Source organism: Mercenaria mercenaria, chromosome 4 (assembly GCF_021730395.1).
Source record: "Mercenaria mercenaria strain notata chromosome 4, MADL_Memer_1, whole genome shotgun sequence".
NCBI classification, from domain to species: domain Eukaryota; kingdom Metazoa; phylum Mollusca; class Bivalvia; order Venerida; family Veneridae; genus Mercenaria; species Mercenaria mercenaria.
The window spans coordinates 48,856,676-48,928,764 of record NC_069364.1 but is presented as its reverse complement, the minus strand read 5'-3'; the positions used below and the strand labels follow the sequence as shown (position 1 = coordinate 48,928,764).

At 36.2% G+C, this 72,089-nt stretch overlaps 2 protein-coding genes across 3 annotated transcripts; both read right to left on the bottom strand.

The window, feature by feature from the left end:
- Positions 1–17,284: 17,284 nt before the first annotated feature.
- On the bottom strand, positions 17,285–60,701 carry LOC123551621 (transmembrane protein 181-like). Of its 2 annotated transcripts, none has more exons than XM_053541100.1 (14): positions 60,120–60,701; positions 50,760–50,863; positions 50,115–50,188; positions 39,057–39,147; positions 38,821–38,960; positions 33,625–33,747; positions 32,432–32,512; positions 31,259–31,358; positions 30,046–30,173; positions 29,204–29,353; positions 28,070–28,172; positions 27,082–27,306; positions 25,921–25,987; positions 17,285–24,961 (listed from the first exon to the last, which is right to left on the bottom strand). In XM_053541100.1, exons 1-14 carry the CDS (start codon positions 60,254–60,256, stop codon positions 24,892–24,894), a joined length of 1,593 nt encoding a protein of 530 aa, XP_053397075.1. In that variant the 5' UTR covers positions 60,257–60,701; the 3' UTR covers positions 17,285–24,891. The 2 variants fall into 2 exon arrangements, with proteins under 2 accessions (XP_053397075.1, XP_053397076.1); XM_053541101.1 differs by lacking the exon at positions 60,120–60,701 and adding an exon at positions 57,987–58,097.
- Positions 60,702–63,980: 3,279 nt separating this feature from the next.
- Positions 63,981–69,405, bottom strand: LOC123553379 (carboxylesterase 5A-like). The gene is made up of 2 exons (XM_045343106.2): positions 67,772–69,405; positions 63,981–64,421 (listed from the first exon to the last, which is right to left on the bottom strand). The coding sequence occupies exons 1-2, from the start codon at positions 69,346–69,348 to the stop codon at positions 64,064–64,066; spliced, it is 1,935 nt and encodes a 644-aa protein (XP_045199041.2). The 5' UTR covers positions 69,349–69,405; the 3' UTR covers positions 63,981–64,063.
- Between the last annotated feature and the right edge of the window lie 2,684 nt (positions 69,406–72,089).

Genomic DNA, 72,089 nt, shown 5'->3' with positions numbered 1-72,089 from the left:
ATGACCATGTCCAAGGGAAATATTTGTTGTTTTTGTTGCTGCTGCTACTGATGTTGTTTTGTGTGTGTTCTTAAAAACAAAAGCAATGAACTAACAACTTCGTCGTCCAGAGGCAAAAAGAACCCCCGCCAAAATCATGCACCATTAAAATTATACTAAAATAAACTCAGTTCTGCGCCTCAAGATAACAATCAGCTATATTGTAATATAAAATCATAACTCGGATATGCACCTCAAAACAGCCATCTGCTATATCTCAAATACAAAAGCATATCTCAATTATTCACCTCAGAATAGCAATCAGCAAAAATGTTGAACGATTGGCATGTATAAGTTTGTTAAGTTTTCATATTCTCCGTCAGAGTCACAAGAATCATTGATTACTTCATCTACATCCTTCGCCAATCTTTTGACAGCTATAGTTTTAATGGCAGTTACATAATATTGTACAGGCGAGGTAATCCACAGAAAGACAGCGGCATGTTGCACATGGTTGTTCTGAACCAGAAAGGATTCATTTTAGGACAAAGCTGGTGCCGGTGTTGGGGCTTGTCTATCAGGATTGTCGTCGGTGCAAGCCTCTTGGATCTTTGCTTTATCTAAAACTGATAGCATCAAAATTTGAAGGGCCTGGGTCCAAACCACTCCATCATAAACATGTCTGTATGTGTGCTAGTAACATTTTCATTAAACGATTCAAATGTAGGTGGCATCTTTTGTTGTTTAAACATCATTTGAGTAGTTTTTCATTTCTGGTATCTGGCAACCTTTCAGCCCCTTTCATTTCATAACAGGCATAAAAAATTGATAATTTCTCCAAAGACCTTGTTTTATATACCATCTACATCTCCAAGTTTGTTTAGAATGCATCCTCGTTTCATCCGTTTGATAGCCGTTGCATTTCCAGTGCCACATAGTTTGGCAACAGAATTGCATCTAGACAGGGTATGAGCTGCTAAGAGCTGAAATGTAATAACTGTAAGTTTTTTGCCACCTCGCGGGGAAATACGGGCTGGAGAACATGTGAGCATATTGACGTCATAATTTGGCGTCGTTTTATAACGCAGTGCTCGGATTTTCATTCCAGTCGGGAAACCCTGTCTTACACAGGCAGTCATATAAGATCATTATAGTCTTACATGTTGCTACAATATCCGTTATTGTCTGCTGAACACAATTTACTTCATCAGCAAAGAGCATGACAAATCCTTTAATGTATGAAAGTGCACCAACAAAACCTAAGAGTGCATCAACAAAAGAAATCTGAATGTGTCATCACAGGTTCACTGTCACAAATTCTGCTCACACACCAACTGCTGTGAAATTATGACATCAACTTCCTCCTTGCTAGCCATTAAATATACTGTGACAACTTCCATTTATATCTTTAAGATGTTTGTGTTTGCAGGTTACCTCATGACTTTTTCTTTGAGGTGCTTGGAATTTATGTCTGTTAATTATAAACTGAATACCATGACACAATCACAGGAGGCTTGTACTGACGACAATTCCGGAAGACAACACACCCCACTCCCTTATATGTTGTGACTGTGCATCAGAATAACCATTTGCAACATCCAGGTGTTATTGTTTTGTAGCTCTCCTCGCCTGCACAATATTTTGTAACTGCCATAAAACCTGTACACTCAATATAGATGGACGAAGTCTACCGGCGGAATATTCAGTGTTGCAGATGATGATTCTAGTTATTCTGAAAGCGAATTCGAAAACTGAATGCCTATCGCCCAATAGCGTTTTGGAAAGTCAAACTGGATATAACATGTTTGAAAAATAGTGTTCTAATATTAAGACAGCACAAGAATAAGTTAATTTAATAATTTGGGGTGGCACTTGATATACCCAAGCTCGTCCATATATGACATTTATTTCATTCTTGCAAGATGTATTGACGTATTTTTGTATTCATTTAATCTGATCCGGTATTGAAGCGTGACCGTTGCCGCCTATGTAAGTGAAGCTTGTTCTACAACTCACCTTATACAAAATGAACAGAGCGCATTTATAAAACATGTTGGCATCGATAACTAGCTCATTAGCAACGTATTCATCAAAATTTCCTAACATTTGCTGAAAGGCGTTTTTTTAAAATCTTATATTAAAACGCTATAAATCGAAAATTTCAACCCCCAACCCTTTGTATCGTTATGGGAGAGTCACCAAAATTATATTGGACAAACTGTGGCTTTAGGGTTTCTTGTTTAACACAACCAAGCTACCGTTTAATATAACGTCAACATCACCTACATTGGCGTGCAAAAATCAATTAACCCTTCTACCATTGGACAAAATGGCCATTTTTGTTTATCTTTAACAATATAAAGACAAACAGGTATTTGTTATTCCTATTCAGCGACGGGAACAGATATCCGAATAAAAGTTATCCGAATATGAGCTTCATGAACAGTAGTCACGCTTCGTTTAGCACCATTATATCTTAATGAATTATACCTCTTAAAATTACAATTACTAGTATCTTCATGAATCAAATTTTACAAATGCCCAGATGAGGCGTTTTAAAGTCCTTGAGTATATCCTGTTAATTAGTAGCAAACCATGTCCTTATATATGTTTTTAGTTCAAATTGTAATACTTTTTAAGAACACCCATTTTATCCACCTCTTTGTTTTAAAATTACTGAAAAAAAATAAAGTGTTGTAAAAATACAGGGATTTTCCGTTTTGGCAGCCATTTTGGCGGCCATTTTGGAACTTTTTCGAATGATTTTCTTCTTTATTATATACATTAATATCTATTTAGTTACCTCTAGCAACAAAATGAATACATACATTAAAAATCCTGTCCAAATCTTCTATAATTTAGAGATAAGTCAATTTTGCATTTTGGCGGCCATCTTGGCGGCCATCTTGAATATTTCAAAATGGTCAATGGTGACAAAGTTGCATCATGCAGTTTCTATGAAGGTACATGTTGTAGAACCTTTTTATGCAAAAACATTTTGTGTATACTATAATTTTAGGTTGGGTAGCTAATTGGCATTTGGCATACTGACTAGTAGGTTACGTGACCGCCTACTGCTGATAACGGAAACATTTGCTGCATCAATTTAATTTTGGACAAGAATTTGTGATTTTTAGGATACCAACCGTTGAGATACATAAAGCAGTCGAGTACATGTATTTGTAAAAGTTTGACTTGTCACTGATGGCCGGGTCCATTTTTGCGGAGAGGCGGTGTATATTAAACAAAGAAAGTCGGAGAACAAGGAACACGAAATGGCCCTCTCAGTAGCAATTTTTGGCCACAGTTTTGTAGCACGGCTCGAGAAAATGATTGATAAAGGAATTATACCGCATAATCTAGGTCTTGATGATAAATATTCTGTATTGTCCAAGGGAATTGGGGGCCTTACTTTAGGACGCCGCTTTCAGCTGCACTCGCAAGATCGTTTCCTTGCTGGGAGGGATCTGGTCATTATCGAACGATATATTTATTCCTCATTTCTCTGTAAATCAGTTTGCAATTAACTTGACAAGTTTTGCAGCATATTATGGTTTTAAAGTGGCGGTCTGTCAAATTATTTGGAGTGACGCTGAACCTTTTATTTCACAGGTTATAATGACCGTTTGATTGATGCAAATATTGAGATTGAGGCAGCGGTTAAACGACGGGTTTGCGAATAGTCTTGTGGAAACATTAGTGTTGTTCATGGAAGCCGTCTCGGGATATTTTTGAGTCTGTTGGTATCCATTTATCTGTGTCTGTTGGGTACCCGAAATATTTGAAGAGCCTCCGAGACTGTACTATTAGGGTGTCGGCGTGGAAATTGTAATATTAAGGTGCTACTTAGATGTGCATAACTGAGTTGTGCCCTTATACTGTGATATAGCGGACTGCTGGTTTGATGTGTATAACAATATAATATTTTATATATATGTAATAATTATGCTATTGCGATATAGCCTATCGCTAATTTAGGGCATTTGAGCGATGCTTTTATATACATTTTTGCTGATATACCGACGCTAAATCTGGACGGACGGATGACCTTTGTTACCTTAACTTTTGATGGAGTGACCCCAAAACAAATACGGATCATTTACTATGTAATTCCTATTACCCTATGAATTTTAAAGGTTCTCGGGCAAATTGTCCTTAAGTAACTGATTGGAAATGGATTTCCATGTTCTGATCCCTGTGTCCTTGACCTTTGATGGGGTGACCCCAAAATCAATAGGGGTCATCTACTCTGTATGTCCAATCATTCTATGAAGTTTCGACATTCTGAGTCAAGTAGTTCTCCAGTTATTGATCGGCAATAATTTTCCATTTAAGGCCCCTGTGACCTTGACCTTTAACAGAGTGACCCCAACATCAATAGGGGCAATCTTCTCTGCCTGTTCAATCATTCATATATATCAAAGCCCAAGGTCATGTGCACTCTTTTCTAAAGAATGGACCATACCCTTAGAAAAAATTGCGTAGGGCAGTCGGACGGTTCATAGACCATAACCTTTCAGCCTGATAATTATAGAACCATTTAACCCATAGTCTTCAAACTTCATATGATGATTGGTCTCATTGAGTAGAAAACCCCTATTGTTTTTGCGGTCACTGGGTCGAAGTCACAGGGGCCTAGTAAAGGAAATTGGTTTCCGCCCAATAACTAGAATGCTTTGGGCTAAAGTCTTAAAATTTTATATGGAGGTTGGACACAAGTAGTTCAAAACCCAAACGCCAAGAATTGTTCAATTCCCTTGCCTCTAAAGTTAAGACTGGCGTTCCCATGGGAACAGCAGTAGAAAATCGCAATCATGTTTTGCATAGAATCTTATGTAATGACCCCTACCCCCACTTGTCCAGTTATGTAGACTATGCCAAAACCAGCCAAGCCTTTCCTTTTTAAAAGGAAACTTTATCATGTTTTCACATCGTTATTTCTATCTCATTTCATACTTTTAAATTTATTCCTAGGAATCTTCTACTTTGATGTCAATGTAGATTTTGTTTTGAAACACACTGTAAATAAAACTGGCAAGAAAATACATCCAGTAAAAATAGATAAATAAACTCTTCCGGGTAATATTTCGACTTGTTTCATCAGCATCAGATTGAAGTTGCACTGGACTGTGTTGACTTAGACAATTCATATAGCCTGCTTCGTATCCTCTTACCTGTAGTTGCCTTATTGAACTGAGTAACAAAACTTAATTACACTAACTGGGTAAAGAGAGTAATAATGTATTTGTCAATGAACAAAATGGCTTTTACCATTAATCATGCACCAAGATTGTGTACTTTATCGATACAAGAACAATACCTATTTTGCCTGTATCGATTACCTGAAAACGTGCGATGTGTGTAAATGACACAGGCACAGGGAAGTGGTAGTGTGCGCTATATATCAGTCTTTGTCAGCATGTAGTAATCTTTGTTTTAGTATCATGGCAGTGGTCCGGTGATAATATTGTCTTACTACGAAACCAGAGATCGTGAGTTCGAGCCCTCGTCCTGCAACAAAAACATTAACATTGACATTAGAGACCAGTATATGGGTACTTTACACTCGGCACGCTAATCACAGGAAAGCTTCTGGAATGGAGCGTCTTCTGTATCTTGCAGTATTCTCTCACTAAAAATTACTAACAGTCATTTGGAAGAGTCACCCATATAGAAGCTTAAAGACATACACACGCGCGCGAGCGCACTACAGCTCTGCTGTTAAACAAATGACATGAAACAGTGTTTGTCAATAAGTCTAAGATACAACCACCTCTAAGACAAACCCTTTAAAAGCAGGTCATATGTCAAAATCTTGACAAAATACCATCAAGAGTATAGAAACAGTTTCCTTCTACGGTTTGATAGTCATTATTAATGAATACCTAACCATCATGTGCTGCGACTAAAAACAGAACTGTGGCACGTCAGGACAGAATATGTTGACAATTTCGTACTAATGACGGACATAATAAAAAATCTGTGCATTGAACGATGATTTTATTATGAAGGGCAAAATTGTATTGTGAAGTTTTCGCATATGAACCATATTTGTATATTTGTTTTGTCATTAACATGGCACCAAAGGTGTTTGACATGTTAAAGTTTACTATGAACCAGACCAGAAAACTTTAGGTAATATCGGGTGCTAATGTGTGTGGCCATATGCATTTTGAGCTTATTAATTCTTTAAGTTACCTGAAATAAAGCATATCTGTAATTAACTCATGTTTATATTGAAAACAAAGATTCTGGTAAACACCAACCCCCCCCCCCCCCCCCCCCCCTCCAAACCACCCCCAACACACACACACCGAACACTCACAAGGACAGACAGAAGCTTCCATGCCAAGGAAACCGCTTTCTTTTGATCTTCAAAGGTCGGTTGTAACATTCTTTTATTGAAGTCTATGGATATTTGGAATTTATTTTTGATACGGATGGGTTAAGATTATGGTGCTGGACTTTTCTATCGTACATGTTTAAACCAGGGAGCAACAAAACAGGATAAAAATCAACTACGTGAACTCGAAAACTAATAGATTCTATGAACTTGTCTTCTTCTACTGGGGTTTTGTCCTTGATGATCCATTACATAAATTAGAATAAAATATGACGGCTTTCTTATTTTTTCTTAAAGAGTACAAGGTTACTAATTTCAAATTGGATTTTTTTTCGTGGGGTGGGGGAGATGGAGGGAGGGGGTAGGAGGTGGTAACGTCTCACCGACACAATAATTGGTCACATGACGATTCCAAAGCTTTTCATGGTGGAGGAAGATACGTGAAATAATACTATCACAACAGTGATGTGTAAGTTATTTTAAGTAATTCGAAGTCCACAGCCTTAGCCATGGAGACTCCTTCAAGTATAATGTATAATATTATTTTCAGTAGAATATTTTGACACGCTTAGAGGGCAAGGAAGGCCTGATAAGTTAATTTTATATGAAAGCCATCCTCAAGCCTTTCAGAACGGTGAAAGAAGTTTTAAAATCGGACCACTGTAGAAAAAGAAATGGCAATTTGAAATTTAAGAAAATGGCAGATAATGATTTAAGAAACCCTAGCAGACGGTGCCTTTTTCTTTAAATCTAGGACATAAAGAAGTATGAATGAGTGTTTACCTGATTTTCTTTTCTTTCTGTTTCCCCTTTTTGCACAAAGATAAACATGTTCATCTAATGTTGAAACTGAGCAAACTTGGTCTTTTCTTATCAATAGAATGTTCCCAGCTGTATGATGCAGAAACAAGAGGGCCATGAAGGCCCTGTATCGCTCACCTGACCTATTGACCTAAAGATCATCAAGATCAACATTCTGACCGAGTTTCATTAAGATATGGTCATAAATGTAGCCTCTAAAGTGTTAACTAGCTTTTCCTTTGAATTGACCCGGTGACCTAGTTTTTGACCCCACATGACCCAGATTCAAACCTGACCTAAAGGTCATCAAGATTAACATTCTGATTAAGTTTCATGAAGATAGTCATAAATGTGGCCTCTAGAATGTTAACAAGCTTTTCCTTTGATTTGACCTAGTGACCTAGTTTTTGACCCCCATCTGACCCAGATTTAAACTTGACCTATAGATCATCAAGATTAACATTCTGACCAAGTTTCATTAAGATATGGTCATAAATGTGGCCACTAGTGTTAACAACCTTTTCCTTTGATTTGACCTGGTGACCTAGTTTTTGACCCCAGATGACCCAATATCAAACTCGTCCAAGATTTTATGGAGGGTAACATTCTGACCAAGTTTCATTAAGACTGGGCCAAAATTGTGATCTTTTGAGTGTTAACAAGCTTTTCCTTTGATTTAACCTGGTGACCTAGTCTTTGATCCCACCTGACCCATATTTAAACTTGACCCATGGATCATCAAGATTAACATTCTGACTAAGTTTCATTTAGATATGGTCATAAATGTGGCCTCTAGAGTGTTAACTTGCTTTTCCTTTGATTTGACCTAGTGACCTAGTTTTTGACCCTATATAACCCAGATTCAAACTTGACCTAAAGATCATCAATATTAACATTCTGACTAAGTTTCATGAAGATATAATCATAAATTTGACCTCTACAGTGTTAACAAGCTTTTCCTTTGATTTTACCTGGTGACCTAGTTTTTAACCCCAGATGATCCAATATCAAACTTGTCCAAGATTTTATTAAGAGTAACATTCTGACCAAGTTTCATTAAGATTGGGCCAAAATTGTGACCTCTTGAGTGTTAACAAGCTTTTCCTTTGATTTGACCTGGTGACCTAGTTTCTGATCCCAGATGATCCAATAACGAACTGGTCCAAGATTTTATTGAGGGTAACATTCTGACCAAGTTTCATTAAGATTGGACCAAAATTGTGACCTCTAGAGTGTTAACAAGCTTTTCCTTTGATTTGACCTGGTGACCTAGTTTATGACCCCAGATAACTCGTCCAAGATTTTATTAAGGGTAACATTCTGACCAAGTTTCATGAAGATTAGATCAAAATTGTGACCTCTAGAGTGTTAACAGTCAAATTGTTGACGACGGACGAACGGACGGACGGACGACAACGGACGACGGACACAGGGCGATCACAAAAGCTTACCTTGAGCACTTTGTGCTGAGGTGAGCTAAAAAGAAAGGTTTCGATTTCAGTACTTGTAGGTGAATGTGAAAATAAAGGAACCGTATCACATAATGTTGATATCTGTTTTCAAATTGATTTATATAATATCAATATATAATAATTCATAATTATGTGCAGTATAATCTTTTTTGAAGTCTACGACATTGTACTCTCAATAAAAATGCTGTAGAACTTAGAATATGGGAGGTTACCATTAGCTTTAAGTTTTGCTCAAAAACTGATGATGGGCAAAACATTAACTTCCTTTTAGTGACCCTGTAATCGTGTTCGAAGTCAAATGCTTTATGATCAGTTTTGTATTCTATTTCAAGATTTAAAAGATCCTTCTAAACATAACATGAGCTGTTAAAAATACATATGCCCCCGAAACTTCATGAGAGCCTGAAATTGGATGTGTAATGATCAGTCATCGATCGAAATCTGTTTTTAGGCTTGATGTCACTGTGACCTTGACATTTGACCCTTTGATGTACTGATCCCCAAAATAGTAAGAGAGGTCAGCAGATCATAGTCATTCATCTAATATAGTTTCGAGGCTGCAACTCGAAAAGTACTTCAAATAGTGATCGGCAACCATTTTCAGTGTTTCAAGGTCACTCTAACCTTAACTTGACAAACTGACCCCAAAAGCAATGGTGGTTATGGATCTGTTGACCACGAACAATCAATTTAAGGACAATGGAACCAAGGACTCTCAAGTTATTGATTAGTTATCTGACAAGTTTGTTCAAATCATGCCTCTTGGATTAATTTGTCCCCACCCACGGGTCGATCACTTGCTTTATATAGACATAATTATGTTAGAAAACTTTAAAAATATTTCAGTAAGCAGCAAGACCCAAAGTTTGCATATTTCATATGGAGCATCACCTAGTGGTCCCCTACCTGTGTGAGTTTGTTTAAATCATGCTTCTGAGGTAAAAAATGGCTCTTTTGTTTTACAAAGACTTGTATAGGACAAATTTTCAAATTCTTCTTGTCTAAAATCCCAAGGCCTAGAGCTTAGATATTTGGTATATATAGCGTTGTGCAGAGGTCCTCTACCAAGAAATCATGTACCCATTTGAGTCAGGAGAGCGATATAAGGCCATTATGGACCTCTTGTTTGATAAACCATAACAATTTATTAACAAGAGACGTGGAAATTCTTGCGAAAATCAGGATTTTCTAACATTTTCTATTTTTAGTCACACTGACTTTGACCTTACAGTGACCTTGACCCTATTGGCCAAGAAAAACAACCCCCTAACCATTCTTTCCTATTAAGCTACCTTCATACAAAGTTCCATTGCAATATTTCATTCCTAACTAGAGATATTGGGTGGAAATCGATTTTCTGTTTTTAGTAACAGTGGCCCTAAATACAGTCCAAAGCTAGTTCTTCATAACAAGCTTGCTGTACAGCAAGTTTGGTGACAGTCATAACTAATTTATAAACCTGAAATAGCCTTTTTGATGATTCCAGCACTAAAATATCATTTAAAATCTATTTTAAGTAACTGAGATCTTGACCTTGACCCTATAGCATCTAAATGGAATAAAATGGTTGCTTTCTGTTAGCAAATAAGAACAAATATAAGCCCATAATGGGATTAGAACCACTACTAATCCGTCGCATTACAAACGGTACAGTAGCCCAATGCCTTAGACCACTGCACCGTCATGGACTTTGCAAAGTATGCACATTGGATAAGTTATGACCTTGAACTTGATTCCACTGACCCAATATGCAATCAAAACCTTGGTCTTACTGTAAGCTACCTATAGGCCAAGTTTGTCTCATTTCAATATCTAAACCTAAACTTAGTAAGCCTCTATATTACAAACTAAAGAGAGTTCTTGAGCGGAAATCATTTTTCTATTCTTAGTATCAATGACCCAAAATACAAACCAAAGCTAGTTCTCATAATAAGCTAGCTGGACATCAAGTTTGGTGTCAGAATGTCCATTTAAATGTAACTAAAGTTATAAACCAGCAACCACCTTTTTGATGATTCGAGCAAAAAAAAATCTTATTAAAATCTATTTCATTGACATTCTCCCTATGGCATCTAAATGGTTCTTTTTTATTATCAAAATAGGAGTTAAGCCCGCACCAAGATTAGAACCACTACTTGGTGTCAAACTCCAAAGTTACTACATTACAAAAGGTACCAAAGTGGATTTTTCAATGAATGCGCAAGTTATATTGACCTTGAACTGGACACCTCTGACACCACATTCTATCCAAACCTTGGTTTTTCTGTAAGCTACTTATATGCTTTACTTTCAACACATCAATCCAAACAAAAGTTACTGAGCTGAAACTAATTTTTCTATTTTATTAACAGTGACCTTGACCTTGATTCCACTGACCCCAAATACAATCCCAAGCTTGGTGTTTCTATAAGCTACCTATAGGACAAGCTTCATTTCAGTAAATCAACCCAAACTAAAGTTATTGAACGGACATCAAATTTTAATGATGATGCCAGCCAAAAAATCTATTTTTAGTAACTGTGACCTTGACCGTATGGCATCTAAATGGTTCTTTTTATTACCAAACAGGAAACAAAAGAAAATAACTGTTCAGGCTGTACAAGGATTAGAACCACTACTTGTGCGCCGCTCTCCAAAATTGATACTTTAACATTACAAAAGGTACAATTGTCCAACACCTTAGACCACTGCGCCACCGTGAAATTTCAAATCAGTTAAACTGACTTTGAACTTGACCCCACTGATTCCATATGCAATCCCAAGCCTTAATTTTTACATAAGCTACTTATATGCCAAGTTTAATTCCAATCATTCAATCAAAACTTAGTTATTGATCAGAAACTGTTTTTCTATTTTTAGTAACAGTGACCTTGAAATTGACTCAACTGATCCCAAATTCAACCACAAATGTTTGAAGCTAAATCAATAATATATATGATATATATATATATATGAAGGTTAGATTAGTTGAAGTAGAACAATGGGAACATTTCTTGGAAATTATTTCAAATTCAGGGGAGGGACCAAGTAATATTAATATAACTTCCTGCCCAACCCTTTTGTATATTAACATCGATGTATTTATATTTATGTATGTTTGTTGTATGTGTGTGAATATATATATAAATTCTGAGCTGCAGCTTCTTAAAGCTTCTGTTACATACACAGAAAGAAAAGTGACCATGCCCTCTGGCCAGCCATGTTTCTTTGAAAAATCAAAAAGATCTCTCCCCACCTAGGCATCCATGTATTTCACAAATCAACATTTGGAACAGGGTCATCCAAGGAACATTGCTGTAAAATTATTTTGAATTCAGAGCAGAGTTTACCAAAAACAAGAGGACCATGATGGTCCTGAATTGCTCACCTGCCCCACATGACCAAGTTTTGAACCGAGTATGACGTTGTTTTTTCTATTATTTGACATAGTGACCTATTTTTTGAGCTCATGTGACCTAGTTTTGAACTTGATCTAGATATCATCAAGATAAATATTCTGTCCAATTTTCATGAAGATCCATTAAAAAATATTGCCTCTAGAGAGGTCACAAGGTTTTTCTATTATTTGACCTAATTACCTAGTTTTTGAAGGCACATGACCCAGTTTTAAACTTGACCTAGATATCGTCAAATAGAAAAACCTTCTGACCTCCCTAGAGGCCATATTTTTCAATGGATCTTCTTGAAAATTGGTCAGAATTGTTATCTTCATGATATATAGGTCAAGTTCAAAACTGGGTCACATGAGCTCAAAACTAGGTCACTATGTCAAATAACAGAAAAAACGACATCATACTCAGTTCAAAACTGGGTCATGTGGGGACAGGTGAGCGATTCAGGACCATCATGGTCCTCTTGTTATACCTACTGACCTAGTTTTTGACCGCAGTTGACCCAGTTTCGAATTTGATCTAGATATCATCAAGGTGAACATTCAGACCACTTTTCATGAAGATCCATTGAAAAATATGGCCTCTAGAGAGGTCAAAAGGTTTTTCTATTTTTAGACCTACTGACCTAGTTTTTGACCGCAGTTGACTCAGTTTCAAACTTGACCTAGATATCATCAAGATGAACATTCAGACCAACTTTCATACAGATCCAATGAAAAATATGGCCTCTAGAGAGGTTACAAGTTTTTTTTTATAATTTGACCTACTAATCTAGTTTTCTATGGCACGTGACCCAGTTTCGAATTTGACCTAGATATCATCAAGGTGAACATTCTCACCAATTTTCATAAAGATCCATTGAAAAATATGGCCTCTAGAGAGGTCACAAGGTTTTTCTATTTTTATAACTACTGACCTAGTTTTTGACCGCAGTTGGCCCAGTTTCGAACTTGACCTAGATATCATCAAGGTGAACATTCAGACCTCTTTTCATGAAGATCCATTGAAAAATATGGCCTCTAGAGAGGTCAAAAGGTTTTTTTATTTTTAGACCTACTGACCTAGTTTTTGACCGCAGTTCACCCAGTTTCAAACTTGATCTAGATATCATCAAGATGAACATTTAGACCAACTTTCATACAGATCCCATGAAAAGTATGGCCTCTAGAGAGGTCACAAGGTTTTTTTTATAATCTGACCTACTGACCTAGTTTTTGAAGGCACATGACCCAGTTTCGAAACTGACTTAGATATCATCAAGGTGAACATTCTGACAAATTTTCGTGAAGATCCACTGAAAAGTATGGCCACTAGAGAGGCCACAATGTTTTTCTATTATTTGACCTACTGACCTAGTTTTTGACCTAAGTTTACCCAGTTTCGAACTTGACCTAGATATCATCAAGATGAACATTCAGATCAACTTTCATACAGATACCATGAAAAATATGGCCTCTAGAGAGGTCACAAGGTTTTTTTTATAATTTGACCGCAGTTGACCCAGTTTCAAACTTGACCTATATATCATCAAGATGAACATTCAGACCAACTTTCATACAGATCCCATGAAAAATATGGTCTCTAGAGAGGTCACAAGGTTTTTTTATAATTTGACCTACTGACCTAGTTTTTGATGGCACCTGACCCAGTTTCGAACTTTACCTAGATATCATCAAGGTGAACATTCTGACCAATTTTCATGAAGAGTATTGAAAAGTATGGCCTCTAGAGAGGCCACAAGGTTTTTCTGTTTTTAGACCTACTGACCTAGTTTTTGACCGCAGTTGACCCAGTTTCGAAATTGACCTAGATATCATCAAGATGAACATTCTGACCAACTTTCATAAAAATCCCATGACAAATGTGACCTCTAGAGTGGTCACAAGCAAAAGTTTAAGGACGGAGGAACGGACGAATGACGGAAGACGTGCGATCACAAAAGCTCACATTGTCACTTTGTGACAGGTGAGCTAAAAAAATATATCCCTGCCCTTTGGCACCCACGCTTTTTAACAAACAAATATGGCTTGAAGGAATTTGATAGAGGGTCATCCGATGAACATTTTTGTGAAATTATTTTGAAAACAGGGAAGCAGTTTCAGAGAATATTAATTTTGTGAAGTTTGCCACAAAGACAAAACTATCCCTGCCCTGTGGCAGCCATATTTTTTAGCAAATGAACATGGCTTGAAGGAATTTGGTAGAGGGTCACCCAATGAACATTGCTGTGAAATTATTTTGAAATCAGGCATATATGGTTTCAGAGTAAAATTTTAAATGTCCGTAAAGCCATATAGAGAAAACTAGCCCACTGGCTTAGTGGTTTAGTAAAAGATATTCTTTGAAGAAAATGTGGACAAGAAACAGACAAATGAGCTTATATATGGAAAATTATTCAGCTGTTACTTTACACAAAAAGTGGCCAAAACTGACTTTCAAAATTTAAGAACTACAGCAATGTATATTCAAGGACAAACGTCCAACACTAGAGCATTTTGTTAGCGCTATCAACCTAAGGGCAGTATTACAAAATATAATACACTTTATCACTGTGTTCTCGGGTCTTGTCCCTTTGAGGCTAAGAGCAATATTACATTGCATCAACTCTAAAACACAATGACATGGTATGGCACAAATATGACATGAAGGCATGTAAAGAGGAGGCAAAGGTATGATATTTATACAGCAATTTCTCATCATGTTCATGTGTGTTCACTTCATTCTGCCATGCAAACGTCCTTACCATCTAAATGCAAAATTACACTGTTTTTGCCTCCTAGCATTGTAATAAGGCTGATCAAACCACTAATCATCAAGACATTACTACATTTTACTTTTATTTGCTAAAATATGCTTTTATCATAACATAGTTGTACTACACAACGTTGGACTCACAATTACTGCAACAAGATTTTGGGTTTGGAAAACCTAACCTTGATCAATATTGAGAAAAGGCAGCATGTTATAAAATGATTTTTTCTAAAAATTAAATTCTGCATTTTAAGTAATTGTTCCAAATGTTTTTCATGTTATTTTTTGTAACATCTTTTTTTACCTTCTTTTTTAACTCTTTAGGTTAGATTGAAAGTTAAAAAAAATTCACGGACATGAATTTTCTTTTGAAAATTTACATTTTTTTGTAGAATATGACTTAAGATACCTTAAAGATAAAAAGTCCCTACAACTATTTTGCAAAAATAAAGAAATAAACACAAATTTTGTAACAGAAAATGTGAAGCAAACAGTAACAGAGTGACTACTAAAACATTTGTCATTTAAAATAACACAAATAAATCAGGGCTAATAGATTTGTGTTGCTACAATTAAACTATGAACCACTCATATTATTAGCTGATATTAAAGTGCAAGACGCTAAGCTTGCTTGCACAAAAATATATAGTCATTGCTGTGCCAATGACTAACTGTGAACCAGAGACCATCTGGCCACCTGTGAACAGAGACAATCTGGCCACCTGTGAACAGAGACTATGCAGCCACCTGTGAACAGAGATCATCTGGCCACCTGTGAACAGAGACAATCTGGGCACCTGTGAACAGTTACCTGTAAATAGAGATTATCAGACCACTGGTAAACTGAAACCTTTTAGCCACTGGTGAACAAAGATTATTTGGACACCTGAGAACAGAGAATGATTGAGTACAGGTGTACAGGGACCATTTGGCCACCTGTAAACACTGACCACCTGACCACATGGGAACACAGACCACCCGGCTACTATTGAACACAGACTGTCTGGCCACCTGTGAAAAAAGACTACTTGGTTCTTGAAACATACAGATTCATTGCTTATTTCAACATTTGTTTTGTCCTTTTAGTTTTAACCTGTGAACAAAATAAATAATAACTACTCTTCAGCTCTCCAAAGTCTGATCTTTACAGACATGTCTGACTTATCTTACTGGCTTGAAAACTTGTTCCAAGGAGCCGAAAAACAACTTGTGTTGTAAATAAAAATAATCCAATATTCAAAGAGTAATACCAATTTGTTTTTGTCTTTTCTAAACTACATTTATGTGTTCACAACTAAACACAATAATCAGTGCGCAATAGGTCATAGCAAAAATTTTAAAGATATATTATGCTCAAATTCATATTTGAAAAAAAATTGACAGTAATGACTGTACAGTAATATAAACATGTTTATATGTATCAACAATATCACTGTTAAGTTTAAAATACAACAAACTAATGAATGTAGAAGTAAACACAGTTTTAACATATAATGCCACTAAGGAACTGGAAGCTTTTTAGCATATTGTTGTCAAATTCTGACATTTAAGGTAGTGGACCAATAATGATAGTGGGCAATTTCTGTATGATTATGTAACATATTTAAGAAATAATTTATAGCAAAAGAGTGTTTTAACACTTATTTATGCCTGATGAGATTATAGGTTGGGCGTAATAATTTCAGGAGGGCATAGTGTATAAATAGTGTTAAAATATGGTTTTGGTATAAATTATTTCGATTCTAATATGCCCTCAATCTAAAACAGTAGATAAAATACAGTAGCACTCTTTCTTGGTCGCAACAAAAACATCGACATCACCGCACGTTAATGTGTTGTCATTCTAGCGTAAAAGTGTTTTAACAGAGAAAAGCATATTAGAATATATGCACTACAGCATTCTGCAGACATTAAAGTAGCTGAAAGTGCAAACGGCTTTCCATAACAAGAGCTGTCCATAAGACAGTATGTTCCACTATTCGGCGATATGATAGTAAAATGAATTTATACCCCAATAAGAGACCTCTTTTTTAAAAGGACGATAAACCAAGATATAAAACAACCCTACTACTCAGAGGGGTATAAGGTCAAGTATGGTAGGGGTTTAATTGAACATGAAAATAATTCCAAGTATAATAACTTGGTGACCTTGACCTTGGGTATAATGGGCCCAGCCCCTGCACATACTTTGATTGCATGATGGACAATGTTTATGTGAAGTTACAGTAAGATATAAGCAACAGTAACTAAGATATGACAGAAAAACAAAGGTTGCCGAAAAACTTTAACCTTAAAAATAACCTAAGTATAATACCTTAATGACCTTGATCTTGGGTATAATGGGCCCAGCCCCTGCACATACTTTGTTTGCATGCTGAACAATGTTACTGTAAAGTTACAGCAAGATATAAGAAAAAATAACAAAGGAAAACAAACGTTGCCGGAAAAACTTACCAAGAAAGCTCAGGCCTATGCCGTGGCGAGTAGAATAGCACCCCTATTCTCTGAATACTCACTGTGGAGCTAAAAACAGGAGAATGACGAAATTGCATACTGAGTATGTATTGATTGTGGCTCCACTACCTTTATTGTGAATGAAGCGTTACATACACAATTAATGTCTACATTTAGCTAAACCAAATATTTTCAATGAGGATTTTCTAGATTAATATCAATATCTAATGACATAATATTTTAGCAAAAAATGAGCATAACACATCTTTAAAAGCATCTTGGCACACAATTATATACATGTACAATAATAACAAAAACACCAAGCTGTCAAAATGGATTAGGCAAGAACATATAAAACTTTACTATTTCAACAAAAATAAGAACCAACAACATTTACTATTGCACTAGATGGGACTTAAATAATTTGAGCCATGCCATGAGAAAACCAACATAGTGGGTTTGCGACCAGCATGGATCCAGACGAGCCTGCGCATCCATGCAGTCTGGTCAGGATCCATGCTGTTCACTTTTAAAGCCTATTGGAATTGGAGACACTGTTAGCGAACAGTATGGATCCTGACCAGACAGCACGGATGCCCAGGCTGGTCTGGATCCATGCTGGTCGCAAACCCACTATGTTGATTTTCTCATGGCACTGCTCATTTATAGATTCTGTAAATATATAACAACTTATGTACAGTCAAAACAAATAAAAATGAAGACATCAGAACATAAAACACACTGGTGGGGAACAAAATTCTATCACAACACTAGAATGTATGTACAATTAACAACATTATAAACTGCATGTTTAATCAATTATTAAAAGAAATACCAACACGTTCTATCACATTTTGACAAACTAGAGGACCAAAATGGCCCCCAAAATGCTCACAATTTTTACAGAAGAGAACAGAAGATAACTTTTAACACAGGGAACACAATCTTATTTTATAAAAGCCCAAATTTGTTTTGAAAAATTGCCCTATGTACAAATTTGAGAGACTTTTTTTACTAAATACAACACCGAATTTGGTGGAATTGTTATGTTTTTATATTTCTTACCAAGGATATTGGTGGTATCCCTGTATCTGCTGAAGTGCACTATTCAAGTAAACTTACACAGAAAGATACATGAAAAGTTATACCGTCTCTTAAGAAGAACTGAATACATCAATTAACTTGAAATATTGCATTTCTAAACAAATCTATGTGAAACATCTTCCAGTATAAAAAAATGCTGATGTTTAAGGTGGAAAAAACAGTGAAAATGGAATCCCAAAAATGTCCATAAAATGGTCACAACATATATTAGCTTAAATATGTCCTTTTGATGTGGCAAAATACTAGGAACTAATATACAATGTCCCACAAATCCAACAGTTCTTTTGCAATAAATTAATTCCAATTCCTATAATGGATTAGCATGAATACAATATCTAACATAAACTAAATATGAGGTAATGATTCCTAAAAAAAGCAGTAATAAATAGCATAAAATAATAACAAATGTTTTGGCATTTTCTCCCTGCATATTGTGGCATTCATGCTGACTAAAGTGTGAAATCAAAGTGAACACATTTTCAAGTACATGTATTGAAGATTGCTAAATATATAGAAGTCACATCATGCAAAAGATTGCTTTAAGAACTGATGACCCTGCAGATTGCTAAAGACATAGGTACATACATGCCATAACTTTTCCGGACCTTTCCGGGATTCTGAGTTAAAATTTCCGGGATTTTTACCCTTTGTCCGGGACATATACCGTGACATTAGTATTCGTCTGTTTCATGCATAAATATCATAAAATTATATGCAGTTTCCGGAGATAAACATTGTTCCCTCGCTTAGGAATAATTTGTTGCAAATGTCGTCTAGCTTTCTAAGGGAGGTAAATAGGGTAATTTACGTCTATAATTCGGCACGTGAATTGGCTGCGTTCCCGAGGTGAACTGAATTGGGAGACTTGCTATATACGAAGAATTAACCTGGTCATCGTGATTTAGAATCCAGCTTATTTGGTATCTTTTTAAAGCTTAAAAGTTTACCTAATCATTAATAAAATGGAATCCTCAAAGGAATGAAATAAATCTTGTAGATAAAATCGATATAAAATATTTCGGGTTGGGTCAATTTTCAAGGATCGGCCGGCAAAGGCATTCAATAGTCAAAAGTTTAATTTAGAATATGTGTGACAATCAATCTACATTTTGAAAGATTACTCTTTAAAATAATTATCGTTTAATTGACCGTTATCAGCCATTTCTTCCAATCAAGGCTACATGTAGCTTCACCGTCTACGTGCTAACAACGAGATTTTTGGCTATTGTTCCTAATACTAAATTATCATAAAACTGTTATTGATTGCATAATTTTGTCGATTCATAATCAGGGTCATCAAAATAGCTGACTGTAAATTAATCTGGGTCATCAAAAGATCGCAGTGCGCAATATGAGTGTTGTTCGGAGCTAGCTTAACATGTGTCCCGCTCGAGGGCATGAAACTGATTATCGGATAATTAGGAATAAACAATGTGACACCGGTGACTGTTTATTGTGTTTTATTAATGTAAAATTCATATAGGCCAAAAAAAACTAGTTTGATGGGGGGTTATTTTTGTTTTTCTGTATTTTTAATTTTCCGGGACATTTCAACACTGTCCGGGACACCGGGACGAGTATGTGATTTCCGGGACAATCTCGGACAATCCGGGACGTATGACATGTATGCATAGGTATATGAGGCAAGTCATGAGAAAGAGGACTTAACCTAGTTACAACATAAGAATGTGAAAAAAGTGGGCTTTTACGTCTTTGTTACAAGTTTCTCCAAGACCACTAACTTTGTAGTACTAGTATGGAATGCTTTTTGTACAGAAAATCTAAGTTGCTTTAAAATAAGATAAAATATGCAAATAATTTACATGTAATTCAAATGTGTTTCTTTTTTTTTTCATGTAACAAACAACTTCCACAACCATGTACACATGTCTAAATTTTTTATAATAAAGTGTACAGAGCAACAAGAGGCATCTACAACAACACTTTGTTTTACCCGCTTCTTTCACTGGTAAAAAGATGGTTACCCTGTATCTTTCTGTTGGAGTTCAGTACATAATTTTGTCCATTTACAGCAAAAAATAAGTGGTCAAAAAAACAAATTAGTTATTGGTGTTTAGCCCTGCCCCACCCCCTCTCCCCTCACCACGGTTTATCATTCTGACCCCTGATATTTCTGACGAGTGAGACTAATAAAACCCAATAACAAATGACATATAACCCCTTTTGTTTTATGTCCTCCAAAAAGAAGCAAATGTAAAGAGAGATCATTAAAAACACAAACCAAAAACATCTTTAACAGCTCTATGCCATGTAAAACACAGTATTGCATTTTCTTTGCGTAACTTCTTACATAAAAATTTTATGCAATATGTTACTTCCAACACAAAAATTAAAATCATGAACAATCAAAACTTCTTTCTAAAGTATGTAAAAGATAAAGTTTGTGTAAGCAAAATGGATTTCTGGTTATAGATGATGTAATTCAGAGGAAAAAACCAACAACCTTTGCATCAATACTGATAAATCGGTTCTTCAAAATTGAGTGCCATAAATAAAATCAGTGCACGTCAAAGTCATGGGTGTTTACCTCTCTGTGTGTCAAAGTAAAAAATGTGTTGTTTTCAAAAGGGTATGACCTTGTGTTACAAAATTTAACAAAGACTTTAAAAAATGTATTTTAAGTTACATAATACTCTAAAAATGTATATAAAATGTATATGTCCTATTTACATGTACATGCATATATACAGGCTATAGCAAAACATTTAGCAAGAAACGAGTGCACAAAGTATCATATTCAAGTTGAAATTTGGACATCTCATAGTTAAATGCTCAGTCCTTGGATATTCAACATATCTAGTTTCAGCTTTACAAGTTTTACCCTCTTTAAATAAAGAATTTATTTTCAATTAATTATCATAATTACATCTGAACATGTACACTAACTACACAATCATGTTAAATGAATTCTCAGTTTTAATAAAGCCTCTATAAGTATAAGCTTCGACTTATTCATAGCTTTCAAATCGCATAATTATGCTTAAAGCCATCAATTATGTTCATTTTTGTACAATTTGTGTCAAATATCCACATAATTATAAATGTGTAAACTATTTTGCTACTTTTGGACCATTACTGCAATAACAATCAACCTAAGTGTTGTTGTTTTTTTCATTTTTGACTCAAGAAAAAAATTTCATACACATAGATGAGATTCTTTGATCACAAAAATAAGTGAAAATTTCACTTTTTGCTTGGGTATTCATTTCAAGGTCCAAAATCCAAGAATACTATTCCCCAATAAGTGACATTGATTTTCCCTCCATATATCATTTACAGTATTAAACATCAAAAGCATATATTTTTGTGTGATTGTATACCATCATCATATATATTATGCTTATCACAGACCAAAAACGTTTGGCTTTGGAAACCATTTAAAATCAGCATTCCTCCATACAAATATCAAACTTTCAAACTTCTATTTATAGATATCAAATATCAATATCATAATTCAATAATATTCAAGTTTATATTGAATTTTCAAATGCTAAATACTGAAAAAATTCTAAATTTCCAAATTTTTTTACATAGATGTAGAGTTGTGCCCCTTTAAAAAAAATAAACATCTATACTCTAGTCTACTTTCAAATCAAATGAAAATTGATCCAAATACTAACCAACACAATATCTATCTAATGAACTAATCAGATCCCTTCTCCAGCTATTAAGTATGTTCTAAAAATTCAAACCTATCATAATTAGCATACTACCGTAAGCAAACCATTAGACTAAGAGTCAAAATCAAACTACCAGTATCTAGAATTATTCAAATAAAAGAACCATGATTGCCCAGAACTCCCCCTTGAACAATAACTTTTTTTTTGGACTGGACTTATTGTCTATATTATGAACCTTTCATGATGCATGTCTTTCATAATGTCCTTAGTAAAATACTGCAGTGTCTCACCTTGATAAGGATTGGTACCATAGGATTCAAACATAGCTGTCCATTATTTGGTCTTGCACTTGTTTTGATCACTTTTTGCAAAAAAAGAGTGGTGAGAAACATTTCAGTAAGTTTGGTGGAAATCTAATGAAAGAGGTGGGCCATAATGGGTTTGAATCACTAACATGACAAATGTATAAATTTTCTCTCCATCTTATAACATTATTGCATCAGCAACTTTTCCATTGTTTTCATACTATGATCTTCATTTTAATATAACATAAATCATTTTAAAGTAAATTTCAAATTCAAATACATTTTAAATAAGAGGGTCATTATGACCCTGGATCACTCACCTGAGTAATATGAGCCACATGTTTTAAATGTCAAACTGATGATTTTTAGAAATTTTTTAGAAGATTTTCCGATGTACAATCAAGTAACCCCTGGGGCGAGGCCAATTTTACCCCGGGGGTCATGATTTGAACAAATTTTGTAGAGGTCCACTAGGCAATGCTACATGTGAAATATCTAAGGTCTAGGCCTTCTGGTTTATTTATAGAAAATTCTGAAGATTTTTCTATATACAATCAAGTAACCCCATGGGGCGAGGTCAATTTGACCCCGGGGGTCATGATTTGAACAAATTTTGTAGAGGTCCACTAGGCAATGCTACATGTGAAATATCTAAGATCTAGGTCTTCTGGTTTATTTTTAGAAAATTTTTGAAGAATTTCGTATGTAAAATCAAGTGTCCCCTGGGGTGGGGTCAATTTTGACCCCGGGGGTCATGTTTGAAATTTTTTTGTTGAGGTCCACTAGGCAATGCTACATGTGAAATATCTAAGCTCTAGGCCTTTTGGTTTATTTTTAGAAAATTTTGAAGATTTTCTATGTACAATCAAGTAACCCCATGGGGCGGGGGCAATTTGACCCCGGGGGTCATGATTTGAACAAATTTTGTAGAAGTCTACTAGGCAATGCTACATGTGAAATATCTAAGCTCTAGGCCTTCTGGTTTATTTTAAGAAAGTTTTTGAAGATTTTCCTACGTAAAATCAAGTGACCCCTGGGGCGGGGTCAATTTTGTCCACAGGGGTCATGTTTTGAACAAATTTTGTAGAGGTCCATTAGGCAATGCTTCGTGTAAAATATCTAAGCTCTAGGCCTTCTGGTTTATTTTTAGAAAATTTTTGAAGATTTTCCTATGTTAAATCAAGTGACCCCTCGGGCGGGGTCATGATTTGAACATATTTTGTAGAGGTCCACTAGGCAATGCTACATGTGAAATATCTAAGCTCTAGGCCTTCTGGTTTATTTTAAGAAAATTTTTGAAGATTTTCCTATATGTAAAATCAAGTGACCCCTGGAGCGGGGTCAATTTTGACTCTGGGGGTCATGATTTGAACATATTTTGTAGAGGTCCACTAGGCAATGCTACATGTGAAATATCTAAGCTCTAGGCCTTCTGGTTTATTTTAAGAAAATTTTTGAAGATTTTCCTATGTAAAATCAAGTGACCCCTGGGGCGGGGTCAATTTAGACCCCGGGGTCATGATTTGAACAACTTTAGTGGGGGTCCACTAGGCAATGCTACATGTCAAATATCTAAGCTCTAGGGCTTCTGGTTTTTGAGAAGAAGATTTTTTAAGATTTTCCTATGTAAAATCAGCTGACCCCTGGGGCGGGGTCAATTTTGACCCCGGGGTCATGATTTGAACAAATTTGGTAGAGGTCCACTAGGCAATGCTTCACACCAAATACCTAAGTTCTAGGGCTTCTGGTTTTTGAGAAGAAGATTTTTAAAAATTTTCCTTTTGGTTGCCATGGCAACCAGAGTTCTGCATGGAATTCAATACTTTGAACAATTTTGAAAGGGGGCCATCAAAGGATCATTCCTGTGAAGTTTGGTGTAATTCTGCCCAGTGGTTTTCAAGAAGAAGATTTTTTTAGAAATTGTTGACGGACGACGCACTACGCACGATGGATGACGCACTACGCACGACAGACATCAAGCGGTCACAATAGCTCACCTTGTCACTTCGTGACAGGTGAGCTAAAAATGGTAACATTTTAAAACCTTTAGTAATAAATTTTGATTAGACGAGTTAAGCCTTTTATCATTATATACAGGTTTTACTTTGCTCTTTTGTACAGAAAAGCAGCTGTGGACAGCTGATAAAAAAGTATACTGTAAATCAATAATTTTCAAGGGGGCTTATATTTGTGGATTTCCTGCTTTAGATAATCCAAAAAATCAAATCTCAATGAACAAGTAAAATTCCCATACACAAATTCATATCCCCACAAAAAAAAAGCAATTATGGCCAAAATCACAAAATATTGTGCCCACAAAATTAAAATAATTCACAGTAACTTTTTAACTAACAACACGTCTGTTGTAAAATATTCAGTTTACTTTAACTCTCATACTGGCAAGCTTGTATCCATTCAGTGAAACTCTTGAACTACACCAAGCAAAAAAACAAGATAAACAGTTGATAAATATTCAACCGGATTTCTTCTGATCTTCCATCGTCATCACAGAGACTTTCTCTAAGTGTTCCACTTTTATTAGCATCATCACAGATAGTGTGCCATACCAAAACTATGCTTGTGTATGACACTGTTTCAGTTTCAGTTCAAACAGCTGAACAGTTAGAGCTACAAAGCTACAAAGCTAACCTAATCACTGTCGTATTTGCCTACAGCATTCGGCCGCACCCGTGTTAGCCCTATACTCTCTGTATCAGATCTGAAAACAATTCATAAAATGTTAGAACATATCAGACAAGGAATTTAGAGAACTCAATGTCTGGACAATCAATTCTGTACAAAAGAAATTAACAAACATTAATGACAAGTGACAGACAGAAGTCCCCTACCAGTAATAAAAATTTTTTTACTTGATCTTGACCTTTGACCAAAACCATGGGTCATGAGTATGACACTTAGTCTAATCAGGTGGAACATTTCTGTGTAGTACTAAAATAATCTTCAATGTAATTAAGAGTAATGGAGCAGAAACAAATTTTTACTTGACCTTGATCATTACCGACAAGCATAGATCATGCGTTGACACATTGTCTCATCATGGGGAATGTTTGTGTGCAACACTAAGATAATCCATAAATGCATATAAATGTTATGGAAAAGAAACAATTTTCCCTTGACCTTCAATAGTGACCTTGTCCTTTGACCTACAAGCATAAGTCATGTACTTGCACAATCTACATATTGCCCTCTATATACATACCAAGATTTATGAAACTGGCTTGAATACTTTTCAAGTTACCGCTTGATCCAGATTTGCGGATGAACAGAAGACGGACAGAGGGCATTCCTACTGTCCCCTCCAATGTTCCACGTGTAGGGGACTAAAAGTACGGAAGAGAAAAATCTCTGCAACCACCAGCTAATTTTTTCTTCCACTAGGTATGAAGTATCTCTGTGAGCTGCTATCATATAGTGAGTTTTTGCCTTAAACAGTTAAGAAAGCTCAAATGTTCTTTCTAAATCCATTGTGAAAATTGATTGTAACCTTAAAAGGTAGTTGGACTGTTTTCTGATATGAAAGAATCTAGTCTTGTCAAGGCCTGAACTCTCAACTTTGAAGGGCAAGAGAATCGGAAAATGTAATCTCTTGGCCATGGAGCTAGGCTCCATCACTTAATAAAACGTAATGGCTGTGGTTCTACTGAAGTCTATACCTACCCATAATGCACCTCTTCATCAGAATCATTCAACATTGAAAGACCAGGGTTGTCCTTGAAATGAGTTTCTGTAAAAGAGAAAAGATGTATGTCTGTTCTGGATTTAGCACCATTTTTCAACAGTTGTTAAGGTATGAAACAAAGGGCAGTTAATATAACCAGTGTTCCTGCATTCTGTACCTATTTATACAAATGTCCATGGCAGTGGCCTCCCCTTACAGTAATTCATGAGACCTCAGATATCACGTACATTTTAGCAGAATTTTGATGAATCTACTTCTACGTTTGATTTTCAGTACAAGTTATTTTATTTAAACGTATTTTCTAGCGAAAAAAAAGACTAGAATTTCTTGGCAATTGTCTCATGATTGTCACAGGAACATGGTATTTTGTGACAGCACGGAGATTGATGAGTTACTATGCGAGGAAATTACTATGGAGACTATGGTAAGAATCAAATAAAAAAACTGTAAGTCAATTTTTAATCATTTGAAGCATCTTCATTTTTCATGAAAAAAAAAATATTTGAGCCATGCCATGAGAAAACCAACATAGTGCGTTTGCAACCAGCAAGGATCCAGACCAGCCTGCACATCCGCACAGTCTGGTCAGGATCCATGCTGTTTGCTTTCAAAGCCTATTGCAATTAGAGAAACCATTTGTGAACAGCATGGATCCTGACCAAACTGCCCGGATGCACGGGCTGGTCTGGATCCATGCTGGTCGCAAACGCACTATATGTTGGTTTTTTCATGGTGTGGCTCATTTCACTTGATAGGTGTTTTTCATAGTATATAAGGTGACAATATATTTCTTTTAAATTCCTTCAGCGTAAAAGACAAGCCGTTTAACTTTCTTCTTTGGATAACAGTGTGTGTATTTTATTTGTGTTTATAGTTTATATGACAACTTTCCAGCTTTTTATGGTTAAGGAAGACCACAGGTGCCCCACCTGGCAACATTTTAGGCATGGTCTGTCACATAGGTAGAACCACCAACCTAGCATAAGCCAACTGGTTGGCTTCATCTACACCAGAAGCAAGGTTTTGAACTTGCAGCAGTGAGTGGCAAGGGATTCAAAGTCAGCAGCCTTAACCACTCTACTACAGAGGCCCCATATGGAAGGTTGAAGATTAAACTAAAATACCCTAAAAAGACTTACCAAATACTGCATTCGGTGACGGAGAGTATACAAATGCCATTGTATACATATATGTGTTCAACAGTCCATAAAATGCTACAAATTCTGCCGAATTCTCATAATGGGTAGATAACTCCGCAACAAAATTGTCTTGCAAAGCGGCACGCCCAAACCGTAATACTGTGATTGTTATGCTTATAGATAACACTATCAACATTAGAAATGTCATGAACTTCAACCGTAAATCTGAAAACAAGAGAATATCTTGTAGGCATTGCTGTTTACTTTAATAGTGCCTGAAAAAATTACTGTTACTTCTAATCAAACCTCTTTTTGCATAAACTTAAAAGTGGACAAAATGGAATCATATTTCTTTTATGAAAGTTTCATTAAAACATTTCAAATACGTATTTCATTCCTTTCTTTTAGACAGTAAAACAATGGCTATGTACCTTTAAATACCACAAAAAATATTTTCTGTACAGTGTGGCAAGCTTTTTTTTTCTTCTAAAATACTTATGGTAACTTTAAGGTATTGGTAAAATGCCTCACCAATGTGGCCATAACAACTAAAAGACATAAATAAATCAAAACTATGACTGTTATAATTTATTGGTTTTTTATTGGTTTAACCTCGGGCAGACAAAACTGAGGACATGTGTTGATTTTCCAGCTTTTTCTACATCATCCAAAGTGGAGTTTCAAATCACAGCTGTGAGAGACAAGTGGTTGGAAGTCAACAACCTAAACCACATGACAACAGAAAAAGTAATTAACCATTTGCCTGCTGGAGGCAAGTGATTTTGCCTTTAGGACCAGTGCAGACCAAGATCAGCCAGTACATCCATGCAGGCTGATCATGGTCTGCACTGTTCTCTATTCAGTTAATAAATTTTCAGTAAACACCCCTTTGAATCATAAGTGGTACTGCCCAAACTGAATGATAGACCAGTCCATTTTAGAAATTTAGCAGGGTAAAGGTTAAAAAGAACTTGAGTGAAGTATTTACCAAAGTATGGCATGGATCTAAGCTCAGCATATGCTCTGACCAACAAATACAGCAGGTACAGCAGATATAAACCTCCAACTATGAAGAAAAATATCTTAAATCCCTGAAAAAGAAAAATAATATATATATTTTGTAAGAGAATGCAAATGCATCTCTATATGAATTTCATATTTTGTGAGAGTCAAATTTAGACATATCTAACCCTCCAAAAAACTCATAGCAAATGGTAGTTCATGATGTACTGATAATTTGACATTTTCATGAGGTGTTTTTTGCACATTCCGTAGCTGTTTGTCTTTTTCAAAAAAATAAATACGCCCAAAGGTGCTGTTATATATATATATATATATACATAGTTCTCAACTTTACAAACTGGCAATATACTGCAAAATCATTAATATGCATTGGGGACTAATTTTCGTGGTAAAGTCAATCCACAAAATTTAATTCCAACAAACAACTAAAATTCCCATTCATTTTATGTTCAAAAGTTGAAATCCACAAATTCATATCCCCACGAAATTGCCGTTTTGACCAAAACCACGAAATTTCATGTCCATGAAATTAAATGATTTCACAGTAACACAAATATCCTAATACGCATACCAATTCTGACTTCAAATATGGCAAACTTTTAGACTTAGTAAACAATCAGACTCTTATAACTACTCAAAATCAGACATTTGCAGTACCATGTCTCAGTCAGTATACAGGATTTTGCTTCTCATATTACAGAAAAATACTTTACAAAAGTGACCATGGAGACAGACGCTCCCCGCCACAGCAAATGTCAAAACCTCAGATTGAAATATTTGAAATTGAGGTTTCTAACAAAGCAATTTATATCAAATATAAAAAGTTATTAGACTATTATGCCCATAAAAAGATCAAAGATGTGAAGTCTACTACATAAATATGCATTTATTAATTCTAGAAAACACAATTTGTCTACTTTGAAATCATGTAGAGTCCTGTACCTACTACAAAGTTACTTGTGTGTGGGTAGCAATATGTATGGTCCTGAACCTACCAAAAGGCACTTGTGTCAAACCTTAAGTACACCTGTTGGATCCTGTATCTACCCTACAGTTACTTCTGCCAAACTTGTAAAAGTATGTAGTGTCCTGTACCTACCATAAAGTTACTTGTGTCAAGCCTGTAGAAGTATGTAGGGTCTTGTAGCTCATTGTACTCCTGCCAAGAAGCCAAAGTGACTGCAGATATCCAAATTAAACCAACAATTAATATCTTGGGTGAATAAAACTTCCAAAATCTTCTGTCAGTCTGAAATAAGAAAGAGAAACTATTCCAGCAAACTATTAATCAGTATCTATCACTAGCCAGGATGCATGACACTTTTCTACTAAACACCTGATAGTAAAATAGCAGCACCACACTGTAAAGAGTTTTACCATATTTTCTTCAACTGCAACAACTACAAACAATTTCAATGACACAATGACAAACTTTATGTTCTGGGAAAAATCTAGAACAAGAATAATGTCAACATTGAATGACACATTCCCCCTGAAAATGCTTGAAAAAAAAAATATATGAAGTCCAAAAATGTGGTTAAATTCAACAAAAACAATCTGTCATGATGAAGTCCAAAACATATACAGATATGCACTTCATGTTTATGAAATGTACCAAGTTTCAGTTAAATTTTATCAAAATTGTAGGAGTTCAGTACACAAGGTACTAGTAGATGTAATATTGTAAATTCCAAAGAAGGGGCATAACTTGAGCAAAAGTCATCAGAAATTAAAATCCTAAAGAAGGTACATTTTCACTTCATGTTGATGATATACACCAAATTTCATATGAAATGAATGAAAACTGTTGAGAGTTAAGTATATAAATGTGACAGATGGATAGAGAGAATAACTGATGAATGCACTGTTGAATCACTATATGCCTCCAAGGTCTTCGACACCAGGGATTATAAAAACTTAATATCCTGTATATCAACTCACCTGTCTAACTCCATGGTATATACACAACCAGAAAAGTAACAAGCCACAGAGAAATGATGCTTGGAAAACTCCATCAAGCATCCCAGGTACCCAACTATCCACAAGAAAAGTTAGCGGAAATATTGGATCTGAAATGTTTATATCATATAAATGTTTTTATCATATATCAAATAACATGAACACAAGAAAAACCCTAAATATCTAGAATTTTTCCAAGACTGAGATTTTTTTAGATTTTTTATTAAATCAACACTTGTAATAAAATTTTGGTCCTGCAAAATATAAGAAGCTTCCACAGTACAGATGTATTACCAGCAAGGTCAATTTGATAATTTTACGTCATTATCTAACCTTTACCCTGCTAAATTTCTAAAATGGACTGGTCTGTTATCCAACTGGGCAGTCTCACTTATTTTTTTAAAGGGGTGCTCACTGAAAATGTACTGACTGAACAGCGAGCAGTGCAGACCATGATCAGCCTGTACCATACTTGGTCTGCACTGGTCACAAAGGCAGAATCACTTGCCGCCAGCAGGCTTATGGTTAAAGCCTGTATTTCATATCAATGTCAACTCAATTGTGAAGGTAACTAAACCTGCGATGCTGACTCCCACAATAACTTCTGGACTCATATCCTCTTTTTTTTTTCTTTTTCTTTTTTCTTGTTTTTGCTGGATTTACCGTCACACCAATACAATTATAGTTCATATGGCAACTTCCCAGCTTTGATAGTGGAGTAAGACCCCAGGTGCTCCTCCAGGCCTTATTTCATCACAAGTGGGCTACTGGGTAGAACTACCAACCTTCCATAAATCAGTGGAACGGCCCCCTCACATGAAGAGCTTTATACGCTAGACAAGGTTCAAACCCATATCAGAGAGGGGCAAGTGATTTGAAGCCAGCAACTTTAACAATTCGACCACAGAGACCTCTTCATTATCCTCTACATGTAAAGTTAAATCAAATCAAATTCGAACCTTTTGAGTCTTTTGGGCTCTAAACATTATATAGATACATTCAAATTTTGTTTGTGTGAACACGATCGGCTAGGCAAAACTATTTTGAGTTACAGGTAGTTTGAGCATTGGAACAAAATACATTATATAGGAATTCTACCATGACCCGAGCATTAGTTCCAGCAAAGGGAGATGTTTGAACTAACAGAGTTCAAGCGACCGAAATTTGACTGTATGCACAAAGAATAAAGTATTACCATCATATAGAAGAAGAAGTGGCATAAGCACTGACATCCATTTTTGTTCTATAGACCAGTCTCTTATTGAAAACTTTCTCAATGAATGAGCAAATGAACACTGAAATATATAATATAATCAGAATGGAACAAACAAATATATACATGTACATGTATAATATCAATACAAATCATTTATAATTGGTTCCTTTCTGCAGTGTTTTATTTTTGCTAATATATGCAATGGTTTAACTTTTGCTACTGAATATTCACACTGGTGTTTAATTTTTGCTAATATTAGTGTTGGTGTTTGATTTTTGCTATTATCTGCAATGGTGTTTGATTTTTGCATTTATCTGCAATGGTGTTTGATTTTTGCTATTATCTGCAATGGTTTCATTCCTGATTATATTTGGGATGATTTCATTTTTTGGAATATTCCAGACCATTTTATTTTTGTTCATACTCACAAATTGAGCAAAACATAGATTTAACCCTTACCATGCTAAATTTCTATAATGGACTGGTCCATCTTCCAATTTGGGCAGTACCATATATCATTTGAAGGGGTGTTTACTAAAAATTTACTGACTGAATAGCGAACAGTGTAGACCATGATCAGACTGCACGGATGTGCAGGCTGATCTTGGTCTGCACTGGTCGCAAAGGCAGAATCACTTGCCGCCAGCAAGCTAAGGGTTAAAACACTTGTTAACATGAATTGGCTTATTACTCAACGTTAAAACCAGGTTAAAATCTTAAATTTTTAAAATCCCAAATATGCAAAATAAAACTGACATAGAATTACTTCATCTACAGCCAGAAAGAAGGTTGACCTTTAATACTTTTACACAAACATGTTTATATTTTTATTTATATAATTATGTTAAAAATAATTCAGTGACAAAATTCAAAATATGCCTATTCTAGTAAATAAGAATGATTATTAAGCATTACGTAATCTAGAACCTCGTATACTTGTGATTTATAAGATGCAGTGTATTTTTTTTATTTATCTGACATCTTTGCATATGCTAATTACTGCCAAAAGGTTTTTTTCTCAAATTAGTAGATTAAAGTTTCTATTTCTTTAGTAAGACATTCTTTCTGATTCAATGCATATATTTCATTGAACTCTATGTATGTATGTGAAATATATCTGGTGCTTTAGTAACAATTATTTTACAATCTTACCGTAGCTATAAATGTGAAGACAAGAAAAGAAAACCTCAACCAAATCTCTAGCTTTGTAAATGCTGTGTTGTAGCTTTTGAACTGAAATGATATAAAATTACAAAAACATTTCAACAATATGTATGGCATAGATCTATATGACAGTGGATGATTAGATCTCTACTCTATTTTAAGCTCTCTTGTCTTTCCTTCTGGATTGACAAAAAGTTTTTTCTCAAGATTTTAGGCTTGAATCAGAGTGCATATTATACATGGGTATTTACGGTATATTTCGCTATTGTTTTATTAATTATACTTGTTACCTGTATCAAGTGATAAAACAAATTTAAATGAAAACTTTTTAATGACAAGAAAGCTGATTATCAAATAAGTTTCATGAAAATCCTTCCAGCTGTCAGGAAGATATTGGACAGACATACATTTAAGCTATTTGATATTTGGCCTCTAAATGAGACCTTGAACTTGAAATTAGTGACCTAGGTTATGCACTACGCATGTCATCTGGATGAGGTTTACAAATAATCCTAATCTCATGGAATTCATGGTAATGTTTAGACAGTATCAAGCTGACACAATTACCTGCATTTGATCTTCCACCACAAAGTGTGACCTTCACCTAGCGACCTGGGTCATGTGCTCTGCACATCATCTTGATGAGATAAGCTAGTTTTTGAAAATCTATCAAGCAGTTTGGACAATATGGAATGGACATATTTTAATATTGACCTCTAAGTTTGACCTTGACCTTGAAACTAGTGATCTTGGTTGTGCATGAGGTAAACAACTGAAGCTGGTTTATAAAAAATCTTCAGAATGCTTGAGACAATAGGGAGCTTACACAAAGTTAAGCTATTAGACTTCCAAGTGTGACCTTGACCTTTGACCTGGTGATCTGGGTTGTGTGCTCTGCACATGGTCTAGATGAGGTGTGATGTGATCCCAGTTTATACAAATCTTCCCAGCAGTTAAGAAGATATGAAGCTGTCAAAAATTATGGCTGGACAGATGGACAACTGGACATGATTGTGTGACTCCAATAAAAGCCTCAATCTACTTTGTATCTTGTAGTATCTTTTTTCCCATTAACAACTGTGCCAAAATACTGGACATGGGTTAATCAGGGTTCTGAGTCGACAGAATTATCGAAGTCTGGGCCAATTCAATAACTATACTTGTAATGCATGTATACTTACGTAAAAGATGATATTTTTTATATTGAAATGTGCCTGCTGCTCCAGACCATGGAAGTTTATGTTTATGATGTAATATGTGTAGTCTAAATAGCCAAGATGTAACAATATCAGGTCATTACACTCCTGCAATATAGGAAAAGTACATACATATATGTATACAAGGTGTAAAAATTCAGAAAATGCATATAAAATAAACAGTCTATACAATCAAAGGTCATTACTAATATATGCCATATATTTAATGAAGCTTTTCATTTATATCACAAAAGAAAACAACTTACGGTAATATGCAAAGACATAGCCAGAAACTAACACTGGGTCAAGACAAAACTGAGGGTGAGAAATTTTAACATGTCCCTTCTACATCCATCCCTTTCCTACCACCATTTCTTCCCTACATCCATCATTTTCTTACACCCATCTCTTCCCTACATCCATCCCTTTCCTACACCCATTCCTTCCCTTCACCGATCCCTTCCTTACATCTTTCCCTACACCCATCCCTTCCTTAAACCCATCTCTTCCCTAAATCCATTCCTTTCCTACACCCATCCCTTCCCTACACACAACCCTTCCCTACACCCATCCCTTCCTTACATCCTTCCCTACACCCATCCCTTCCTTACATCCATCTCTTCCCTACATCCATCCCTTCCCTACATGCATCCATTCCCTACATCCATCCCTTCCCTACATCCAACACTTCCCTACAACCATCCCTTCCCTAAACCCATACCTTACATCCATCCCTTCCCTACACCCTTCCTTACACCCATTCCTTCCTTACACCTATCCCTTCCCTACACACACCCCTTCCCTTCATCCATCCCTTCCTTACACCCATCCCTTCCTTACATCCATCCCTTCCCATAAACCCTTCCTTATACCAATCCCTTCCCTACACCCATCCCTTCTCTACATCCATCCCTTTCCTATACCTATCCCTTCCCTACATCCATCCCTTCCCTACAACCAACCCTTCCCTGCATCAATCCCTTCCCTTAACACACCCCTTCCCTACATCCATCCCTTTCCTACACCCAACTCTTCCCTACATCCATCTCTTTTCTACACCCTTCCCTCCTTACACCCATCCCTTCCCTACATCCATCCCTTCCCTTTACCCATCCCCTCCCTACACCCATCCCTTCCCTACATCTCTTACCTACACCCATTCCTTCCCTACATCCATCCCTTCCCTACACACACCCCTTCCCGTATACATCCATCCCTCCCCTACACCATCCCTTCCCTAAGATAAAGTTATAGAACCAGAGCAAGGCAAGTCAGATCATCAAAGTGCATAAGTGTGTGAAGTTTCAATCCATTCAAAGCTCACACACAAAACAAAATCGGGATAATGATGGATGCAGATGGCAACACATGGGTGAGTGAAATAGCTAAACCTATAATGCTACTAAAAATGTTTTGCTTTCTTGCAACTTCTTGAATCACACTGAATCAGATGCCTTTGTGAACAAAGATACTGTTCTCCTCAACTATGTACTAGGCTACAAGTCATCATTAGAGAATCAGAAGTTCTGAATTCTTCATTTAACTGAATGAGAACTGTATGACAATTGTACATTATTATGTGTACCAATCTCAATTCTGGCTGCAATCTTTGGCACAAGTTGTAAATAATATTTAGAAATACCAGAAGTAAAACAAGAGGGTCATAATGGCCCTATATCGCTCACCAGAGTTGATATGGCCTACTGACCTAGTTTTTGACCCAAATAATCCAGATTCGAACTTGATCTAGAGGTCATCAAGACAAACATTCTGACCAATTCTCATCAGTTTCAAACTTTAACTGTGGACTCTAGCATGTTAACAATATTTTTCTTTGATTTGCCCTAGTGACCTAATTTTTGACCACACATGACCCAGTTTCAAATTTCACCTAGAGTTTCATAAAGATTGGGTCACAAATGTGGCCTCTAGAGTGTTAACAAGTTTTTCCTTTCATTTGACCGGGTGACCTAGTTTTTGACCCCACATGACCCAGATTCGAACTTGACCTAGAGGTCATCAAGACAAACATTCTGACCACTTCTCATCAGTTTCAAACTTAAACTGTGGACTCTAGAGTGTTAACAAGATTTTCCTTTGATCTGGCCTAGTGACCTAATTTTTGACCCCACATGACCCAGTTTCAAACTTGACCTAGAGATCATCAAGACAAACATTCTGACCAAGTTTCATAAAGATTGGATCACAAATGTGGCTTCTAGAGTGTTAACAAGGCAAATGTTGATGCACAACACACACCACATGCCTACAGACAATGACCATTCACAATAGCTCACCTTGAGCACTTTGTGCTCTGGTGAGCTAAAAATAAAGCCTTGAAATATGAGAAAACTAGAAAATGCTTTTGTAAAAAAGCGCATGTCTCCCCCAATGCAAAGTCCTATAGGCAAGAAGTCAATAGCGGTCAGGAGCGAAAGACAAAGAGACACTGATGCTTGGCTGCAATAGGGATCACCTACTTGGCATGTCCAATCATCCCGCTAAATTTCAACACTCGTGGCCTAGTGGTTCTCAAGTCACTGTTCAGGCTCCTGTGACCTTGACCTTTGATCAAGTGACCTCAAAATAAAAAGGGGTCATCTACTCTGCATGTCCAATCATCCTATTAAGTTTCAACATTGTAGGTCAAGTGGTTCTCAAGTTATTTCAAAACAAGAGCTGTCTCCGTAGGATGACACATGCCCCCGATGGCACTTTGAATGAATAGTTATGGCCGATGTTAAGAGTTTTGGACCTTTGACCTACGGAGCTGGGTCTTGCGCGCGACACATCGTCTTACTGTGTCACACATTCATGCATAGTTATTTTAAAATCCATGCATGAATGACAAAGATATGGACCGGACATGCCCATCAATGCACTATCATGAAAAATGATCTTTAACGTCTAAGTGTGACCTTGACCTTTGAGCTACGGACCTGGGTCTTGCGCACTGCACGTCGTCTTACTGTGGTACACATTCATGCCAAGTTATTTGAAAATCCATCCATCGATGACAAAGATATGGACCGGACACGCCCATCAATGCACTATCCTTTAACGTCTAAGTGTGACCTTGACCTTTGAGCTACGGACCTGGGTCTTGCGCACTGCACGTCGTCTTACTGTGGTACACATTCATGCCAAGTTATTTGAAAATCCATCCATCGATGACAAAGATATGGACCGGACACGCCCATCAATGCACTATCCTTTAACGTCTAAGTGTGACCTTGACCTTTGAGCTACGGACCTGGGTCTTGCGCACTGCACGTCGTCTTACTGTGGTACACATTCATGCCAAGTTATTTGAAAATCTATCCATCGATGACAAAGATATGGACCGGACACGCCCATCAATGCACTATCCTTTAACGTCTAAGTGTGACCTTGACCTTTGAGCTACAGACCTGGGTCTTGCGCACTGCACGTCGTCTTACTGTGGTACACATTCATGCCAAGTTATTTGAAAATCCATCCATCGATGACAAAGATATGGACCGGACACGAAAATTGCGGACGGACCGACAGACTGACAGACCGACAGACCGACGGACAGACAGACGGTTCAAAAACTATATGCCTCCCTTCGGGGGCATAAAAATGATTTTACATGAACAGGCCACTGTGACCTTGACCTTTGATAGACTGACCCCAAAATCAATAGGGGTCATCTACTCTGCATGTTCAATCATCCTATGAAGTTTCAACATTCTGGGTCAAGTGGTTCTCAAGTTATTGATCGGAACTAGTTATCAATGTTCAGGCCCCTGTGACCTTGACCTTTAACGGAGTGACCCCAAAAACAATAAGGGTCATTTACTCTGCATGAACAATCATCATATGAAATTTCAACATTCTGGGTCAAGAGGTTCTCAAGTTATTGATCGGAAATGGTTTTCCATGTTCAGGCCCCTGTGGGCTTGACCTTTAACAGAGTGACCCTAAAATCGTTAGGGTTCATCTACTCTGCATGACCAATCATCCTATGAAGTTTCATCATTCTGGGTCAAGTGGTTCTCAAGTAACTGACCGGAAATGGTTTTCAATGTTCGGGCCCCTGTGACCTTGACCTTTCACAGAGTGACTCCAAAATCGTTAGGGGTCATCTACTCTTTATGACCAATCATCCTATTAAGTTTCAACATTCTGGGTCAAGTGGTTCTCAGTTACTGACCGGAAATGGTTTTCAATGTTCAGGCCCCTGTGACCTTGACCTTTAATGGAGTGACCCCAAAATCGATAGGGGTCATCTACTTTGCATGTACAATCATCCTATGAAGTTTCAACATTCTGGGTCAAGTGGTTCTCTAGTTATTGATCGGAAATGGTTTTCCATGTTCAGGCCCCTGTGACCTTGACCTTTGATGGAGTGATCCCAAAATCAATAGGGGTCATCTACTCTTCATGACCAATCATCCTATGAAGTTTCAACATTCTGGGTCAAGTGGTTCTCTGGTTATTGATCGGAAATGGTTTTCAATGTTCAGGCCCCTGTGACCTTGACCTTTGATGGAGTGACCCCAGAATCAATAGGGGTCATCTACTCTTCATGATCAATCATCCTATGAAGTTTCAACATTCTGGGTCAAGTGGTTCTCTAGTTATTGATCGGAAATGGTTTTTAATGTTCAGGCCCCTGTGACCTTGACCTTTGACGGAGTGACCCCAAAATCAATAGGGGTCATCTACTCTTCATGGCCAATCATCCTATGAAGTTTCAACATTCTGGGTCAAGTGGTTCTCTAGTTATTGATCGGAAATGGTTTTTAATGTTCAGGCCCCTGTGACCTTGACCTTTGAAGGAGTGACCCCAAAATCAATAGGGGTCATCTACTCTTCATGGCCAATCATCCTATGAAGTTTCAACATTCTGGGTCAAGTGGTTCTCTAGTTATTGATCGGAAATGGTTTTTAATGTTCAGGCCCCTGTGACCTTGACCTTTGACAGAGTGACCCCAAAAACAATAGGTGTCATCTACTCCAGCAGCCCTACAACCCTATGAAGTTTGAAGGTTCTAGGTCAAATGGTTCTCCAGTTATTGCTCGGAAATGAAGTGTGACGTACGGACGGACGGACGGACGGAAGAACGGACGTACAGGGCAAAAACAATATGTCTCCTGGGGAGACATAACAATACTGAAAACAAGAACACAAGCTGGATTTCGTAAATTTTTTACCTCTTTGCAGGACAATAGCCTTGTTCTATTGTGTGACAGTCCATCAAGTTTCGGGTTCTCTGATTGGATAATACTCTCATCTTCACCTTTGATTCCACCAATGAAAACGCTTACAGTAAATGACTGCTCTATCTTTGTTCCTGTGGAAACAGAGGTACAATATATGACTGTGTGATTTAAAGCAAATTAAACAGTCCTAAGAAATAAATACAGTTCAAGGTTCTATTAATACCTACCTGCTTTATTATCTGTTATGATGTGTGCAATCAACCAGAACTGCTGATGGAAAGTTGACAATGGCGGTGATTTCAGCGTGAATGGACCTGTCTGTAAATAAAAACATACTTTATTTAATTAAATTTAATTAAAGAACAATAATTTCTCCTTCAGAAATAGCATACATATTGTAGTATCATGTCATGGTTTAAACTTGTTTCACTGTATAGGTAAGTTGTGAAGATGTACTGAAAGTGGCAGGAAAACTGGAATGGTAGTCCAATGCCTCTATTTTAGTCTGAGTTCCAGTCTGGCTGCATATTTTTCACAACCTGTGACATATTTTTTCTGACGATCTTTAAAAAAGAAAAATCATCATGGGAAGGATAAATCCTGAAATGGTTTCTGCACTCAATGATCTTCAACTATACAAGCTTTTGAAGCGTATTCAAAGTTGCTTTATTCCAGTTACTTGAAATTTGAGGCAACATTTTGTCAGCTCAGTGCAGAAAGTGCATAAATACACTGAGGTAATGAAACACTTATCCTATTTTTGTGCTGAGATGACTGAGGCTGATCATTGTCTGTACATTTTCAGTGACCACCTCTTTGAATAATAAGTGGTTCTGCCTGATTTGAATGATGGACCAGTCCATTTTAGAAATTTACTTTCAGTACTATTATTTTGCTAAATCACAATATTACTTGTGGAGTATTGAGCTAAAAAGACAGTCATCACTTGAGAATGATTAAACTATTACACATTAAGAGCTCTTTACATTACTAGCTTTGCTCATCAATATTTCATTATGTTCAAGCTTTTAGAGTTCTGAAGCCTTTACAAATTTTGTTAAATGAATTTCCCTGTACAGTAATTCATGCACAGTCCTGATAGAAAAAAACACCAACAACATTCTTTGTTAAGAAACAACTATATGACCGAGCTCTTTAATCTTTTCTGAGAAACAATCAATAGTTTTAATGAGTGTAACAGACTTAACCAATTATGCCTAAGATGATGTTAGAAGGCAAGAACAAAAGAAATAATTTCAACAATGTAATAAATCCAATTAAAAGATTTTTGTAAGAGACTTTCAAAGTCTTTTATAAAGGCATGCAAAATTTATAAATATTTAATCCATTTTTCCATTGCATATCTGTTCCATAACAGATTCTACTCCGATCTCTCTTTATGTTAAATATTACATTCTTACTGTTGGTCTGTTTAAAGCAACAGTTTACTATTAATTGTAAAAGTCTAAATTTAGTTATCAAGACTACAAAAGCATCACTTGTAAAGGATGTTCATACTCTCCAGTGGGCCTTTTGTTAGTGTCTAGTTATTTAAAACAAAGTTACATACAGGGAATTCATTCATTTTCTTAAAATATTAAATATTTTGTTCAGCTTTTGAAAAAGTATTTTTCACAGTTTTTGACTCTCTTGATCTTCTTCTAAACAGTTTGAATTTAGTCCAAAAATGAATTTAGATCATGTCTCGAATTACTACAATTAACTGTAGCGAATAATCATGCTACCCTGTGGATTTCCATTCATGTATGGAATGATTATGCTACCCTGTGGATTTCCATTCATATAGAGAATAATTATGCACATGGGTTTTCATACATGTAAAAAATATTTATGCTACCCTGTGGATTTCCATTCAAGTGGAGAATAATTATGCTACCCTGTGGAATTTCATACATGTAAAATTATTTATGCTACCCTGTGGATTTCCATTCAAGTGGAGAATAACCTGTGGATTTCCATTCAAGTGGAGAATAATTATGCTACCCTGTAGAATTTCATACACGTAAAAATATTTATGCTACCCTTGGATTTCCATAAATGTAAAGAATAATTATGTTACCCTGTGGATTTCCATTCAAGTGGAGAATAATTATGCTACCCAGTGGAATTTCATACATGTAAAAATATTTATGCTACCCTTGGATTTCCATTAATGTAGAGAATAATTATGCTGCCCTGTGGATTTCCATACATGAAGAGAATAAACATGCTACCCTGTGGATTTCCAATAATGCAGTTGCTAGACTTCTAGACAGTCAGCAATGAACCTTACTTAAATGCAAAATAATCGGTATAGATTGATTAACAGTTTCCTACACTAACCCAGGTTGATTTCTGCCTATTTGACTGTTTTGTCTGGCAATGATTATCATCATTTCCAGCAGTTTTACAGTTACACACAATAGAGGTCAGTTAAATTGACTAGTTTATGAGTACTGACATGCTCTTACCAAGAAGAATAATGACAAGTTTCCTACACAATTCAGAGGTGAAGAATGAATGACTTTAGACACATTTTGGAGAAATAGGACATAGTTTGAAAATATAACTTCTGCATCAAAGTACAGTCAAAACAGATGTTAAATTTCACTTGTGAACAGAGACCACCAGTCCTGTCTATAAAGACCCCTTTACTTTATTTCTGATTTAAAACATTTGCTGTATATTCAAAACTGTAAAGAAATACCCACTGGACATGCGACAAGTATGTTAATGTAGTGGACAGACAAAGACCTTTTTGCTTTTCCAAGTTTGGCCTTAATTGTGGGTTGAGCAAGAAACTATTGTAACTGTATATAAATAAAAAACAAGATTTCTCAGCCCTTCTTTGTAATTATACAGCTTTGTTAATACAACGACCTGCATTATATATTAGCGATGGAATGACTTTACTCTGTAAAAACAAAGTTTACCCTGACTCCCTTGTGGCAATCTTAAAAGTGATTCGACCAAAAATGAGCAACAAAAGCAATGAATAAAAGATAAGCCAATATGAGCCGCACCATGAGAAAACCAACATAGTGCATTTGCGACCAGCATCCGCGCAGTCTGGTCAGGATCCATGCTGTTCGCTAACGGTTTCTCTAATTGCAATAGGCTTTGAAAACGAACAGCATGGATCCTGACCAGACTGCGCGGATGCACAGGCTGGTCTGGATCCATGCTGGTCGCAAATGCACTATGTTGGTTTTCTCTTGTTGCGGCTCATATTTGTTTCGAAGTGACAAGACTAAAGAGGAGGAACAAAAAGTGGTTTAAAGCTTCTACAACAAACTCCAGAGATCTTGTTCGTTTTATTAAATAGTTCTAAATAACTGACAATATACCAAATAACATTTTACGACCTGTCTGGAGATTTACAACAGAAATTGAGAGAAATTATTCATCAAGGGGATTCCTGTCACAACAGCATTGTTGAAATGTCAGCAACGTTGTTGGGCAATATCAAAAATCATTAGGTTTGTCTGTACTTACTTCAGCTCAATACAACTGGGTCAAAATAATTTTCTCTCGGTGCCCAATAAGAGGTAATTTAAATGTTTTTTTGTGGTTACAGTACTGTTTAAAGGTCAGCAATGTTGTTGGGCAGTATCAAGAGTCATTAGGTCTGTCTATTCTTACTATGGCCCAATACTGCTAGATTAACTTTTTTTTCTCTCAGTGCCAAACAAAAGGTAACGGTTAGTGTCACCCACTTTTATATTTGCCTATGGTCAGTTTCAAGCTCGTTCTTGGTCAATTTGTTTCACACCAAATATGTAAGTGGTAGATCTTAATCTAGGTTTTCTACAGAACTGAGCACAAAACATGCAGTTTATTGACAATGTCCGGGATGCAAGACATGTTTATTTTCATGACATGTATTTATAATTTAAACATGAGATGAAATAATAAATCAGAACAAGCAAATTCGATGAATTGGTATCCCTCGCCGAAAGGGTTTGTGGTGAGGAATGGCAAAAAAATATATCCGGCAAAAAGTTAAGGATGTTAATAAGAAGCAAATAATTTCATTAGTCAAAATCAATTTAACAGAAAACAAATGTTTAATTAAAGAGTACATAATAAATGTATGATATTTTGATCCTGACTAAAGAATTTATTTTGAATGGGATATGCTTACTGTAATAAGCTTATCTTTTAAAATTAAATGCAGTTAATTGAAATATGAGCTTGAAGTTTAACTGGAACGAAATATTGTCTTTTAGTGGTTTGGCACCAGGTGTTGTTGTTGACATAAAAAACAGATGTCCTTATGAGAGCACTGGTAAGATATCTTGAACATGACTGAGGGCAAGGCTTGTGCAGTCACAACTTAACATGTTGAAGGTTTGAACATTTAAAAAAAAAAAAAAAGGAATGGAAATATATATATGTATATATATTTATTTTTTAAGGGTGTGGGGGTGCGGGGGAACGGGAGAGGAAACAAAATTTCACATGTTGATTATAAATATTGATGGAAAATTAAAATGAACAAGAGGGCCATGATGGCCCTATATCGCTCACCTGTTACCACTGCACTTGAGGACAAGAAGGTCCTCAGAAAAAATATCAAAGTCCAAAGGACAGTAACAACAAAGGGAAGAAATTTAACCAAAAAGAAAAAAAATTCTTACAAGGTACAGATATGTCAAAATACACCTAAAAATTGGAGGTACCATCCATGTTGTACCACAGAAAAGTGGTCTCGGTTTTTCCCTACGGCCAATAATAAAAATGTTACTAAATATAAGCTATTTATAGTAACGTAAAAGGAAAGTAATTAAAAAAAAATTATTGTAAGTGAACAAAAGAAGGATCTGCCAAATAAATCTGTTGACATAAATCATTAAATTTCAGATCAGTATCTTCATTAGTTACGGAGATATACCCATTTTAATTTAAAATAAAGGGAGGTAATTTGACATAAAATCAGTCCATAGTTATCTACCCTGATTGGCTCAGTCCAACTAATGACAATAATGAAATTTCAAATAAGTCCTATAAGTACTTACTGATATAAATCCATTTTGATTACAATCAGGGGAGGTAATCAGATATAAAATAACTGGAACCTACGAATGGATCTGATTTGTCATGGAATCCAAGATTTATTGTTGTTGAAGATATTTTGGAAGTTTGTATCAAATAAAACCATAAATGAAGTCTCTATATGGCTGCAAAAGCCAAAATAGCCAATTTTGGACCTTTAAGGGGCCATAACTCTGGAACCCATAAAGGAATCTGGCCAGTTCAAGAAAGGAACCAAGATCTTGTGGTGATACAAGTGTTGTGCAAGTTTGGTTAAAATCAAATCATAAATGAAGCTGCTATTGTGCAGACAAGGTCAAAATAGCTAATTTTGGCCCTTTCAGGGGCCATAACTCTGGAATCAATTATGGGATCTAGCCGGTTCAAGAAAGGAACCGAGATCTTATGGTGACACAAGTTTTGTGCAAGTTTGATTATCAAATCATAAATGAAGCTGCTATTGTGCAGACAAGGTCAAAATAGCTAATTCTGGCCCTTTCAGGGGCCATCACTCTGGAACCCGTAATGGAATCTGGCCAGTTCAAGAAAGGAACCAAGATCATATGGTGATACAAGTTGTGTACAAGTTTGGTTAAAATAAAATCATAAATGAAGCTGCTATTGTGCAGACAAGGTCAAAATAGCTAATTCTGGCCCTTTCAGGGGCCATAACTCTAGAACCTGTAATGGGATCTGGCCAGTTCAAGAAAGGAATCGAGATCTTATGGTGATATAAGTCGTGTGCAAGTTTGGTTAAAATAAAATCATAAATGAAACCACTATCGTGCAGACAAGAAATTGACGGACGACGGACGAAGGGTGATCACAAAAGCTCACCTTGTCACTATGTGACAGGTGAGCTAAAAACAAGAGGGTCATGATGACCCTGGATCGCTCACCAGAGTAATATGAGCTACATGTTTCTAATGTCAAACTGATGATTTTTAGAAATTTTTTGGAAGATTTTCCGATGTACAATCAAGTAACCCCTGGGGCGGGGCCAATTTTACCCCGGGGGTCATGATTTGAACAAAGTTTGTAGAAGTCTACTAGGAAATATTACATATCAAATATCTAAGATCTAGGCCTTCTGGTTTATTTTTAGCAAATTTATGAAGATTTCCCTATGTACAATCAAGTAACCCCTGGGGCTGGGTCAGTTTGACCCTGGGGGGTCAAGATTTTAACCAATTTTGTAGAGGTCCACTAGGCAATGCTACATGTCAAATATCTAAGCTCTAGGCCTTCTGGTTTATTTTTAGAAAATTTTGAAGATTTTTCTATGTACAATCAAGTAACCCCATGGGGCCGGGTCAACTTGACCCCGGGGGTCATGATTTGAACAAATTTTGTAGAAGTCTACTAGGCAATGCTACATGTCAAATATCTAAGATCTAGGCCTTCTAGTTTATTTTTAGAAATTTTTTGAAGATTTTCCTATGTAAAATCAAGTGACCCCTGGAGCGGGGTCATGATTTGAACAAATTTTGTAGAGGTCCATTAGGCAATGCTACATGTGAAATATCTAAGCTCTAGGCCTTCTGGTTTAATTTAAGAAAATTTTTAATGATTTTCCTAAGTAAAATCAAGTGACCCCTGGGGCGGGGTCAATTTTGACCCCAGGGGTCATGATTTGAACAAATTTTGTAGAGGTCCACTAGGCAATGCTACATGTGAAATATCTAAGCTCTAGGCCTTCTGGTTTATTTTTAGAAAATTTTGAAGATTTTTCTATGTACAATGAAGTAACCCCATGGGGCGGGGTCATTTTGACCCTGTGGGTCATGATTTGAAAAAAAATTGTAGAAGTCTATTAGGCAATGCTACATGTCAAATATATAAGATCTAGGCCTTCTGGTTTATTTTTAGAAAATTTTGAAGATTTTTCTATGTACAATGAAGTAACCCCATGGGGCGGGGTCATTTTGACCCTGGGGGTCATGATTTGAACAAATTTTGTAGAAGTCTATTAGGCAATGCTACATGTCAAATATCTAAGATCAAGGCCTTCTGGTTTATTTTTAGAAAATTTTTGAAGATTTTCCTATGTAAATCAAGTAACCCCTGAAGCGGGGTCAATTCTGACCCCCGGGGGTCATGATTTGAACAAATTTTGTAGAGGTCCACTAGGCAATGCTACATGTGAAATATCTAAGCTCTAGGCCTTCTGGTTTATTTTTAGAAAATTTTTGAAGATTTTCCTATGTAAAATCAAGTGACCCCTGGGGTCATGATTTGAACAAATTTTGTAGAGGTCTACTAGGCAATGCTACATGTGAAATATCTAAGCTCTAGGCCTTCTGGTTTATTTTTAGAAAAATTTTGAAGATTTTCCTATGTAAAATCAAGTGACCCCATGGGGCGGGGTCAATTTTGACCCCAGGGGTCATGATTTGAACAAATTTTGTAGAGGTCCACTAGGCAATGCTACATGTGAAATATCTAAGCTCTAGGCCTTCTGGTTTATTTTTAGAAAATTCTGAAGATTTTTCTATGTACAATGAAGTAACCCCATGGGGCGGGGTCATTTTGACCCTGTGGGTCATGATTTGAAAAAAAATTGTAGAAGTCTATTAGGCAATGCTACATGTCAAATACCTAAGATCTAGGCCTTCTGGTTTATTTTTAGAAAATTTTGAAGATTTTTCTATGTACAATGAAGTAACCCCATGGGGCGGGGTCATTTTGACCCTGGGGGTCATGATTTGAACAAATTTTGTAGAAGTCTATTAGGCAATGCTACATGTCAAATATCTAAGATCTAGGCCTTCTGGTTTATTTTTAGAAATTTTTTGAAAATTTTCCTATGTAAATCAAGTAACCCCTGAAGCTGGGTCAATTCTGACCCCCGGGGGTCATGATTTGAACAAATTTTGTAGAGGTCCACTAGGCAATGCTACATGTGAAATATCTAAGCTCTAGGCCTTCTGGTTTATTTTTAGAAAATTTTTGAAGATTTTCCTATGTAAAATCAAGTGACCCCTGGGGTCATGATTTGAACAAATTTTGTAGAGGTCTACTAGGCAATGCTACATGTGAAATATCTAAGCTCTAGGCCTTCTGGTTTATTTTTAGAAAAATTTTGAAGATTTTCCTATGTAAAATCAAGTGACCCATGGGGCGGGGTCAATTTTGACCCCGGGGTCATGATTTGAACAACTTTAGTAGAGGTCCACTAGGCAATGCTACAAGTCAAATATCTAAGCTCTAGGGCTTCTGGTTTTTGAGAAGAAGATTTTTAAAGATTTTCCTATGTAAAATCAAGTGACCCCTGGGGCAGGGTCAATTTTGACCCCGGGGTCACCCCGGGTGACCAAGGCAAGTGGGCGACCAGGTGTGGGTGCGCAATTTCACATGTTTATAATAAATGTTCACAGAAAAGAATGAAAGAAATTTAATGAAATTCTGCCAAATGGCAAGTTTGTTATGTACAAATATGTGGATTTTTAGACAATTAAAAGGCAATAACTCTGCAGTTACAAAAGAAATCCATACGAAATTGTCTGTGCACAACCACATTATAGTGCTCTTAATTCTGTTAAAGTTTCATAGTTCAAGGTCAAATATATCAAAAGTTATGATGCAGAAATTGCCATATTTATAGTACCCTATATAGTTAACACTAGAAACTTCTAAGGGCCATAACTCTGGTGTTACTTGGGCAATCTGACTGAAACTTGACGGGCCACAAGAACTCATAGTGGTGAACATGTATATGAAGTTTTAAATAAATATTCCCAACCATTTCCTAGATATGGCTCCGGACGGACGGACGGACAACGCCAAAACTATATCCCTCCGACTTTCGTCGGGGGATAACAAGGCAGTCTGGAAGACAGCTAAATCCCCCACCACTGCTATGGATAGTGAAAGGGTAAACCTTTGACCTTTAGTTTTGACCTTGACCATGAACTGACATGGCTGACTCATGAATTCTGCACAACGTTTTGATGAGGTGATCATTTGACCAAAGTTTCATGAAAATCCTTCAAGGGGTTTAGGAGATACAGAGCTCAAACCTTTGACCTTGAGTTATGACCTTGACCTTGAGTTGACATGGCTGACTTATGAGTTCTTGATGAGGTGATCATTTTTTGACGAAAATCCTTCAAGGGGTTTAGGAGATATAGAGTGATCACAAAATGGAAGGCTAAAACCGTTGACCTTGAGTTGTGACCTTGACCTTGAGCCGGCATGGCTGACTCGTGAGTTCTGCAAATCGCCTTGATGAGGTGATCATTTGATTCAAGTTTCATATGAATCCTTGAAGGGAATTAGCAGATACAGAGCAGACACAAAATGGAAGGCTCAAACCTTTGACCTTTAGTTGTGACCTTGACCTTGAGCGGGCATGGCTGACTCATAAGTTCTGCACATCGTCTTGATGAGGTGATCATTTGACCCAAGTTTGATGAAAATCCTTCAAGGGGTTTAGGAGATATAAGAGTGGACACAAAATGTAAGGCTCAAACCTTTGACCTTGACCTTGAGCCAACAAGGCTGACTCATGGGTTCCGCACATCGTCTTGATGAGGTGATCATTTGACCGAAGTTTCATGAAAATCCTTCAAGGGGTTTAGGAGATATGGAGCGGACACGAAAGTGTTAAGGACAGATGGAAGGACGAACAGAGACCATTCCTATAACCCCCACCACTTGTGGCAGGGGATTAAAAAATCAAATAACTATTTAGTAAAGCAAATGATATCAGAGAAATGACGCAAAGTTGGACAACAAAACAATGTCTTGGAAGGGTCAGCCGTTTTGACTTGTAAGAACCTGCGTCTTGTACACATCTCATTCCACCTCCCTATTCCTATCCTTTAACCTTTAGCCTATTTTTTAGTGATTCTGCCTTTGCAACCAGTGCAGACTAAGATGCACATCCGTGCAGTCTGATTCATGGTCTACACCCCTTTGAATGATAATTGGTACTACCCAAATTGAATGATGAACCAGTCCATTTTAGAAATTTAACAGGCTAAGGGTTAACACCAGGTACCCAGCAGCAATCAGGAACCATTCTTAAGTAAAATTGAAGTGGATCATAATGTGGTAAGAAGTTTACCAACTGTGTATGGGGCAAGGGCCAAGTCTTTGGAAGAAAACAATTCATAAATAATAAATCTCAATGGCATTTCATTAACTTCTGAAGCTAACTAGAAGTAATTGTTTTAGTTTTGGAAAAAAAAACAGCTGACATATATCAATTAATTGGGCCATACCTAAATTAAATGATTAAGAAATGACAGGAACTTGTAAGATTTTTTCCCAGGAGGTTCAAAAGCATCCTAACATCAAAGCTTGTGCATTTTATAAGCTTGTCATCACCTTCAAAGTCTTAGCAACCTGTTAACTAAAACATCAAATCATAACATATGCCAATCCACCTAGATGAATAAAAATCTTCTTTCAAAGCTGAAGAACAGAAATCAAAAAATTAACTCATTAACCCTTACTCTACTATATTTCTATAACGAACTTGTCCATCTTTCAATCTGGACAATACCATTAACTGTTAAAAGGGGTGCTAACCAAAAAAGGTACTGACTGGATGGAAAACAGATCATGATGACACTGCATGGATGCAAAGGCAGGACCAACTGAATCCAGCATGATAAGGGTTAATGCATGTATTTAACTCTATAGTAATGTATATTTTTACTAAGAAAATCTAACACTAACTTTTAAATATTCATCTTATTTTGGACTAGCTTATGTTCGCTTTCAAAAACTATTGTAATTTGAGAAACTGTCAGCGAACAGCATGGATCCTGACCAGACTGCGCAGATGGGCAGGCTGGTCTGGATCCATGCTGGTCGCAAAGCCACTATGTTGGTTTTTGTCATGGCACGGCTCATTTTAAGGTAGTGCACCTATAAAGACAATCAACAATTTCTGTGTAATCACATACTTTCCTTTGATATTTCAGCATTCTCCCTCTGGTAATGACGCCCATACAATCACATGACTGTTCTGTACCTGTCGGGGGAATGCTGAAAACTTCATAGGGAGAATACACAATCCAAAAGAAATTGCAGACTGTCATTAAGGTTCCAGTAATGTAAAGTTTGTACTATGAGATTCCAGCTGTATGAAACACTTTTCTCAGCTGTTTTACCTATAAAACAACCCCAATTTTACCTCTTTTAATCCCAAACTGATAGTACCCTGTCTGAAAAAAATGACTCGCCTTGAAGTCAAGTACAGTTGTATATACAGTAAAACGTAGAATGTGTAGAGACAATACCTTCATGCTGAGACCGCTATCAGGCTGGGTTAGAGCTGACAGGTTGTGAGTGACTGTACTTATGATGGGAGGACCTGAAAAATCACAAATAAATGTTTCCATGCCAGCATCAGAAATATCAGCTTCTACAAGTACAAAAAAATGTACTGTGCTGTTTATTATTTTTATGTAAATCTGGCAACAGTACTGCTTCAGAACTTAATTATTTCTGTACTTTTTATACATTTATTGATTTGCTTATGGGTCAATAGTGAAGACTGTTGCCCAAGGTACGAAGGTCAGTAGTTTTGACTATTGACAGGCAAGCAATTCAGTGAGTGTTTTATTCCATGACAACAGAAATTAATTTTCAGATTTATTTTCAAATTTTTGACATATTAGCTCAGTAAACATGCGTTGAATATAGACCTGTATGATAGTTACATTTTTTTGTATTACATTGCTCCTTTATAAATCAATGGTCCGACTAGTTTGTGTTACTACTACTACAACAACAACAAATCTATAGTTCAACACTGAATTTTATTGGGCTAAAGTGTTGACAGAAACCTTGCAAAAAGAAATTTTCACCTATACAAGCTTAATTGTTCATTTACAAAAATTACCCTACTCAGTTCGAACAACTTCTCCACAACTATCTCTCACCTGCAATTCCAATGAGCACCGTGATTCCAAAGCATATGAAGAAAATGAAAAACACCATCACAAACTGCCGCTTGTTGAGGGAATACAGCCTCATCTGAACTGATCTGTAAACAAAAATATACTTACACATGTATGCTTACATTCAAATCTGACCTAGTCAAAAGCACTACTTATAAGCCTATCAAATGCTCCTGCTTTGTAAGTTTTAAAATTTATCTCATTAGTCAATTATATAAATTATAACAAACTGAATGAAGCCAATCGGCTACATTGATATCCAGACTGCATTTTTTTTCCATCAATTCAATAGGTATGAAAAAGTAAAAGAATGTTAATTTAAGATAATTTAATAATCATCAAAACCTTATTTGCATATAAAATCTAGTTTTTCAATTAACCAGAAATTTTGTGATAGCTGCAACACACTGAACCAGTTAATGATTAAAAAATTGTTGAACAGGCTTAAGTTCTTTCAGCAGTTTTTCAGTTTTTACCACATTTTACTGTGCTAAGTTAACCTTGATTCTGGTTTTTCGAGATTCACACCCGTGCTAAAATTTTCTTTACAAGTAGCGACAACTTCCCACAAAATCAAATAAATGAAAAATTACTCATACAATGAATAATTATTAAATATTTCTATAAAAAGTCCAAGGAAAATTTTTTTTATTTTGACTGCAACGAACTGGCAACCTCCCAAATTTCTAATCTTAACTGTTATTACTAACCCAAACGGGAAGGTTAAGTGACAAAAAAAGGCAGAAAAGAAACACTCTTACGCATAATTTACAAAGAAAACGCCTCAGTGCATCCATTGATTTACTAGAAACTTTTCCCCAAAATTTTCATTTTCATGACAAAAGCCTTTTCAAAAAATTAAAAAGTTGTTTTTCGGGGTGCCAAAAAATGCTGTATCCAAAAATTTATTAAAAAACTGTCGTACAACGACAGCTGGCACATGTTTCCTTTACTGTTCTATGAAATTTGACTGTAAACAAAACCAGATTTTTTAAACTATATACATATATATATGTTTTTTAGGGAAACTTTTATATTTTTTCCCATTACTCTTGTGACTCTTTCCGGAAAAAAGACTATCACAACTAAAGATACATTTTGAATGGAAAGCATATTTTTTGAAACATAAAGAATGCATTTTTATGCCTTTTTTAAACATGGGGGATTTCCTTTTTTGTTCTGTTTTGTCCTTGTATGAAAAAGCACTTTTTATCCAAAAAATTTATACAAACAACTGACTTGACACAGCATTTTTCTTTTGTTCTGGGTGATTTTTCCTTTGAAGTGCCTAAATGAAACTTCCATTTGTTTTTTTTGGAGCCCCCCCACCAAAACAAATTTTTGTTGTATGGGTAGGATTTTTTTACATATGGAATGAGGGCTCAACTTTATCAGTCACTCCACATCTCATTCCGAGGGGAAACCTTCACCACAAGGGGAAGGGGAAGAGAAGCCATTTCCTTTTAATCTGTGGGAAACACTGGTACCAAAATTTTTATGTCTTTATACACACACAAAACCCAAAATAAATTAATGCAAAACTAGGAACCTGAAATTCTATCCCAATCTATTTATCAAAGGGCCATGAAGGGCCTTACCGCCCCACCTATGGCCAAGATCAATCACAAGATTAACTTTTGACCAAGTTTCATTAAGATATGGGCATAAATGCTGCCTCAAAGTGTTAACAGCTTTTTCCCTTTATTTGCCGGTGACCTATTTTTGACCCCACATACCCCGATTTGAACTTGACCTAAAGATCTTAAAAATTTAAAATTCTGATCAAGTTTTTATGAAATCAATCATAAATTTGGCCTCTAGATTTTTTAACAACTTTACCTTTGATTTTACCTGGGCCTAGTTTTTTACCCCATGACCCAATTGGAACTTACCTTTTGACATTAAGATAAACATTCTGACAATTTTTTTAAATACTTCAAAAGGGCCTCTAGAGAGTTTAAATACTTTTTTCCCTTTTATTTACCTAGGTACTACATGAACCTAGTTTTAACCCCCCAGAAACCCAGATTCGAACTTGACCTAAACACATAGGGTTTAAAATTTTGACCAAATTTTATGAAGAACATCTAAATGTGACCTCTAAGGGGTTTCAACTTTTCCTTGATTTGACCTTTTGGGCCAGTTTTTTGATCCAATGACCCAATATCAAATTGCCCAAATTTTTAATGAGGTTAACATTTATAATTTCATTAAGATGGGCCCAAAATTGTGACCTCTAGAGTGTTAACAAGCTTTCTTTTTATTTTTACCTGGCACCTAGTTTTTGACCAAAATACCCAATATTAAACCGTCAAATTTTATTGAGGGAACATCTGACCAGTTTTATTTAAAATGGGCAAAATTTTGACCTCTAGAGTTTCAAGCTTTTCCCTTTTATTTTACCTGGCAAACTAGTTTTGCCCCAATAACCCAATACAAAAACTCCAAAATTTTATTAGGGGAACATTCTGCCAAGTTTCATTTAAACTGGCCAAAAATTTTGACCTCAGATTTAACAACTTTTTCCCTTTTTTTACCTGGGGACAGTTTTTGACCCCCGATGACCCAAAATCGAACTTGTCCAAGATTTTGAGGGTAACATTCTGACCAATTTCATTAAGACTGGGCTAAAATTGTGACCTCTAAGTGGAACAGTCAAATTGCTGACGACGGACGACGATGACGACGGACACAGAGCGATCACAAAAGCTCCCCTTTGAGCACTTTGCTCCAGGTGAGCAAACGAGGCATGCCTTATAAAAAAGACCCCCTGTATAAACAAGAGCTCCCCGTAAGACTGCAACTCTTGACTATTCGAATCACTTTTCCAGAAGCGGGAATATTAACCCTAAATGTTAAATTTCTATAGAGTTTCAATCCAGTATCTGCATTATTTTGGAGATATTAACTTGCATGCAAAACTTTAACCATAAGTTTTTAAATTTTGCAAAAGGGGACATAATATGGCCAAAATGCATGTCAGAGTTATGGGACTTGATGCAATCAACTAGTTTTTTAACCCCAAAGGCACAAATCATGTGAAATTTTCATTTAATATCTGCATTTGTTTGCAGACAGTAACTGCACGCAAAACTTTAACAAGAATTTCTGAGTCCCAAAGGGGCATAATTTGGCCAAATTGCATGTTGACATCAGAGTTATGGGACTTAATGCTATCACCTAGTTTCATAACCCCGAAGATACATGTGAAGTTTCAATTCAATATCTGCATTAGTTCTGGAGATAGGAACTCGTAGCATATAACACTTTTTCCAGAACTTGTAGCATGTAAAACTTTTTCCAGAATTTTCTATGTCCAAAAGGGGGCATAATTTGGCCAAAATACATGTCAAGAGTTATGGAACTTGATCCATTGAGGTTGGTAACTGACCTAGAAAAAGAAAAAAATAAGTTTCAAATCTATATGCCTTTAAGTAATACTTGCATGCAAAACTTTAACCAGGATTTTCTAAGTCCAAAAGGAGGTATAATTTTACCAAAATGCATGTCAGAGTTATGGGACTTGATGCTATCAACTAGTTCATAACCCCGAAGACACATGTGAAGTTTCAATCAATATCTGCATTTGTTTGGAGTAGAAACTTGCATGCAAAACTTTAACCAGAGTTTTTCTAAAGCCAAAAGGGGGCTTTATTTAATAGCTAAAAATACATGTCAGAGTTATGGGACTTGGCCCAGTGTGGTTTGGTAATTGACCTAGAAAAAGAAAAAATAAGTTTCAAATCTATATGCCTTTAAGTATAGGAGAGATCGTGTTTGTATACAAATCCGGTGTATTTTCTATTTTTAGAACTGATAAGACAGTGATCGGGTGGGCAGAAGCCGATTGTCCAAGTTTTTTTTAAACAGTGATGTTTTTCTAATGGTCTAAACTTTCTTAAAACACAAATTACATAAAAAATTTTTTTTGATCAATGGAAAGGTTATAAAACAAGCAATTTATTGATTACTTTTAATTGTTATTTTGAAATAAAAATGGATTAATTATGAACGCTTAACTTGCACTGTTTTTCTAAAGGTTGTGAAAATCACTACGCCGCTTTTAAAATTACATGTCATTTAAAACGGTTATTCACTGAAAAAAGATATTTGGAGACAAAAATATGAAGATTGTTAGTATTTCAAATCTTTTTGAATTTTGAAAATCCATAAATGAACAAAAAAGTTATTAAAAATTAAAAATTCTGATTCAATAAGCAAACGTTGTTAAAAACATTTGTTTTGCCAACCACCAGATAAACAGATGTTAATGCGTGACGTCACGGCGATCTCTCCTTTTATTAGCTATATGTACTTGCATGCAAAACTTTAACCAGGATTTTCTAAGTCCAGAAGGGGGCATAATTTAGCCAAAATGCATGTCAGAGTTATGGGACTTGATACTATCATCTAGTTTCATAACCCCGAAGACAAATGTAAAGTTTCAATTCTATATCTGCATTTGTTTGGAGGTAGAAACTTGCATGCAAAACTTGTACGTGTAAACCTTTAACCAGGTCCAGGATTTTCTAAGTCCAAAAGGGGGCATAATTTGGCTAAATTACATGTCAAAGTTATGGGACTTCACCTAGTGAGGTTGGTAATTGACCTAGAAAAACGAAGTTTCAAAGCCTTTAAATGATAGCCATATGTACTTGCATGCAAAACTTTAACCATGGTGCGACGCTGAGCCTGAAGCCGACGCCAGGGTGAGTAGAATAAGCTAAAAAGGGGGTTCTTTTTTATACGGGAAAACCGAATGTTTTTCCGTCTATAGATAATGTGTACGTGTATATATGTCAAAGTAAACCTATATACCGTTCAACTTGGGAATATGTTCTATACCTTCACCGGTTTTGTTGTTGTTGTTCTCCCATAATTCTACCGGACCTGCTGCCGTGCTTGCGCAATAAATAATTTTCAGCACGACATCTGATAAAATAAAATTTCTTATGAACGATCGGGCGCCGCATTATTTAAACAAATTATTCTATCCAGTTGAAAATTCGCGGTATCAATAGAAATCGGTGTTATTCGGGTTTCATCATGAAACGAGTTTATGGATGATTCAAGCGGCCCGCTTTTTGTTTCCAATAATGAATTATGATGTAAGCTACATTACTGCACTGTTTGAATAACAAAACCATTGTTCATTTATTTCTATGAATGTAGAAAAGCCAATAATTTCAAAAATGTCAATGTAAAACGAATATAGACACGCTGTCCTAACAAAATTTATCTAAATACATAATTTTATCACACATTTATGTCACAAGTCACTCTGGTCCAGTGGTTAGCGCACATATTTTCCATGCGCGAGGTCCGAGTTCGAATCTCGTAAGATGCTTGGTTTTTTTTTTTTGGTTTTTTTTTAGTTTAGGCCGAATTTAATTTTTTTTCTTTATATTTATCACACTTTTTTCAATTACTGGAACACAAATCAATAATAAGTATAGTTAACCAATGTTCTGTCTGTAAATTTTGAACAAAATATTCGAAGGCATGGAAAAGCATAAATCGATATTGCTTATCTCCCCTCCCTTCCACAATGTTTCACATACATTGCAGCTACTTTCTAAAAGTCAATTCATTGACTAGAGTTTTAGTAAAATTACACTTGGAAAAAAATGTTGGCTATCAACTTGAGAGGCTCACTACGATCACTATCAAGCTAAGAAATTAACCTTAATCATATTCAAAAAAAGGTCCCAAACTGTTAGCAGTTAGGTAAATTAAATTGAATTTAGACCAAGAGGTTTGTGCTATGTGTTATATATAAAATTCTGGTCAAGAACTTTTTACAATGAATTTGAAATAAAAATTTCACAAGTAAATGGTTGTTTGTCATTCTCACATACACGAGTTTTACCATAGCTGTATTAGTGGAACACAATTTGTCCTAAAAGAGTGTCATTTGACAATAATGGCATTTAAAAGAATTAAAATAGTCTGTGTTTAGGATAGCAGAATTATGTAAGTTCCGGTATCTATACTACAAAAGAATATCAGAACAAGATGATATTGAATGTGATGATACGCAGGCATAATGTGTAAATTGCTGTGTTTTATTTTTTGGATTGTTTTGTCGTTTTTAGAAACTATTTGTTTGTAACAAATGAACTGAAAAGAATATGTGCATTTCCGGATTCAGAAATTTGTATTAGAGAAACAAATTGATAGCAAAGGCATGTTCATTGTAAACAGAAACAAAATTGGTAATATTATGTATAAATAAATGACTTGCATTTATCTGTATATAATAAATATTTATCCAAAACTACTGAGGAAGAGTGTGTTTTACGCATGCTCACTGACAACACATAAAGGCCTGATATTGGGTCCCTTTTGAATGACTGTTGCACCATATATAATGCTATGAGGAAAATTTTGTAAATGACAAAGTGTTCGAATTTATCAATGTTCGTACAGCCCCCATTTTACATACCCCTTTCCGGCGCTCACTTCGTGTGAGTTAAAATTTGCTTACTAGATATAAATTTGAATTATGTAAAGTTTTCAGCAAAAGCATTATTTTGATACCAATAAATGATAACAATTTGCAGAAATAAAAATGTAACAGGTCAAAAACCCCCCGTTATCTGTCCGGGTTTATGCAACAGTTTCGTTTTTGTCGTGTTGAGCGACATGTGAAGTTTCCACTTTTCTCTATTTTATCATCAGTACAACTAATGGTGCGTTTTTGGGAGTAGATTCTGTGCACCCAAATATCACTATTATCTTTAACTCATGAACACTATTTTCCATTGTCTGTCTAGTCTTGATACATTTGAAGAAATGATTAGATCCATGTTCATTTAAACAAAACTTTTTAAAACATTTCCCCTTCTTATTTTTATAACAATAGCAAAACCATCAGGCTTACTGTCAAAACTGAAAGCCAAACAAAAAATATCAGAAAGAACAATTTAATGCAGAAAAAAAAGAAAGAATCCGTATCACTATCACTAGGTTTTCCCGTCAGATAGGCAGCGCCTAATTTCATATTAATATATAGACTTGCAGTGGCTTATGGACAGAATTTAAGGTTCCTGTGTATAAACTAAACGACTTCTGCCTATTTCTATCTTAATGACTGATACGGGTACGAACAGACTTGGGTACAAAAAATGGAACTATTTATCTGACAATTGCAAACTCTCAGTAGTTAAATCAAATGACAATAGCAAGTTTCCAAGGAAAATGTATTACTGTTCAATATCTGAGCCCATCCTGATAACTAACTCAGCAGAATCTTGTCAAAATCATTCGTTTCACAATTGTTTATGTTTTGATTTACGACGAAATCAGATGACGTTTATCATTTTGACCGCTTTACGATGTTTAATTGTAATTTGTTTGTACTCAGGTAAACATTTTGGGTACCAATCTATTTAAAACGGTGTTATCATAATAATATTAGTAACGTGAAAATGGTTAGTATCTCGCGGTTACAACGCACTAAATAGCTGTTGTTTTTTCATTCACTATAAAATTGACATATTTCCATTGGCCGCAGCACACATCAGGACCCATTTTAAATGTCTGTAACTGATATTTTCATTCAGAATATAGTTAGTGCTGAATAAAAATCAAAAGAAAAGTTGGGGTCATGTCTGGTGCATGAAATATATTTTCAGTCAAACACACAAACTGCAAAATCAGCTAAAAATGAGACCCCAAAGTGTAGAGGTAGTGTATTCTGTCATGTTATTATGTCATTATGAAAATGCTAGAATCTACCTACATGTCAAGAATTTATCTGTCATATGATTTCAGCAAAATATTGCAAAGAAAATAAGGAAAATAGCCCTACAGGACAAAGGAAGATAGATAGATAGAAACTGAGGATTATTTGAATCCGTCATCATGCTACCATTTTTTTTTCGCGCCATTTTCCTATTTAGTGTCTGTATGCCTCGAGGCCCATCATGTGTAACAAAAAAATCCTAGCACAAAATGTTTACTTGCATTGGATTACAATTTAATTCATAGTAAAAACAATGCATGGACTGCATATCACAAGGTCGTTCAAAATTGCAGACAAGTAAGAGTTTGCAATGCATTTTCGCATACGCCTACATATAATATTTAGATGGCTATCGCGGACCGGTTTTTGCAGATATGTTCTAAAGCACAAAGGTGAAGGAAACTGCGAACAAATAAATTTATTTGCAATATGTATTGGGTAACGGCCGGATATTGGTATTTGGGCAAAAAACTACTACTCGACATTTAGCCAACCTAGCAAATAATTTCATTCGTCGCCTTTACGGAGAGTTAAATCATTTACTTTCCTTCTCAAAATATTTCTGCATAGGCTATGTTTTGGTGATTGAACATTAATTTGGTGGCAGATTCTACTGGTACTAAAGCGGAACAAAGGTATACATGAGGCCGGGAGCGATCACTGCGAACGCCTTAAATTTAAGTCAAACCTGTGTTAAAGACCACCTCTGAACAGAGACCACCTGGCTCTAAAGACCACATGTTTTGTTTCCCATTTTAACATTTACAGTGTATTTTAACCTGTGAATAAAGACCACCTCCCAATAAAGACCACATTTTGGCTCTCCCAAAGGATGGCTTTATAGACAGGTTTGACTGTATAAGTTAATTTAGTCGTCGTCATTTTAAATCTACAGGTATTCTGATTCTCGCAGATATATAGCTTTCTGGTACCTAAGTATGATCTTTAGTTTGTATTAGCTTATAGATACTTCCAAGTTTTGTGACAAATAACACTGCAGGCATACTGGTAATAATGTACACCTAGATACAGCATGTACACTGATGAACATAATAGAAACATCAATGATGACAAAACCCTCCAGTGTTCGAGCGGATATTAAGTCTATGTACGTAGTCCTACTTAACAAATTGGTTAGTAGCATGCGTGCAATGCAATGAATACAGTTGATAATTCTACATGGGGGTGTGGGGGTGGGGGTGGGTAGCACCGGACTTCACTACGAGACCAGTAGTCGCGAGTTAGACTCCCACGCCTCCATTTATAAGTAGGCCAACGATTATAGTCGGTAAAATGCATCTTAAATTGACGTGACACCGATATGTAGTATTTGAAACCCTAAAATTACTAAAATTCGCTTCTCCAGCGATGTGGTCCTAAAGGATAACCTAAGGTTACCCTGATTGGACTTAATACAATACTGAGGGTATATTTACAGTTCAACCTCTATTAAAGACACCACACTGTCGCCAAATAAAAGCAGATACCTTGTTTCTTACTAGTACAATTGGGTTTCAGTCTACCGCCTATACATGCTGCTATATAGAGGTCGTACTGTATCAAAAATTCACAAGAATTGTTCATTTGCAACTTACCTTTCACATCGGTCATGTTTGTATGATGGTGCAATGTACTTCCCAAAAGCGCTAAACACGTCCGAAAACTGAGACAGGAATGCACGTGCATTGTTACCCCATGACGGGGCCTTTGAAAACGAGTACGTTACATCCATTCTTTTCAATATTTTCGTTGTTATGTTACTCACAAATGACTCATTTCTAAAACGCTAAAACACAATATTTTGAAGCACACAGGTTTAAATCACATAAAATTTTCGAATAAATGGCGAAATACACTCTAAAAACCACACGATGTGTGTCACTCCTGCGATCTTTTTAATAAGAAAATAATACTGCTACAACTGCTAACAACAGAACATGTTTACTACATTACTTAACGATTTCTCAGACGCTTTCTGGCAGCGCATATGTTTAGAAATTGGAATTAGTAAAGCTATCTCCATTTGTTGGCGTGCCAGAACGTGCATGCATTTTATTAATTCCTCGTAATCCCTCGTAATTTCTTCTTACAAAAAAATGCACAAAGAGTATTTAACCAATATGCTATATTTTGCTCCCCAGAAAACACGTGACTGCCATATTTGTTCCAGTTTCCAATATGAGAATAATATAATCAATAGGTTGGCACTAAATCGATGTCACTCAGCACGCGCTATCCTATATAATTATTCCTATTTTCTCACTATTCCAAATATCGGCTAAATTTGGCGATACTGTTAATTATTCAACTTGTATTAATTAAACAAACGTGCGCCAATAATTGCGATAGTAATATAAAATATTTATTATAGAATGTATCCGTTTCACAAAAAAAAGCCACGAAAAAAAAACACTCAGAATTTTTCCTTCACATTTAAAAAATGTACCAACCTGGAAAAATCAAAATAGTTTTACCGTCTAGCAGCTATTTAACATAGCTAATCTTAATGATGATATATAATATTCTTAAGTTATAAACGCAGATAAAAAGCCGATTAAGCCGTCTTGAATGAAAATCAACAACAAAAATATTAGAAAGTGTGATACTAAGTTGTAACTTAAACCAAAATTAGTAAATTTAACCAATTCGCTATCCTTAGTGGGCCAGATTAACTAAAACTTCATTTCCATTTATTTGAAGAGTTCTTTAATCTCTATCAGAAAACTTAGGCGTAACCAAGTATTTTAATATCTTAACAGAATTTATTTAAAATGGATCATATCTCTCATGATTATTATAGGCTGTTTGAGATAAAGAACCAAATTAATATGAATTAGTGCGAACAGACAGTCCATACAAAATTTAAAAGCTCCGATCAAGTATAAATTACCGATTCGAGCCTTCAAGTAAAACTTATACATAAAACAGTAAATTACGAAGAAGAAAAACAAAACATTTAGAGCAATTCTCAATGCGAAATGTAAAAGAAGAAATCAGATATAAATTCGTAGTTTATTTCAAGCGTTTTATTCACATTATTGGTTAAAACCGTCCTAAAATCAAAATCAGAATTTATAACTGTTTGCGAATACTTAAGATCGATTATAACTTATTTTGCTGTAGTTTTTCTTAGTGTCAGAAATACATATTATGGAAGCCCTGGAGGGGCATTTTAAATTAATATTTAAAACTTAAAGCTTATTATTTAATTCTTAATATTTATTATTCAATATTTAAAAGTTAATTACTAATATTTAAATCTTATCGTTCTAAATGGACGCGGGAATTTCTGTTGACATTGATTGGCGCCATGAGTAGCGACAACGAAGGATGTCACGTTGAAGTATGTTGAACTTTATATATACTATTAAATCATATTATGACATGCAATCAGTTTGTGTGTAAGTATAAAATCTTAAGACTTTTATACAGTCATTTTTCCTATCAAACTGTGGACAAATATATGAGACAGAATTAGAAAATTAAAAAAGAATATAAGCAAATATTACATTTCACTAAGGAAATATCTAAGGGAGGTAATTAAAAGCAAATAATTACCGATCGCAAGCCATTATTTACCTATACCCTGTATCACTGGCACCAGATCAGAAAGAAAATGCCTCCGTACGTGTTATACCCTACCCCTAGGTATTCTATAAGGTTAAATGCCTCCGTACGTGTTATACCCTACCCCTAGGTATTCTATAAGATCCTTATAGAATACCTAGGGGTAGGGTATAACACGTACGGAGGCATTTTCTTTCTGATCTGGTGCCAGTGGTTTAGTTGCTGACTTTAGGAATATACTGAAATTATTACATAATTACTACCTTGGTGATGAAGACCAGAACTACAGTGTTCCGTTTGGACTATCGATATTTTTATTTCTGAACGTCATCGAAGTCGAAAACACGATAGTAAAAACTTGGAGCTACGATGATGAAAGTCGAGATCATGAAACCACAATGATAAAGAACTTTCGTGACTTTCGTCATCGTAATTTAAACTTTTAACATTGTAGTTTCGACTTTATCATCAAGGTTTCCACCCATCTAAAGTCGAAACCATGATATTGAAAGTCGAAATCACGCTGTTCAAAGTCGAAATTACGATGGTGAAAGTCGAATTAGGATGATGAAAGTCGAATTAGGTTGATGAAAGTCGAATTAGAATGATGAAAGTCGAAAATCGAAAGTCCAATGGTAAAAACCACGATGGTGGAAATGCGAAATGATATCGCGTTTTCACCATCGTGGTTTCGTGATTTCGACTTTCACCATCCTGGTTTCGACTTTTATCATCGTAGTTTCGTGATTTCGACTTTCGAGGTATGGGGTACAGGAATAAAAATCTCGATGGTCCAAACGGAACACCGTACATAAAATCGCTTGTGATTTCGAGGGTGTCGCCTGAATTATTGGACCAGGTCATAAAAGTTACTGAAGCATATAAGATGTGACTTTCCGACTTTCCCCCTTCGGTCAAAAATAAACATACCACGCGATACCGAAAATTGTAAATAAACTCTGTCATATAAGAAGATCCTTTGGAACTTTAATGAGCATTTCATTTTAAAATGGTATTCATATTGAAAAAAAATCTAAATTCGTAAGATCTGCATAGTATCAATTAAAGTGCGACTTTTAAATGATATTTTCATGTAAGCTAATTGCAACAGGTTGAAATCTGTCAGATCATGTTATGAAATGTCCTTAAAAGTGATGGATTGTATCAATTTCTCCTTTTCTTTAACCTAAACTTTTCCAAATGAAAGGTCAATATGGCTGAAGAAAAGTTTGTTGCCTGTTCATTATGAATCCCTTATTATCAGTTATAATGCGCATTAGCCAAAGCAAGGCAGTTCTGGATCTGCAAAGTATTACATAATTTTATTTTTCTTTGTCATGCACTGGTAATTTATATATAATACAGACTCATTCTGACTGAATTGATTGAAATGTGGTAGTTTACAATATTCTGCGGTCAGGTCTTTTGCCCTACGTAGAGTACGCATATGCGAAATATTACTTCAGAGACTGGGTGAAAATTCATCCATTCTAGAACTCACAAGGGTTGCTTAATCTACATTATCCTGAAGGGCACTGTCAGGGCTAATTAAAATCGTGTTGGGAACATGTTTGATGCAGGAAAAAAATATGTTCAGTCAAACAATTGAATCACACTGAATTAAGCCAAAAGAATGGGATCCCAAAATTGTAGTGATGGTGTAAGACCAAATAGTTTCCATGATGAAATCTAATGTGCAATTACTTCATGATAAAAATGCTGCCAGAACGTCAAGCATAAACTGGCCAAATCAAATTTTCAAATGCAGCTATATTGTTGAGAAAATACGCAGCAGCATAGGCCAACTACTAAAGACAGATCTAAAGCAGCCCTATAATAACTTATTGTACAGCATATTTCCATATACATGTACATCACTGACTATTAAGTAAATTGTGAAAATTTTTATTATCAAAGTTATCAAAACTTAACAAATAGTTATTTTACGGACAATCATAATATTATATTGAAATCATAAGACAGATCTGCATGCGCATATTAAAAGTAGCAGTGTGATTATCAAGAGTCCACATGATACAATTATAAAAGAAATTATAACAATTTCAATTTTTTCCGGCCTTATTCGAAAAGCTGTAAAGGTTGTGTTTCCATCTTGGTTCCCCTTATATTGCGGTGGAGGTGATCCTCGCAGAAGAACAGGAACAAGTGTAGTCCAAAACGAGGTTGCTGGTTCCCCAAATCGTGTATGCGGTGATGCAACTGAAGACATGTTGGCAGAGATACGCAAGTACGGGCGTTCGTCACTGTATCGTGGCCATAGAACGGAAGTGTTACCAAAACCTACTAGATTTCTAGGCTCGTTTGGGTTGCTGAAATGAGAAAGTTTTATTTTATACTCTTCTGTGAAATACTAAAATTTATCAGTGAAATAAAGTTGATACTTTCACTGTTTCAAACAGTGAAAATATCTTTTCTTTTTTTTCACTGGTACAGAACTACATTTGAATGCAAAATGATATGAATTATAAATGAATATTCTTCAGTAAAGGTAAAGATGTATACAAATAATAAAAGGATCATAAATATTTACATTTTATCATAATTAAATGTCAAAGAAATCAGAAACGTAATAGAACTATTTATAGCTTTTCTACAAAGACATCCTGACGTCTCGACATTATCACGTTATAATGCGATGAACGTGACGCTGCGCGGACAAACTGAATATAATTTGGTTAAAACCATTAAAAATACATAAAATAAATAGAAAATTTGTTTGTTTCAGTGTAAGATCGAAATATATTTCACTCGTGAACACCATAATTTACATTTTCACTGGTGGTTGCGCCACTCGTGAAAATATTGCAGTGTTCACTCGGTGAAATATATTTCGATCTTACACTAAAACAAACAAATATCCTCTATTTTTATTGTTAATTTCAGAAAATCAAACTTTGCTTTGATGACGAGTTGTTAATTTCAGAAAATTTGCTTTGATGACGAGTTGTAATTGCACTGGAACGAAAACGTCCCTTTACGTCAACCTTACGTCACTCTGTGGTTTCCGTCGTCGTCGGCACTTTAAACCACCCCAAGCACCTATGACGCCTATTTCTGCATATAATTTGCTATAATAAGCACGAGAGGTTTTGTAGTACACCAACAGTAAAAGTACCATCTTACAGAGTACCATATCTTACTGATAATTAAATTCTTAACCCAACTTCGTGTTATAATAAATCTTAAATTTAAAAATGTTTCTAAGATGTAATGTGAAAGCAGGTGAATTTGGTTATAAATGACTTTTTGCATGCACGATCCTCAGTACCTCCAGTCTCTCTCTTTTTTTTTTTTTTAAGAAATCAATGCGGAATGTCTCATAAGAGACAACACATACATTTGTAGTTGAAAAAACATTTGACGACCGTTTCTCTAAATACTTAAACTATTTCCTTTTTTATTTATTATTTATGAAAATATAAGTGTACGAGCCCAGACTTTCAAATACCTACTCGTTCTCATAATAAAAATCACAGAGGCAATTTTCATTCGTAGTGATGTAATTCATGATAGATTCTAGGCCATGCATATTGTTCAGAAAACAAATATGTAATTACTCAACACGTAGACTCGCGTGGACTGCCCCCTGGCAAACGAGAACGCACTGATTCGTGGCCATCTGATAAGATAGGCATAAAAAAGGTTTTGTGAAGACATTTTATTTACATATTTTCTAATCTTTCAAAATGTTTGATAAGGCCTAACAAAAAATGTTTGTTTCCGGTAACATGCTAAAAAATAGGGTAGGTATGTCGGGTTTTTTTTTTTGTGTGTGTTTTTCGGGAAGGGGGATTTTTTCATTAAGTGGGACTTTACGGAAATTATTTTTGTGTCAAAAAATGAATACAAATGAGAGTGTTATGCCTTTAGAGAATCAGTAAGTTGAATTCTAACATCACTGACCACGTTTAAAGTTGTGCAGCGTTTTGTTAAAAGGTTGGAAAAAATTTCCAAGACCATTATAACATTTAGGGTCGGGCCAAAAAGTTAGGGTAGAACGGGATACCGGAAACAAATACTTTTTTTAAGTCTAATTTACTAATTTTCTAATGAAGAGAGAGGTGATGCAGTAGCTGTTCGGAAGGTCTTAGATGTAAAACCAGTTGTATCACGGACGTACCCTTTCTTTACAATACAGAGGCACAGCACTAGTGATCATAAGAACTATCCGTACAGCAGTTCTATTTAATAATGTGCCATTTTGTTCAAAAGCCTTAAAACCCTCAAAACACCTTTACCTTTTCCCTGCTAAATTTCTAAAGGGCACCGCCTCTTATTACTCAAAGTGATGTTCACTGAAAATCTACCCACTGAATAGCTAACATTGCAGACCAAGGACGTGCAGGCTGATCTTGGTCTGCACTGGTCGCAAATGCAGAATAACTTGCCGCCAGCATACTTAAGTGATACAAAGATAAATTCAATTTCGGATGTGTATATATTACGATAGTTTTAGTTGTACAAATATAAAAAGCATTCTGCATTATTTCATCATTTATAACCTCCCTTGCACTAGCTGTAAACTAATAGATGGATCATGATTGATCGTAAGTGCAAAGTTGTCGGCTTCGCGATCACTTCTCTAAATCAAAGCCCTGAAAGGACAGATAGCCAGTGCTAACTGAATGCTATTTTAACCGATACAACTGAAGAATCAACACTTCATTCATGATTTGAAAAATAGACAATGCTTCATGACAAATATCTAAGCTCTGTGTGCAATGTGGTTCAAGGTAAGAATATTTTTAAAGGTTTTCCCTATACAAGCCCGCCCGCTTAGCTCAGTAGGTAAGAGCGTTGGTCTACGGATCGCGGGGTCGTGAGTTCGATCCTCGGGCGGGGCGTATGTTCTCCGTGACTATTTGATAAACGACATTGTGTCTGAAATCATTAGTCCCCCACCTCTGGTTCATGTGGGGAAGTTGGCAGTTACTTGCGGAGAACAGGTTTGTACTGGTACAGAATCCAGGAACACTGGTTAGGTTAACTGCCCGCCGTTACATGACTGAAATACTGTTGAAAAACGGCGTTAAACCCAAAACAAAACAAAAAAAAATTTCCCTATACAACTCTATGTAAAACTAAGTTTGCCACAGTGTGGGACCTTAACCCTTAACCATAACCTTAGATTCTAACCCTACCCCTAGAGCGGAATGATTCCGAATATTTCGAATGTGAATATAAAGTTCATAATTTTCTAGAATCCGTTGTTTCTTGTTTCTGTTGTTTAAAACAGTAGTCCTCAGTTGCTCACACACTCGCACAATACTAAGATCATTAGTATAAAAAAAAAAATATGGGACTATTTTTACACATCCAGAATATTTGTGTGATGCGGTCACATAGAAATAGAAAGAAAACTCAAACGACGCGGGTTGAAACTTGGTAGTTGATTCTGAGCTATAGAATGGCTAAAAATATCAGCCATGTAATATTTACATGGTGAACGCCAATAAGAAGAAGAGTAATATTTACATATCATAGTACCCCATAAGAAAATATGTAAAAATATTTTTGGTAAATAGAAGGACTTTAATAGCTTTTAGTTATTTATCTTATTTTTAATTTTCTCGCACACCAAACAGGAGACCTAAACTCACTCTGATTTAGACTGTTTTAAAACCAAAAAAAAATGAATATAAGACGAATAAAGACTTACCCTGTTCTTGCAAAGTTAGCTATCCATTGCATCATATTCTCAGCTAGCTGGTACTCGCGCTTGCTAATTGATTCCCTGGTCAGACCTCGACGTCTGATCATTCTCTCTGGAAATCCAAAGATGTAGAACGACTCTACTCCGGCACTGGCTCCTCTTAACCAAACTGGGACGTCAATATTGTAAGTGGGTTTGTGCGTAAACTGATAAACGTATGTTGAAGAATTGTAGTTTGTGTAAGAATGTCCGTCAGCGAGTTGAACGATTGGAACCACGAAGTTCACGTCGGTACTTAACCGGAGTAAGTTTTCTCTTATGTACTGACTGGAGTCCGGATCTGTCCAGTTTGTGTACTGGTAAAGCGTCGAGTATAGAACATTGTTTCTCGTTTGCTTGTTTAATGTGTAATTCAAGAATAATTCCTGCTTTTTAAAAACGGGCTCCAGCAGTTTTGGTATCAAAACTTGTTCTACTTCATCTGACAATAGTGAAAATACGTTTATGCCAGTCAGGCCAAAATCAATGGATAACGAAAACTCAAGAATTTGGCCGCCGTCATAGTCATTTGTTCCGACAATTATATCCAGAGATCTGAAGAAGTCATTAGCGTCTTCGAAGGAGTTATTAACAATATTCAGAATTTCGTATGGATGAGCAATTAAAAAATCCCCATCTATTGTCGGTCCGATATTCTCCATTGCAAGACCAGCAGCTAAAATGTCATCAGCAGGTTTGTTTTTGATACAGTTGACCAATGGTTCGTCACTAAACGAGAACGAATCATGGTCGTCCAAACATTCTAACTCTTTGGCGATGTCCCTCAGATTTGTTCCATGTAACGCCCACGGACTTACGCTGGTTCCACTCATTGCAATCACGCGCTGGATTAGTCCCCGGTTCCCCGGATACATTGCCTGAAACATGACGCTGGCTGCGCCAGCTGCTTGACCCATCAGAGTTATATTTTCTACGTTTCCTCCAAAAGAGGCAATGTTGTACCTGATCCAACGAATGGCAAGATGTTGGTCCCAGAGGCCGTAATTTCCCCTAGCAAATGAATTCCCACTGTTTAAGAAACCAAATATTCCCAGACGATAGTTTAGCGTAACAACAATTAAATCTCCAGCAATGCTAAGTATTTCCGGTGATACCTCGCTTGCAGAACCAGATTTAAAGTTTCCACCATGCATGTAAATAATCACCGGATACTTCTTCTTCGGATTTATGGAACTTTCAGCCGGTGCATAAATATTTAGAAACAAACAATCTTCACTCGTCTTTTGGATCGTAGATCCTTGACCAGTCTGCAGACATGCCGGGCGGAAGTAGGTGGCGTTGTATGGTTTCTTGAATGGTTCACGGAAGTGAAGTTTTCTAAATCTCATCCACTCCTTAACTTCTTCAGAATACGGTATTCCAAGATAATTTACCATTTTGTAAGTTTTTCCTTTATAGAAAACATCATCTATTTTTCCAATGATAGTACCGGCATCAGTGTATGTGGTATGAAATAACCCATAACAGTTATCGAAAAAAAGTATAAGAAAAACAAAGCTTATTTTTGCACACACTTGGTCCATTATCTTCCCGAAAACAGTAATTAACTTATCGGCGTATGATTTTGCTTGAAGATAATGTTAAAAGTGTTATCGTAAGGTGTCTTATTAAATGAAAAATATCTACTAATTAATTGATAACTAATTACCTGAGGCAATATTACACATGCTGGTATTGCATCAAACGCTTTTGACAAGCTGTTTCTCAATGATGAATAAAGGCCAAAATATGCATTGCATGATTTAAAGCAATATATCTATTTATGTTTCATGTAAATAAACGATATAGATGGCGACATATATTCATAAGTCATAAACATGTTACAAGAAATGCATGACATGCACTTTTATTATTGTTCCTACATAAAAATTCTCTTTTTTCAAAGCAACACTGTTACGGCCGAGTTTTGGTAGCGACAAAATGCATTGCAAGGGTATATATGATGTGTTTCGGATCATTGAATCATGAGAACGTATTTTGGTAGATTTTCTACATAAAGGATTGTGTTCATCTCAAAGTTTACATTACGCACAAAAGAGAAAGATGAAAGGAGGGAGTGTCTCCTATAAAAATGGGGGGGAGGGGTGGGGTCTGAGTTCCCCTCTCGAAATATAGCTTTCGGAATAAAACAGCCAAAATGTAGCGTGTGAAAGGGGCCTTAGACGACGCTTCCTGTGCAATAACATTGCATTGTTTTGTTGTTTTAATGTGCTAGTGTTGTCGGACGAATAGTCCACCACGAAAATGTTGAATTCTGTATTAAACGAAATAAATGTGAGGATGACACGTGGGTCTTGCGCCTAGATACTTTTTAAACTTCCCAAACAAACATAAATGGTGACTTATGCACGTGTTAACCAGAAGCATGTCAACATTTGGCGGCCCATCGACGTCGACTTTCAACCGTTCATCGTCGTAAACAAAGGCATGTAGACAATATATTATCCGTCCATCAACATGTTCGACAATCTATCGGACTTAAGAGGAGCAAGCCGACTTTCGACAGTTCTTTCCCCTTAAGATATACATGTCAGTATTCCACATTTCGCCGACCATAACAGAGGCATGTCAATATTCTACAGCCCGTCGGCCAGAGATATTTCAATATTCCACAGTTCGCCGACAAAAACAGAGATATTTCAATATTCCACACTCAGTCGACCATAACAGAGGCATGTCGATATTCCACAGTTCGTCGACCTTAACAGAAGCATCTCAATATTCCACATTTTATCGACCATAATAGAGGCACGTCAATACTCAGTCCGTCGGCCTGAACAGTGGTATGCCAATATTTCACAGTCCGTCGGCCTTAACATAGGCATCTCAATATTCCACAGTCCGTCGGCCTTAACAGAGGCATCTCAGCATTCCATATTTCGTCGACCATAACAGAGACATGTCAATATTCTACAGTCCGTCGGCCAGAGACATTTCAATATTCCACAGTTCGTCGACAAAAACAGAGATATTTCAATATTCCACACTCAGTCGACCATAACAGAGGCATGTCGATACTCCACAGTTCGTCGACCTTAACAGAAGCATCTCAATATTCCACATTTTATTGACCACAGTCCGTCGGCCTAAACAGAGGAATCTCAATATTCCACAGTCCTAAACATGGGCCTGTCAATATTTCACAGTCCGTCGGCCTTAACAGAGGCATGTCAATATTCCACAGTCCGTCGACCGTAACAGAGGCATGTCTATATTCCACAGTTCATCGGCCTTAACAAAGGCATGTCAATATTCCACAATCTTTCGACCATAGCAAAGACATCATGTCACAATTCCACGGTCGGTCGGCCTTAACAGAAGTATGCCAATATTCTACAGGCCGTCGGCCTTAACAGAGACATGCCAATATTCCACAGTCCGTCGGCCTTAACAGAGGCATCTAAATATTCCGCAGCTGGTTGGCGTTAACAGAGGCATGTCAATATTCCACAGTTCGTCGACTAACAGAGGCATGCCAATATTTCACAGTCCGTCGGCCTTAACAGAGGCATCTCAATATTCCACAGTCCGTCGACCGTAACAGAGGCATGTCAATATTCCACAGTCCGTCGACCGTAACAGAGGCATGTCAATATTCCATAGTCCGTCGACCTTAGCAGAGAAATGTCAATATTCCAGAGCCCGCCGGACTTAACAGAGGCATGCCGATATTCCACAGTCCGTCGACCTAAACTGGGGCATGTTCATATTCCACACTCCGTCGACCTTAACAGAGGAATGCCAATATTCCAAAGTCTGTCGGCCTTAACAGAGACATCTCCATATTCCACTGTCCGTCAATCTTAACAGAGGTATGCCAATATTCTACAGTCTGGCGACTTTAACAGAGGAATGTCAATGTTCCACAGTCCGTCGGCCTGAACATAAACTTGTGAAAATTACACAGTGCGTCGACCTAAACATGGGCATGTCAATATTTCACAGTCCGCCGGCCTTAACAGAGGCATGTCAATATTCCACAGTCCGTCGACCGTAACAGAGGCATGTCCATATTCCACAGTTCATCGGCCTTAACAAAGGCATGTCAATATTCCACAATCCTTCGACCATAGCAAAGACATCATGTCACAATTCCACGGTCGGTCGGCCTTAACAGAAGTATGCCAATATTCTACAGGCCGTCGACCTTAACAGAGACATGCCAATATTCCACAGTCCGTCGGCCTTAACAGAGGCATGCCAATATTTCACAGTCCGTCGGCCTTAACAGAGGCATCTTAATATTCCGCAGCTCGTTGGCGTT

What these genes read in the sequence shown, in the direction of transcription:
- LOC123551621 (XM_053541100.1), bottom strand. Translation starts at nt 60,256, where the DNA reads ATGGATGTAACGTACTCGTTTTCAAAGGCCCCGTCATGGGGTAACAAT. An exon ending in CATAACAGATAATAAAGCAG is followed by an intron (nt 38,961 to 39,056) that starts GTAGGTATTAAT and finishes CTGTTTCCACAG; the next exon opens with GAACAAAGATAGAGCAGTCA. An exon ending in GGCTATTGTCCTGCAAAGAG is followed by an intron (nt 33,748 to 38,820) that starts GTAAAAAATTTA and finishes CCTATATTGCAG; the next exon opens with GAGTGTAATGACCTGATATT.
- LOC123553379 (XM_045343106.2), bottom strand. Translation starts at nt 69,348, where the DNA reads ATGGACCAAGTGTGTGCAAAAATAAGCTTTGTTTTTCTTATACTTTTT. An exon ending in GCTAACTTTGCAAGAACAGG is followed by an intron (nt 64,422 to 67,771) that starts GTAAGTCTTTAT and finishes TTCTCATTTCAG; the next exon opens with CAACCCAAACGAGCCTAGAA.